The sequence below is a fragment of the Plectropomus leopardus genome, chromosome 7 (genome assembly GCF_008729295.1).
Source record: "Plectropomus leopardus isolate mb chromosome 7, YSFRI_Pleo_2.0, whole genome shotgun sequence".
In the NCBI taxonomy this organism is placed as follows: Eukaryota; Metazoa; Chordata; class Actinopteri; order Perciformes; family Serranidae; genus Plectropomus; species Plectropomus leopardus.
In genome coordinates this window covers 18,938,015-18,998,962 of record NC_056469.1, presented here as the reverse complement: position 1 = coordinate 18,998,962, position 60,948 = coordinate 18,938,015, and the positions used below count along the sequence as shown (strand labels likewise).

Genomic DNA, 60,948 nt, shown 5'->3' with positions numbered 1-60,948 from the left:
CTCGTGCAGTTTTAGAATAACGCTGTTGTAAATTGTTTTCAGCAGGTATGGTGTAATACAAACAGTAAATCCCAAATGGCATATACTGAGCAAAGCCTACAAGGCTAATTGAGGCAGACAATTCAAGGTGCACTGCCACATTCATGTGTGACACACTCTACTAGCTGCAATATCCAACAGAGCCTTTGTAATAAGTCGGTGTGTATTTAGGCTGTCAAAAGCCTTGCTTACACTTGTGGTCTGCTGGTGCTGCTACTTTATGGCTGTTTGCAACTGGTGCTGTCACAGTGAGTGCTGCTGCCGTCCTGCATTTCATCAACAAGTAGTGCCTGACCCACACGTAGCAGTTTTACAAGACAGATATTCCTCTCAGGGGCTATGAGATGTCTAGTGACGGCCATATGGTTTCTCATATGGGCACACAGGAAATCTCATATAATATACTGTTAGTGATGTTTGGCACTGTATCTAATGTGGCTTTTTAAACTGTACCTTGAAAACTTGATGTAAATCATAGTATTTCACCAGAGAATCCCACATACATGACTAAATATGCAAAAGCTAGGTAGAAAAAAAGTTGTTTGTTTTTTTTCAATTTGGTTATTGTGTGTGTGTGGTTTGATCAGCTTTGATTGACACTGACTTAAAACACCCAACAACTGCCACCAGGTTCTGCTGCTACTTGTTACTAAACCCTGATTGGTGCAAAGAAGTAATTCATATTGCCTCTTTCCCAGAGCCCCGCTTATGTCAGACCACTAGAAAAAACGCTTAACAGACATCTACCATTGGAAATAACTGGATCCCCTTGCTCATACTAAGAAGTTGATTGCAAAAAAAAGAAAAACATTTTTAAGGGCCTTTCAAATATTTGCAGAGTGATGCGGTCAGAGCCATGGCTTAAAAATATTAACTCTGCAGATGCTCTGTGCATGCAGTGCAATAAATTCATTTATGTGAGACAACTTAGGCTAGAATAGCCCCAAATCTTTCCCTTGGTTAAAATGTAATAATACATATATTTTGAATTTTGAGATAACATTATGGTAAGTGTAATAGGATTTTGTATTTCCAGTTTTACTTTAAAGGCTCTTGACTGGTGTTTTCAGTTATTCTGGCTGATAAGACTTCTAGCTTAAGTTGGGTGGTGATATAGAGTTGAAAAGTGTCAGGGCTGCTTGTGCAAGTGTGTTCCTGTTTCTTCAAATAATTTCTCCAGTCTTGCTTAAGAAACATGGGTGTTATAACCTGGGTGAAACATGGGTTTACATAATGTGTAATAATGAATTTTTTTATGTTATCACCATCAGTTTGAAGTATTTCATCTTCAGTTTCTGAAAAATGTCTTGTTCATATTTTTGACATACCTGATGGGGTCAAGGTATTCCCCTGGAGAGATTTTGGTCAATCCAAAAGTGCTCAAACAGCCAGGCACATAATATTTGTCTTTGGAAAAAATATGTGGGACTTTTAGTTGTGGGTGCCCAAAATAGCTTCTTCTACTTAGCAACTCCATGTGATGTAACCAACTATGCAATAAATATGACGATGGGTTATATTTTTCTACAGTAACAGTCGCAACAAGGCTGAGAGAGATATCAGTCAAGCTTAGTGTGCACGCACCCACTCAGTTCCGAGAAGAGGTCTAATCAAGCGACATATGTGACAACATCTGTGTGGGTGGACTATGGATTTTTAGGCACTTAAATGTTGTAGTTTTTTTAAACCTGCACATCATTTTAGTTTTACTGGAGCAGAGTGGACAGTGATAAATCTGTAAACTAGAGAGTGTAAAATAAATACTCACAATTTTCAGAATCTCAATTTCTCAGGGTTTCAGTAATATTAGTAGAGATGCTCCAATACCATGTTTTTACCTCCTTACCTCCTACTGATTCTGATACCTGAACTTGTGTAGCGGCTGATACCGAGTACCTATCCATAGAACTTTTCTTTAATCCAATGTAAAATATTGCCAGGGTGCTGACATTTTGCTAAAAGCTGACTAGGGTTTCCCAGACAGACAGGGCTGGCTCTACCCAATTGGTGCCCTAGGCGCCCTAACCCTAACCCGCACCTCCACACCCAATAACGACACATCTAGTGCTCACACATAATTTAGGAACATGTCACTGTTTATTTATTTGTAATGTTAATATATATTTTTTTTTCTAGACAGAAAACACTAAGTGAGGGCGCCAGTGGGCATAGAAAATTATTATTTTATTATTATTTTCCCTCAAGGCCAAGGGGGGCTGACGGCGTGGTGGTGTCCCTCCAGCAGATGGCGCCCTATGCGACCAGCTATATTGCCTATGCCAAGAGCAGGCCCTGCCTCCACAAAAGGTTGTTATGTTGGCAAGTATCTTTTGATAGGGTTGGTGGCATGGCGTTAGTTGGCAGACCAGTCCAGTTCCCCATCTTTTTTGACAGGGAACTGAATGCATCATTGGGAGAGATGTGATGGAAAAATCTCATTGCAACGGGATAACAAGGAGTAATGTTAAATAGTCTAATTAGTTAATGTTTATGACATGTTTTGTGGTGGAGTTTGACTCCTTGTAGTTGATGTAACTTTCAGGTATTAAATTACACTCAGTGTAGATGCTGAATTGCCTAACTTTGGCTAACTGGTGATGTTGACACTGACACTAGAAGCTTACCTCCCTGACTTGGGTTGAATGCCAGGTGGTGTGTGGAATGCCAATTTTCAAAGCAGCCAAACAGTGGAATTACATGTGATGCCCTGTGCCCTGAAAAGACTATTCCCATAGACTTGCGTAGCAAGAGACGCATCTGTAAATTACATTTTTTAAGCATCACAACCAACCCCCCTACTTGAATGACTTGTTTAACAATCTGGGTGTAATCCACTGCAGTAATGTTTGGAAAGTCTAGAAGAGTCAAACAATTCAATCATTTTATCCACATTCAAGTTACTGGAGCAACAAAGAAGTAGCTGGCTCGGCCAGCTGAAGTCTCTAGTGAGTATGCCTGGAAGTCAGGCCCTCAGGAAAGTTGCTCAGCCTTGCAGCAAATTTTTCCCCATGGCCACTTGCAGTATTGTAACAAAAAAATTACATGCAGCCCAAAAAGCATTTTGCTGATAGAAGGTAGAAGGAAGGTAGAAGGTAGAAGAACTACCACTGACACATCTGCAAAACTGTTGACAAGACACCTCAAACTACAAACAAGTCAATTATGACTCTTTCTGTTAGGATTTTTTTTCATGAAAGCGATTAGCAACATGTGATGTCATCCGATGTGAAGAATTCATGGGCAGGGCCAATTGGAGAATCACTACAGTGTGGACTTGAGTACCACGGAAGTAAACCAGGAAGCTAGAAAAAAAATGTGGGCATATGTGCCATGCGAGTTGCTCCATTGGAATGAATAGGCATCCAGTATAAATCCATGGTGAAGGCAGTGCTGATTATCTGCGTATTTTTGAACCACTTTGGTTCCATGCACCACAACTTGCTTTATCCAATACTTTGTCCAGTTCTCTTAATCCATCCATGGTAACACTGCATCTAGACCCTTCTTGGCTGCACAGTGCAACTTGCCGTTTTGGCCACTGTTTTATACCGGTGAAGAAGAATTGAAAACTTGGGGAAAGCTGGCATTTTATTCAGGTGTGAAACTACTTTAAAGTATATTTATAAATTAAGTGGCATCAGATCGGTGCATAGACTTTCAAACTCACCAATTCACATTCCAGCATTTTTGGCAGTATTGGATGCATTTCCAATAAGAGCATTAGTATCAGAACAACTAATATTGCATACATCAGTGTTACTAGTGAGCCCCTGCATGCTCATTCAGTCAGGTTTTATAGCCACTGTGATTAGAGCCCCCATAAAGCTGAGACCATGTCCTGATGCTGCTCTGAATTGTAAGAAACAGAAAGAGAGACAGGAAGATGTGTGTGTGCACCTGAGAAAGAAAGAAAGTGAGGTTATGTGCGTGTGTGTGTGTGTGTGTGTGTGTGTGTGTGTGTGTGTGTGTGTGTTTGTGTGCGTGGAGTGAAGTGTGTTACAAGGAAAGATTGGATCTGACCCATTAACTTTACAGGCCACTCATTGAGCACCAGTGCAGCAGGGGTCAGTAGGGAGATTTCACTGTAAATCTCTGCAACGATCACAATGATAGACCAGAGAGAGAGCGACAGAAAGAAAAAGAAAGAGAGAGGGAAAAGCACAGCTTGCAACACAGTTCCTGACTCTGTCCAAAGCCAAGATAAGTTTCACTAAGGATATCATCTGCTGCCAACCAGCCAGCTGGACTTTATTTTCTTCTGTTACTCATTTAAACGCCCGACAAAAAAAAGGGCTTTGACAGCTTAGCAATTTTCTGAGCAAATGATGAGTATATGTGGGTTGTTTTTCAGCCAGACCCTCTGATGTTTCTGCCTTAAGAAAAGCTGTTTTTAGGTGTGGCCTTTCTGGCTGTGTCAGGTCACGGCCTGCAAACCCAAAACATAACCTCAAAAGGATAGCTAAGGGGCCTCAAATGAGGACACTCTGTGCCTCAAGGTAGACACAAACAGCAGATGTGTCGTGTGGAGGAGGTGAAGTGAGAAGAGGGAAAAGTCAATGTACCAAACATCCTGCCTCAGACCAGGGTGTTATTCACTCTCCTCTTTTGCCCTGCGGCACAGCAGCTCCTTGGCTTGGTCACACCTCAGATCTAGCTACCTCTGCCCCCTCTACGCACCAAACCCCTTGACTACTGTGCAACCATTCTCTAGCAGGACTTCTCACACACGCACCCCCTCTCTATGCCATCCCCTCTTTCTTTTTGACATCAAATCACACTCTGCAACAAATCTTTCCACTGTAGATTATTAATAATTCATCCCCCCGACCATGCTCTCCACTGAATAATTGCTATAGTTATTCATGTATCTGATAATCCATTACCTGGAGAGCATCTGCTCTAGTAACCTCATCGCTGTAGAAAACCTACGTCACCTCTTCCTTCCTTCTCTGCAGCTCTCTGAGGTCTATATTCCACCATGGTCACAATTATACATTTGCTAGAGCTGCTTGAAAAACAGCACACACAACCCAACACTTTACCAAACAAAATGTGCTGCATTCAAAAATAAATCATTTTGATTATATAGCACACTGATCTAGAAAGCAGGATGTTACTGAGCCTCGTTCCATTCACCAAAATTCATTAGCATAGACTTGTGGCTTTAATGCACACTGTATTTTGCTTAGACAATCAGTGCACAGTGTAAAGCCAATCATGGTAATGGCTGTATAGCCTGGAAATACTGGACGGTTCAATCATCACCCTTGCCTGTGAGTGCCTTTTTCCAGACATGACATTTGATATGTGATTGCTGCTTCCGATCAGTTTTGTTTTGATCATCAGAGAACCACCCACACTGTTGGAGCCCAGATTGTTTGGTTTTGTTGCTCACTAGTACTTGACTCCAGCTCACTGAGGTCGAGCGTTGTTCTTTAGTGCCGGGGCTGATACTGGTTGATCTTTGAGCTAGGCTTCAGAGGGCAAGAAACTCTTGGTCAGTCATAACTGACCACTTAATGTGGGAAAAACATAAAATCCCACACCACAGCGTTTCAGCACTGACCTGCTGAATTCAATCTAAACTTTAACACTTTCTCTATACAATATTCGTTTGTTTGTGTTTCTTCTTACTGATGCAAAAACTAGTGATTTTTCTTTGTTTAACAAGCCTGTTCTCCCAAGCTCATGAGCAGCACTTTACTTAAAGCTTTACAATCTTGTAGGAGGAAGAGTCAGTAAGTAATTGTTTACCAAACAGCAGATTAATTGCTGTTAAGGTCTCAGGCTAATTACTGCCTGAGAAACCAGATCAGCGACAAATTTCATTACATTATCTTGTGTATGTGTTTGTGCGCGTGCTCGTAAAATACCATTATATTCGTATCACATGCAGACACCCCCCCACATACACACTCACACAAACACAAACACACACTGGCTACTTAGTGAAGCAGCAGCGCAGAGGGAGTAATTACAGTGTAGGACAGGTCACTAGGCCCGCGGTTCACCTCAACCCTGAACACTGGAGTTATTCTGGACCTCTGGGAAAATAAGGAGGGCTGCACTCAGAGGCCAGCTTAAGTCACCAGGCTAAGAACATTAATTACTCATAGGGCCAACACAAGATTAGACTGTAATTGGTGGGTTTACATGCTTGCATGAATCAGCGAGTGCCTCCACTGACCACCATATCAGTGGCTGATTATAAGGATTGGGTTCTTTCACTCTAAGTGCATGGCAAATAACCTCCTGCTAATAAAAGTGTGGGTTATTTGTTTTGCACACATGTCAAAGTAATTATGCACTTGGTGGGGCATGTGAAATTTCTCATATAATGGAGGTTATGCAGGGCAAGACAGGCGGGGGTTGGGAGCATTCCTCCACATTGTGTTTGCACACTGTGACCCAGAATCTGTCCAAATAGTTTGTTTTTAGAAAGTCCAGTGTACATGTTTCACAGTTGTGATATTAGCACTGTCAGTTGAACACATTTTTGAGCAGCACTTGGTTTTGTATGAAGTTGTTTTTTGTTTTTTTGGGGTTTTTTTGTAGTATTAATTTTTCTTTATTTCCAGTGGGTGAACAGGATGTTAGGTAACTTAAAAATTGAGACTTTTCCTGACTCTCTGCTTCTAGCAGAATCTGGACCAATGTCTGAATTGAGGACTCAGGACAAACTTTCCCAGAAAATTCAAAGTATGTGACATTGTGCCTGGAAAAATTATGATTCAGATTTTCCAGCCCTGACATGATGAAGGTCAATCACTGTCAGTCTCATGTTTGTTACTGTTTTGGTCAATGCTGGTGCTCGCTACAAAGTGCAATACCAGAGCGCAAGCAATCAGATCCTGACTTTTAACTGTTTTAAGAATTCATTTTGTTTTCATCTCTTTGGTTTCAGTCTGTGTAAATGCCTAAACCTCACATAATGGCCTTTAAATCACTGACATTAAATAAACTACAGTTTAAAATCTGTCTCACATTGTGCCAGTCAGAGAGAGCCTGTTATGTTTCTTCAGTATTTCCTTTATGTCCTCCAGTTGATTGGGACTTTCACTTATTGCCTTCCTCTGTATGTGTTTCTTAATGTGTGAAGCAATTTGGTAGAACCAGAAAAAACTCAGGATTTTGCTAAACTGTAAATTTTGTTCTCCGGTATTGCATAATCTGCCACAGATGATGTGCTGATTTCCCAGAAGAGGGCATATTTGAAACCATGCCACAATATTTCCTGGCATTACACAAACATACACAGACAAACACAGAGTTTGTGCAAAGAAACTCCCCAACACTCCTGCCAGCAGCAACACACCTCCCATCTTTTTCCATGGAGTTTCCCAGTTTAGACATCACCCAGAGTCATGGAAGGGATGGGCCAATACAAAATCTGACTCAAGCCTGAAAAACTTGTCAGTCTGAAGAGTAATGAGTTAGAAGAGCAGACACATGGGCTTGAGGGGCAGACAGCTGATTTGTCGACACTTTTTCCAGAAGCACCCAGCAGAGCTGTTACTTTGAAGACTATTATTTTGTTACATCTGCCTTGAATCTGGACACATTACACATTTTGACAGAGAAGCTGGTGGAGTGTTTTGTTCTGTCAGAACCACAGGAGATATCATCACTGTTTGTGTCAGGCTGTGGCCATGTCGGCTGACAGACTGAGCAGCGTGTCAAGGGAGGTGAAGCCAGAGAGCGTGTCGCTGTGTCCTCTGGGCACCGCAGCTGCCCCTGAACAGGAGCTGTTGTGTATCTTTGGGACGGGGGACTTAGGGCGCTCTCTGGGCCAGCGTCTGCTCCAGTGTGGCTACAGGGTGGTATACGGCAGCCGCAGACCTCACAGCTGTGGACCATTGCCTCAGGGAGCTCAGGTACAATGCGTCAGATGATGCCTTCTCACACTCTGGATTTCAACTTTCTTTTCCTGTTAATCTGAGGATTGTTGTTGTTGTAATTGTCAGCTGATACTTCAGAACGTGCGTTGCATGATGGTCCTGAGCCAACACAAATAACTATGTTGAAAGAGCAAAGATAGTGCTGGGAAGAAAGGAAAGTTGTTATCAGGCTTTGAAAGTTGACTAAGCTAAACAATGTCACTGATAATGTGTGTGTTTATGAGTGTCTGCATATGTTGCAGTTATCAACTTTTGTGCAATTTGTGTTTAGCAAGTCAGCCATTATTGAACAGGATAAGCCTGTTAAAATGGACATGTTGCCACGTGTAATGGCTATGCTTGACAATAGTATTTGTGTGTGTTGTGCAGGCATTAAACCACGAGGCAGCAGCCCAGTCAGCCAGTCTGGTCTTTATTTGTATTCACAGAGAACACTACGACTTCCTGGAGACACTTGCACCTCAACTCAGGGGGAAGGTACCTTGTTGTGCAGTGAGATGCCTTTGTGTAACATCACACTTGGTTCATTTCTAACTTTTCATCCACTCTGCTGATTTCATTGATCGGAAGGTGCTGGTGGACGTCAGCAACAACCTCAAGAAGAATCTATACCCAGAGGCCAATGCTGAGTATCTGCAGAGGTAAGAGGAAATGAGGCAATAATGTAATTAACAAAAATGTTAGGAGCTCTCATGGATCATGTGGTTCGAATCAACGACTGATGGAACATGAAGCAAAACAGAGTTTGTTGTTTGTTGTCCAGGCTGATCCCTGGAGCTCATGTGGTGAAGGCTTTTAACACCTTGTCTGCCTGGGCCCTGCAGAATGGACCATCAGATGCCAGTAGACAGGTACACTAAGTGTTTGTGACATTCTGTTTCCAATCGAATCACTATTTTTGGGTGGAAAAAGTGTATTTGACACTAAAACAAAAAAAAAAGTACTCCATTTATTTGTTTTTCTTCTGCTATTTAGGAATGCTTTTTTTCAAATTGTGAAATATCTCATTTTAGAATTAAACTATTCAGGAACTGCTTGTCAAATTCCTCTCCTCCTGCAGGACTACAAGCATTTTACTTTTCTCTGATGTGTTCACACAGTGGGGTGCTGACCAACAAGTTAAAAATAATAGTCTCTCTCAGAAAGGAAAGCATTTCAGTCCAAACTATATTATTAACTCATTTTGAAGTTTTGATCAAACCAAATCCAGTTAAAGAAGCCAAATCTGAGGAGTCAGCCTCGTGTCTTTGCTGTGAATGCCATCTCTGATGTATCCTTGAATCAATTAACTCCACAGTCTCTCTTAGATCTAAGCTCTCCATCACATGCTTTGCTCTCTTGCTCTGTACTGCAAAGCTGTAGCATATGTGGGTTTTTCTGTTTCATTTTGATCTGGTTGCACAATCCCAGAGGATGATAAAACCACACAGAGTGTGGTTGTGTGTGTGTGTGTGTGTGTGTGTATGTTGTGGGGGTTGTAGGTTTAAATATTGGGATGTGGTATATTTGGTGCACAATCAGCAACATCACAGGTGTTGACTGAGCACTGTTGTTAGTTTTCACCTGCTTTCTTCAGCTAAAATTAGCATTTCATAAAGGAATCCACAGCATCTCCAGGTGCTTATGCACAATCCTCTGAAGTAAAACTACCCTTTCATCATTGCCTGCACAAATGCATAAACATTAACGTATAAATATGAAATAATGAAGACATATACTCCTCACATGAGGCATTTCTTGTGCTTTAAAAACTATGGATCTTTTCATACTCCAGGTGTACCTGTGTGGAAACAGTGCTGAAGCAAAGCAGGCAGTGACAGAGGTGGCCACCAAACTGGGCTTCGCTGTCCTGGATAGAGGCTCTCTGTGTGCAGCCAAAGAGCTGGAGGACTTTCCCTTACAGCTTTTCCCAGAGTGGAGACTTCCACTACGTGTGGCCATTGGCCTCACCGCCGTCTTCTTCGTCTATGTGGTCCTTAGAGATGTTGTCTATGCATATGTTGACCAGGGGAAAGACATCTCCTTTAGAATCATGGTGTCCATGGCCAACAAGGTAAAGCCTGTGCAGCATAATTAAGCATTAATTCCTCTTTGAAAGTAACTTTTTTGACTTTGGAGCATCACAGTAACCACCTCTGTGTTTATCCCCCTTATCTCAGGTGTTTCCCATTGTGTCTCTCATCATGTTATCTCTGTGTTACGTGCCTGGTGTCATAGCTGCCTTCCTTCAGCTCTACAGAGGAACCAAATACAAGTCAGTAAACAAAATAGACTGACATGTAGTGTCCGCAGTATATCTTAAATATTGTAAACTATAAGTCAAAGTTTGTTTCAGGCGCTTCCCTGACTGGTTGGATCGCTGGATGCTGTGCAGGAAACAGCTGGGACTGGTAGCACTTGGCTTTGCTGTTCTACATGTGCTCTACACTCTCATCATTCCTATAAGGTATGTACCAGGTTTACACATCGTTTTACTCTTTCATTCTTCTTTCATCCATTTCAATCAAAACAAATAATGGCAGCTTTGACCGAAGTATGCAAAACTGTAATTTTGACTAAAATTTGTTGCCAGTTGATCAATAACACCCAACTAAAACTAATATAATGACAGCCTTGCATTTAACTCCTACTCTCACTAAATAATTAATTGTACTTTATGTTAATTTTGGATGCGGTAGTTTGTGCTGCTGCTGACGTTATGCCAGGAAGTATTTAATATTTAGTCTGTCCTCAGTGATATCAATGGGGATATAGGGCTGATGTATTTAACAGCAACACTTTTAGTCAGGCATACCTAATAACAGGGCAACTGAGTGTTGACTAATGCTAACAATACAAACATAGTAAGGTAATTGTATATCACAATAACTGCCACTTCTCTCAGAGATTAACAGCATATATATAACTAGAAAATCCAAAGAATGGCCTTTCAGTTTCTTAGAAGCACCTAAATATACCTAAAGGAACTTCTCTTGTAGAAAAGTACAGTATAAAAAGATAAGGCATGATTTCTAACAGCTAAAAATGTGTAACTTCATTTTAAGCTTTAGGATTATGAACAGTGGAGAGAAATTAAGTTTGACAAGAACTACTGAAAGAAAGAAAGAAAGAAAATTCATGTCACACAGGAAAGATGATCAATTTCTTGAAGTACGTAGCCAAGTTTTTTTTTGGGTGAAACAACAACAAACCTTGTTATGTTTTAATTCTTTTAAATGTATATGTCTTTTTGTATCATTCTGTGTTCCCTCTCTAAACAGGGAAGTTTTTGAGGGTCCGTGAATGCAGCACAGGGGGAACCCTCATGAGTTCTTTTTTTTCCTCAGCAGCAGTTTGTAACTCATGGGATGGGTAATTGATCTGTCGATTCATTCAGAGCTGATCTGATCAGATTAGATCGATGAATGAGAGAAGCAGTTGCTGCAAGTTAATGCGAACTTTTAGATGCAGAATGAATAGATACATTTAACTTTCAATGTGCCTGACGTTACACTGCTCCATCTGTGTTCAGAGTCTGCTCTGTGCTCCGAGACATGCAATGCATTTTAATAAAACCTTAAATGAAGGGTCCAGCTCCAAAAATAGAAAATGAATTTGTGTTGGCAGATGTTTTAATCATGGAATGTCACTACAAATAAATTAATGTGTTACTAAACCCTGAATTGTGTTATTATAATAACACTGACAGTCTTTTGAATATATTTTTTTAGTTCAGGTAACTGCCACCTTAGATAACGTATGTGACAATGATTAGACCTTAAGTTTTTTTCTCTAAATACTTCATTTTCTTCACCAGATATTATGTGAGGTTCAAGATTGCCGCTAGTACCGTCTTGCAGGTAAAAAAAAAACATCCAGAAATAAGTGTGTTTGATAAATGTAAAGCTTCCTGTTTGCATTTAAAGTACTTGTTCATTCACAAACAACTATAAATCAGACAAGTTTGCGTGATTATGAAACAGTTTATAAACAACTCTCCTTCTTGTTTACTGTCACTTTTAGGCCAAGGAAAACCAAACAGCAGTGATGGACAACACCATTGCCTGGCGTACAGACTCTTACTATTCAATGGGAATTCTGGGATTTGGCCTTTATCTCCTATTGGGAATAACCTCTCTCCCCTCCGTCAGTAATGCTCTCAGCTGGAGAGAGTTCAGCTTCATACAGGTACTGTAATGTTTGTCTGAGTCTTATGACATGTGGGCATCTGGATGTGTTAAAGTGTGTGAGCTTCAGTGTATGAGCACATTCACAGCGACACTCAATGGATATGGAAAACAGAACTCTTTTTGGGTTGGGCAGGCTGCTGTGCAGCCCATCAAAATGTGGCTGACTCCCTGCATCCTGTTTACACTGGCGGTCACAACTGGAGGAATGTGGAATTTTTTTAAATTTCAGTTTTTACTCGTGCTGGCTCTTTGGTCTCCCAAGCTCTATGTCCAACAGCTTTTCCCTAAAGGCCCAGCATGTAGGATTTAGGGGGATATTTTGGTAAAAATGGTATATAATGAGATTGTTTACTTCGTGTATAATCACCTGAAAATAAGAATTGTTGTGTTTTTGTCACCTTTAAATGATTTATTTATATCTGGACAGGGCGTGGGTCCTTGTTTATCAAGATCACCCAAGTGGCAACCTTTGAGGCTGAAAAATTAAACCAAATGACAAAGTTCAAAACACTGTAGTACAATGAACAGCTATTTGAAACTTGTGATTTTGTGTTTTTGTGTCTGTCACCATAGTTAGAAGCCTGTCTGCAATGAGCAATGTCAGCAAAACAGATTTTTTAATCTGAAATCCTCTAGTCTGTTGTTTTGAAGAAGAATAGACATATGCAAATAATTTGGCTCCCTGTAAAATCATCAAGAACATCTGAACCCTAAATTACCGTAGAAAAAAGGTGAACACGGATTTGCAGGTGCTAGGTTAGCAGCTGTGACCAACATGGCAAACAGCATTAGAGAAACCACTTTATTCAGTATTTTTACCAGTTCTTACCACCTGGTCTGTTTGTTTTGTAGAGGAAGAGACCCTTGCAGATAATTCGGCTCTTAATAAAAAACTCCTGGCAAACAAGCACTGAAGGAATTCTAACCAGGAGAAGTCTCAGCTGGATGCAATCTGCAATACTCACCACTAGACTCCAATAAATCCCCCTAAATCTTACACAGAGGTCCTGTAAGCACATGTTGGCAATTGTGCCCATGTGTGTTTAACAGATTGAATTCATTTCCTGGAAAACTAAAAATATAAAGGATTGTTTGTATTGTAATCCCATTTTTAGAAACTTGGTCAGCCCACAAATTAGGAAGGTACACGTGTATGCACTCTCCACTTAGATTTGCACTTAAATGTTACACTCTTTAACAAAATGAATGCCTTCGCACCTTTTGTCGCCAACAGATTTGGCACTCTTAGCCCACGAAAAATGAAATTGAATGGCAGACAAGCCCATTTTACAGCCATTGCGATAATATTTCATGAGCCAGCTTCTGATAAAATGAATACAAACAAGCTCATTGGGAAATATAATTTGGTACAACTGATTATCTCACCTCTACACAGTGGCCTTGAAAAGCTGCAAATGACAACCAGATTGATGATTCAGTTAACACAGGAATACATGCTCACAATATTAAATAGGCTCAGTTGGTATCCACTCACAATGTGCCCGCTGGAGGTATTTTAAAGTGCATTATGAAGTGTTCTGTGTAATGCCAATACAATATTGCACCTGTTTATGCTCCAGGCCGCTGAAGTTCAGTTAGTGTGGAAATTTACAGAGAAGCCACTGGACCTTTAAAGTATGTTAATAGTGGCAGAAAAACTATTTGCAATGATATTCACATCATTTCCATTAGCTAAGTTTCAAGTTATGACTAATGAGGACGATTCTGTGCTTCATCCCCAGATGGGAAACAGTGATGTGCGCCAGATAGCTGTTTCCAATTTCCTGTTGGAAATAATCTGTTGAAAGCATGTTGGTGATATTTCCACCCTTTCCTTGCTAAATCTTGCAATGATTGTTTTTACTCAGGAAGAGGAAACACAAATGCTTACCTTTTCTCCCACTTTGACCAATCGAAAATGAAATCGGCCTCACCACAGGGACCAAACTCATTTATAAATGTAACTGGGTCATGTCAAGCTCATTTTCTAATTCCACATCCCTCCCCTTTACTCCAGACCAAATTAGAGCAGTGCTTTAAATGTTAAGTTATTCATCAAATGTAGTTCGGGGGGCATATATTATTCTTTGCCACCATCTTTTGGTTTAGTTCATGTGTATGGCATGGATCTACATGCCAGGAAATGTGCAAGTGTGCGTGTGTATGCACTTTCCCTATCAACAGCAGTTGGTTTATATCTATGTACATTTGTAGCACACAAAGTAGATGAGTGTGTTGGATTGTGTGCACACATGTAGGTTAAAAGCTTGTCTCATAATTAGTTTTGTGTTTATTTGTCCAACTTTATGTGCAACCACAAGAATAATTGTTGGCATTGTTTATTTCTGTAAACCATGAATAAGCAAAAGCTGTATGTTATTATGTTGAAACTTTATATTTCCTTATGTTTTTACAATGTTGGTTATGTCAAAGCAAAGAAAGCACTGGTATAAAGTTAAGAAAAGATCATATTTTGGTTTAAATTACCCACTTTGGGTGCCACAACTGACAATCACTCACTCACACATTCACTCTGCAGTTAAAACTGGGTATCAAAAGGTCCCAAGAAAAACACTAACAAAAAACAAACCCTAACAAAAAAAGCAACAGCTTGACTAGAATCTATGATTTTCAGTGGGCAGCCCTGCAAACGTTGGATATGATACATATGAAATGTACTATTGCAACATATCCAGTATACAATGCCAATATTTTGTTGTGGCAACTGAGCTGCTGTGTGATTCTGTGAATGAAAGTTTTCTTTCTCTCTTCCAGTCCAAGCTGGGATACCTGACAGTGTTCTTCTGTACCTTTCACACCTACCTGTATGGTTGGGACAAGTTCCTTCGCCCCTCTTACTATAAATGGCACACACCTCCAGCCTACTTGCTCGGTCTGGTGGTGCCCTCTGTGTTGCTGGTGCTGAAGTTGGTGCTCCTTCTGCCCTGTGTCGACCGCATCCTCACCCGCATTCGACAGGGCTGGGAGAGGAATGATCTAGAGGACGGCAGTGAGAAAGCGTTGCTAACATAGACTCACAATTACAGACACAAAAACAATGGTGTGCGCACAGATGCAAAGACACCATAATGACTTGCTTTCCAAGAGCTCTATCATAACTCCGGCTCATTTTTTTAAATGGCATGGATCCAAGACTGACAATAGCACCTATTGTTCTGTCATTTACAAAGTCAAGAGACAAAAGATTATAACTTCCCTCAGTTTGTTTTTCTGTCATCATCTTGGAATTGTTCTCTTCATATATAATCATAATACAATGGCACTATGTAGACTTTCATCAGTTATACAAATACCTTAGAGACTCATAGACACGCAACTGTACAGCATTTAAACACCAGTGTTTCATAATTTCATCATGTACATCCCATATTGTTACAGACTCTGACTCTGAGGCGGGCAGCTTTGTTGTGCTTCACTTAACATCAGCAGCAACAGTTTGAATTTGATTGTTTTACCTCAGAGTTTTTCATCAGCCTTCATCTTCAGTATGTAATGGCTTATGTTTACTGGATTTTTTAATATCCTTTTCTGTAAATTTTCAGATGTTTTTGTTCCTTCTTATTCTTGTTAAATAAATGTAAGTGTGACTGAACAATATTATCTTGTTTCTTTTTCTCCCTCCCATATACATCTCATCCTGTCTGAAAGCTCAATCAGACTCTGAGAGTTTTTCCCTGCTGACTTGACTGTGCTCTGTCTAGTCGTCTCGGTCTGATCCCTCTCCAGGGTTCATCCCTCTGGCTGATCTGATGCCGTTCTCCAGGAAACATTTGCTCTGAGCTGCAGGCTTCTCCCCAGTCACTACTGGATCTCATCACATCAGTGGAGAGAGGAGTGTGCAGACTCCTACATCACTGAAGTCCTCTGCAGAGAGGAAATAATATTTGAATGTGACAGAAAAGATAGGCCCTTGATGTCGTGCTGCAGCAAGTCATTTTAGTTGATCGTGGAGGTAGTGAAGAAAGCACAGAACTGATAACTGCTAGTTGTTTGTGACACACGATCAAGCAACCATCTAACAGACAAGTGGGCATGCACATATTGTAGTGTGATGTCACATGATTGAATGCATTCAGAAAACAGGCCACACACACAAACACACACCTGCAAAAGGATAAAAGGATAGAAGGAGAGAAAACAACAAGTAAAACAAAGATATTCGTCACATGGTTAAAATCTGGGTATTTGTGTCTGTAGCTCTGATATTTAGCCCCTTTCTGGTAATGGGGCGGCTGTGGCTCAGAGTTAGAGTCGGTCATCCTCTAATCAGAAGGTCAGCGGTTCAGTCCCCAGCTCCGGGCAACATGTCGAAGTATCTTTGGGCAAGATACTGAATTGCTCCCGATGCTGCGTCATCGGAGTGTGACTGTGTGTAAATGATTACTGAGTGGTAGGTGGCACCAGTGTAGCCTCAGCCACCAGTGTGTGAATGTGTGTGTGAATGGGTGAATGTGACATGTAGTGTTAAAGAGCTTTGAGTGGTCAATAAGACTAGAAAAGTACTATACAAGTATAGTCAATTTACCATTTAGTAACAGAAAAGCACCACAAGTCAGTTGAAAAAATGCAGAAGTTTGTGTTTCAACATCAGCCCGAATTCTGTTTAACCAACAGAAATGATGGGATAATGAAACATTAGTCAGAAACAGCAATAGGATACAGAATGGCATTATAAACTGACTTCAATGAGGAAGTGGCAAGCATCTGAAACTCTTATTCCTTTTTGCACACAAAAGCCTGATAGACTTTAAGGTAAGATCATGGAATGATGTGCACAACAACAAAATTAACTTTTTTTGCCTGTTCTGTCTATATGGTGTATCACAGCAGGCCAAGGCAAGTAGCAGTGTATTCACTTGTTGTCCATGTTTTCATGCTGGCATTGAAAGTATTAGTGGCAACACCAAATGTTTTAGTTATTGAAGTTATTGAATAAATCTACACATTTTCCATTGTGGCATTTTGTCCTTGTATTAGATGAAGTTTTTGCTTCTAACGGTGATGCTGACGGTCTGTGCTGCAAGTCCTCAAGGTAAAAATCTTCTATATCATCTTTATTAATAACACACTAAATGACACCATCACTAATGTTGCCTACAGGCATTTACTGTCTATGTCATACCCTAAAAAATGTGAATTCTATTGTTTTAAGTTATAGTGTAACATTTTTACCAGTAGCATGCTTGTAATAGTAATACTAATATTTAATTCTGTTTTACATATCAATGCTAGATGTTGATTTTGTTGTACATTATATAATGACAATAAAGGCTTTTTATACGCTGTTCTACTGTGAACCTTGTGGCTTAAACAATAAGTACACTAGTAAAAGGGTTTTGTTATAAAAAAAATTGTCTCTTTGCATGGGACTTGTGATCTTCCTTAGAGCTTTTTTTTTTTCTTTTTTCATAAATCATGGATGGGTTGTCCACATTAGGAGTGTTAACCCTGTCTCCCAGAAATAACATTAGTATGTAAACTGCTTTTTTGAATTACATGTTGTGGCAATGTAATCGCTGCCAATTCTGAAGGATCTGCCTAGGATCACAGCAGGGAGGATAGGCAGGATCACAGGGTAGAGTCACAGACAAACTGACAAGGAACAAAAGGGAACACATGTATATAAACACAAAAGGCTAATCAGCAGAACAACACACAGCTGGCGTAGGTGGGAAAGGAGGGAAACAGGGATTGGCTGAAAATCGAACGAGAGGGAACATAAGGGTGGAGCAAACAAGACTAAAACAGAACAGGTAAAGCTCTAACAAGGAAGGACAAATGAGACTAATAACAGACAGGTGTGCTAAAAACCGGAGGTAAAAAAAAACAAAGGCAGGGAGAACTAAAGACAGGAAAATCATAAGGGAAAAAACAACAACAACAGGGAAAACACACACAGTACATAAAGTAAAACCAGACATGACACACAAGGAGTGATACTACAAAATAAAACAAGAAACAGAACATGATTAACAAAAAAAAAACATAACAGAAAACCCCATAACAAAGTCAATAATATAACAAAACCCAGGATCATGACAAATGCTGTAGTTACTACAACTGGATACTGTATTACAAGATTGTCTATTTTGGCAGACAACAAATAAAATTCCTTTTTAGTTAACATGTTGCTAATCAGTCTTTTGGGACTTTCTGGATATATTAACCAGCAATATGTTCTCATTATGTTAATAGAAAATGTAATTTGCGCTGTACTACATAAAGCCTATTTGCTGCTTAGTTCACATAATTACACATAATTATACATAATTTCTCATTTTGCTGCGTGAAATTCTATGGAGCACTTACAGTCCCCAAAAGTTATTATCATATGCACACAAGATCTTGTGGTAATAAGTTATTATCTTGTGAATATATATATAAACACCTTCCAGAAATGTGGGAGCTAAAATTTTGTTCAAGGACTTTCAATCATTATTTATCACAATTGTATCACAAACTGTTTTTGTATCACAAAAACAGTTTGTTTTTTTAAGGTGTAAAAATATTACACCCAAAATGTCTTTTTGTAATACATATATTTTTAATAGACTTACATCAATCATCAATTACAAGTCTCTCTCTTTTTTTTCTAGATCTGTCAGGTAAAATGTTCACCTTCCCACAACAAAGCAACACAGCACGTGTGCAACTAAATACTACAAGAGAGAAGTTCTATGCTGCAACTGTGTGTCTCAGGTAGAATTCATTGATTAAAATAAATTAAAACATCCACTGTATCTCTTTTTGTGAAAGGGCAGCATGAATGATCATTCATTTCCAATGTCAACAGGTTCATCACAGACCTCAGGAGAGACCACATTCTTTTCTCTCTTGCCACACCCTCTGCTGACAATAGCTTCATGATATTCAGGTATGCTGCAAGGGATGCGATCAATGTCTTTATCCTAGACATATCTGCAGCATTTACAGGGCAAGACTACATGTTGAACATGTGGCACTCCATGTGTTCCACATGGGACTCCAGATCTGGTCTGGCACAGCTGTGGTTTGATGGACAACCTTGGACGAGGAAATATGTTAGTCCTGGATCACACATCAGCGGCCATGCTATAATTTTCTTAGGACAGGTACAGATATGGCTAAACTCTATTTAATCAATAAAATCTTGAAATATTAGATATATATTGTGCAAAATGAATACTATTTATCCACAATCTCTACAGGAACAGAATTCCCACGGTGGTGGCTTTGAAATAAATAAGTCTTTCGTTGGCATGATATCTGACGTCCACATGTGGGACTACACCCTCTCCCCTTGTGAGATCCGGGAGTACATGGATGAACTCAACTTCACTCCAGGGAATATCCTCAACTGGAGTGCGCTGGAGTTTCAGATCACAGACAGAGTGCTGATAGAAGATAAACCCAAAGCAATGTACTGTTAACCATTAAAACAAAACTAGGAGAGAAACACAAGGAAAACCAGGAGTTACGGCCGGAGCTGTGACACAAAGACTAGATCTGCTTGTCAGTCCCTGTCAGAATTTGTTTTTAGTATAATGTGAAAAAGTATACACACTTTTAAACATGTAGGCTATGGAGAGGGAAACTTAATTCTTCTAACTAAAAAATGTTTCAATTTGACACTGAAACAAAATTTCTGAATAAACACAACCTCAGTCCAATCACCTTTGCACAATCAAACAAGACCCCAAACAAGTGAAATGCAAGTGTAGAAACATATCACCACCCAATGAAAAATGCATTGCTTTTAGGGTCTACATTGCACAAAAAAGACTCACAACATCTTAAGGGTAGAGAACAAATAGGCCCTTAATGTTTAGTGTCACGTTATTTAATCTGAAGTGAATGAAGAAATCATGGAACATCTCTGATGTTATTCACAACTCATCAACATTTAATATGTACTCAGATTAATTGATGTGCACAGATGAGCATGTCATGAATAACAAGGATAGATGTAAAACACAAAACATCACACAGATAGTAAAGGAACAATTTAAGAAAGTAGAAATTAATATATTCTCTGCAAGCTATACTAAAGGTTGGTGGGGTTGAGGTTTCTAACATTTTTTCCCCTGTTACAGGGTTTTTTGGGAGGAGTTTTTCCTTAGATGATGTGAGGATCTAAGGGCAGAGGGATGTCATAATGTAAAGCCCTCTGAGGCAAACTGTGTTTTGTGATAATGGGCTTTATAAATAAAATTGTCTTGACTTGGCCATTATTTCATTTAGATGTAGTAAAAACAAGACAGTGATTAAAATGTGGTCACATGTAGGCCTACTGTACTTGTAATGTACATTTGTAATACAGAACAATTAATGTTTCAACATGAGGAAAAGCTTTCATTGTAAATTTTGTTGATTCAGTGAAAAACACTTTGGGTATGATAACGCCTTTTTTTACGTAACAGGAATCTGAAGCCAAAAAAATATAGAAGTAGATAAAGGAAGCACAGAGATGCAGAGAGATATAAGGAAGCACTGAGTATACTCACAGTCCTACTGCTGATTACAACATCAACACACAGATTTTAAGGTAAGACATGCAAAACAGTTTTTTTTTTATTTTTTATTTTAAACTTTACCCACCTGTATTGTGTATTGTAGCAGTCCAAGGTAAAAACAGGCACACAAAGTGCGAGTAGCGTCTCAAAAGTGTTGGATTCATTGTATCAAAAAAATAGAGACCATTTTTCATGATGTCTTTTTCTATTTGTGTTAGATGAAGTTTTTGCTGCTGCTGTCGGTGCTGACAGCATGTGATGCAAGTCCACAAGGTAAATAAATAAATAAATTCTTCCTTCACTAAGGGGATCTGATGCAGTTTGGTGCAAGTTACCTTTAAGTGTACTTTTCCGCACATATCACACAATACTCTTCTAACAAATACGGCAGACTGAAAAGAACAAAAGATATAAATATCTTGTCCTATACCACCAATGTTGTCTACGCACACATATCTATTTTATCTGTTAATATAATTTATTATATTCCATTTTCACACACTTTTATAATTCTCAGCTTACTTGTTTTACAAAATTATCAAGATGATTTGTAATAAATCTAACATGCCAACAGAAAAATAAACAACAGCATTGTCTAAATGTCATTCTTGGTTGTCTTTATGGTTTCATAACTGACCGTGAAATTGTTTTTTTTCTCGACACCTTTGGTGGATCTATGTATAGGCAACATAGGCAGCGACCTATCAATTTTCCATTTTTCTTTTCTTTTTTTTTTTGGACATTAAAAATATCAAACATAACGTTAATAGTTGAGCGGTGTGTACGGGGGGTGCACTTGAATAAGAGAAAATGAAGAGGCGTACCGTAGTGCACATACCATTTTTTAAAATTATTATTATTTGGGAAGTTGTTTGTCTGTGTTAATGTCTCATTAGCTCTTCGTGTTAGTAATAAACACATACAATTTAAATGGTAATAACAATAATTTGAATAATATTTAAAATGATGCATTTTATTTTATGGTTGGCACCAGGGAAGCTTGCCTGGGTGTCCATGTGCCTGGAACTGCTCGATATAGCCAAAAATACTGGTGGATAAAAGAAAAGGCAAACCAAAAATAAATAAATAAATAAATAAAAAGATAAAAAAATAAAAAATAATATCAGTAATAATCATCACCAACTCAATCTTCTAAAAAAACATCATAAAAATACATTTAGTCAAGTTTTACCTTCACCTTATTGGTCAGATCTGTTAAGAGAGAAATGTATTATTATAAAATACTATACTCTCTTTTCAGATCTGTCAGGAAAAATGTTCACCTTCCCACTACAAAGCAACACAGCACGTGTGCAAATGACCACAACAAAACAGGAGTTCGATGCTGTAACCATCTGTCACAGGTAACTGAATTTGCAAAATGCATAAAACAACCTGAATCTCTTGACAGCGAGAAGTATGATAATGTCTTTGCCATATCTATAGATCCTTTACAGATCTCAAAAGAGACCACATCCTCTTCTCTTTGTCCACACCTTCCAATGCAAATGGCTTTCTGATTTTCTGGGATGAGGCAAACAAGGAGTTGGAGCCCCATATCAAGGATAAAAAGACGGAATTTGCAGGGCAGGACTACAAGCTGAACACGTGGCACTCCATCTGTACCACATGGGATTCTACGACTGGACTGGTGCAGCTGTGGTTTGATGGAAAACCTTCGATTAGGAAATATGTCAGCTCTGGAGCAGGCATCAGAGGATCCACTATAATTCTTATAGGACAGGTACAGTGGTCTTAAAACAAATGCTGTAAATGTCTCTCTAGTATACAGATTTCAATACAAACATTGCAAGTTATTTCTTATTTACTGTATCTTACACCTCTACAATCTACAGGAGCAGGATTCCCATGGTGGAGGCTTTGACTCGAAGCAGTCTTTCGTTGGCATGATGTCTGATATCCACATGTGGGACTATGTCCTCTCCCCTTGTGAGATCCAGAAGTATACGGATGAACTCAACTTTACTTCAGGAAACGTCCTCAACTGGAGTGCGCTGGAGTTCCAGATAATAGAGAGAGTGCGACTAGAAAATAAACAAATGACCTGTGTCTAAACAATAAAACAAAACCATCACAGTCTTATCACAGTCTTAAAGAGTCAAAATCTGGTTTTTGGTAATGTTAAGGGTTTAATTGAATCATGCCTACTTCTTGTCTAAAATGATTTCTCATAAATAAAAAAGTGCTATTTTCTAAATCCTTTTTTTTTCTGTTTTACATATGAGGGTCTTTTTAGCTCTGTTCAAGTAACAATTTTCGTCTGAAACATCAAAGACCTGAAAATCCACTGGTTCTTCATTATAGAGTGTGTCTTTCATGTATTGTTACATCATTGTCAGGTGCAATTACACATGCACATACAATTTCACATGGATACAAGAGTCTTAATAAGCAAAACCTCAGTCCACCCACCAGTGAAAACTGCATTGCTACATGCACATGTCCTTTACTGCATATGAAAAAAATAAAAAAGGTTATGCCCTCAACGTTGTTGTTATGTCAAGTTATTTAATCTGAAGTCAAGTTATTTAATCTGAAGTGAATGAAGAAAGCGTGCAAGATTTCTCAAGTAAGTCATAAGTGATCAACTTAATGTGCAGATGAAATGATGTGTGCAGATGATCTGCCTATGCATGTGTAACAAGGATGGATTTTTTCAAAACACAAAAACAACACAGATAATTGAGCAACTACTATGATCTATGAAAATATTGTACTCTGCAGTCTTTAAGAATTGACAGTTTTCAAGACAGTGAATTAAATTCTCTGAACAAAAGAGACAAAAAATGTCACATGTAGGCCAACATCACTTGAGCTTTGTTGAGGTCTTCACAATTATATGTGTATGTAACACAAAACAACGACTATTTCAACATGAGGAAGAGCTTTTGTTCCAAACTTTGCTGATTCAGAGAGAAACACTTTGTGTGGGGTAACGTTTTTTTCACACAATGGTATTCTGATGCCAAAAAATGCTGAAGTAGACTGACTAAAGGAAGGAAATGCAGAGACATGCATAGAAAAACAGGGAAACGGTGAGTGTTATAAACTCACGAACCCTTTGCCACCGATCACAACATCCAGACACAGACTTCTAGGACAGGCAAAACTGGAAATTAAAAGTGAGTCTAACTTTTTTTTTTTTTGTTGTGATTATTTTACATTTTCCACATGTATTATTTGTTGAAGTAGTTGAAGTTTAAGAGTAAATTAATTTCTAGTCTTTGACACAGAGATGTAGTTTAAAAGACACAAAGAGTGTTTTTCATGGTGTCTTTTTAACTTTGTGCTAGATGAAGTCTTTGCTGCTGGTGGTGATGCTGACAGCATGTGATGCAAGTCCAGAAGGTAATAATAAAATAATAACAAAATAAATAAAAATAAATAAATTAAAAGATTTAAATGTCAATGTTTGTAGCAATCTTTTGACATTTACCTTTAACTTTGCTTTTTCTGCACACACGTCATTCAGTGCTCTTGAGGCACAAAAAAAAAATTATATTTCTACCTTATTCCTTTAGATAAAACAGGACTCTTTAATTAGACAAAAATGTCAAATATTGTTATCCAAATTACCAATGTTGTCTCTTGGCATATACAATATCTATTTCATTTGTTGCAACAAATACTTTTTGTATTGTTGATAAATTTCTACAAAGTTAAAAGAAAAGCAAATTACAATATTATGTTTCAATATGAAACTTGGGTATTTTTATTTTTAACTAAGTGTGAATTTTCTTAATTGAAGACATTTTATTTACTCGTCACAATGAAAACAGTAGTGCTCAATCCGCTTTTAATCTGGAACTTTATACTTCATTTGTGAGGAAAATCCCCTATGTAAGAATGTGTGCAAAATTAATAGATATTGGACAAAACAATAAGCAAAAATGCTTAAATCAATTCAATTTTAAAGCCCATTATCACAAATCACAATCTGAACAACAGGTGGAAAAAAATGGTAGAAACCTCAGGAAGAGTGACTGAGGAGGGATCCCTCTTCCACTTCTCCTTCTAAATCTTAAAGGATGACATGCAGAGCAAAGTTTACATGCATGTTCACATGTATGACAATTAAGTTCAAGAGCCGCATTCTTCTAATTTCCTGCAGGAGGATTTTACATAAATTAAAATCATAATATGTTACGTGTTCCCACAATTTATGTATAATAATAATAATAACAATAATAATAAGAAGAATGATAACAGTAAGCTTTAAGCCTTACTTAATGGTTTTAAAAATTAGAGTCTATGCCAACAACAACAACAAAAATTCTCTCTCTCAATTTTCAGATCTGTCAGGTAAAATGTTCACCTTTCCACAATATTCAAACTCTGCTCATGTGAGACTGACAACATCAAGACAGGATCTCAGTGCTGTAACTGTGTGTCACAGGTAACAATGAATGTGCAAAATGCAAAAAACAACCCACTGCATCTCTGACTGTGAAATCTATAATGCATGATTATATTTTTGCAATGTCTACAGATCCTTTACAGAACTTACAAGAGACCATGCCTTTATCTCTGTGTCCACACCCTCTAACTCCAATGCCATTCTGATAATCTGGGACGCAGTAAACAAAGAGATGGAGCCCCATATTTGGGATAAAAATGTAAAATATGGAGGGCAGGACTACAAGCCAAACATGTGGCACTCCATTTGTACAACATGGGACCCTACGTCTGGACTGGTGCAGCTGTGGCTTGATGGAAAACCTTCAATTAAGAAATTTCTCGGCACTGGAATACAAATCAGAGGAGACACTATAATTATGTTAGGACAGGTACAGTTGTATGAATGCACACCATGGTCCTTAAACAAATGCTGTACATTGTTATATTGTTAACTGTTGACAGATGATTTGTTTGTCTCCAGTGTAAAGATTTCAATGCAAACATGGCACAATTTGGCTTTTATTTACTGTATCTTAAACCTCTGCAATCTACAGGAGCAAGATTCCCATGGTGGAGACTTTGACATGAATCAGTCTTTCGTCGGCATGATGTCCGATGTCCACATGTGGGACTACGTCCTATCCCCATGTCAGATCCAGAAGTACATGGATGAACTCAACTTCACTCCAGGGAACGTCCTCAACTGGGGTGCACTGGAGTTCCAGATCACAGACAGAGTGGTGATAGAAGATAAAATAAAGGTCTGTGTCTAAACATTAAACCATTGCCATCTATCACACATTTTGTGCTTCTATGCTCATCAACATATACACTAGAGTTTACAAGTAAAGTAGTTTTCTGGTTATCTTTGATAACTTATGTCTTTGGCAATAATGTAGCTTTAAAAGGGAACACCCTCTACATTAAGAATTCCGATGTTATTTCAGTGGCCTATGAGAGTAAAATAAATATTTGTGAACATGAGATATCTCTTTCAAAGAAACCTGAGAAGTAAGTCTAAAATTTGTCACAGATGTATACATAGTCTTGGCCTGCTAACTTATTTTGTGGACCCACGAAAAGTTTATTTTCTTTTATATACCCAAATGAACTTTTTTCTATTATGGTGTTCTCAGTTCTGAAACCTAAAATGTAGCTATATACTCAAAACATTCCCCTAGGTGCTCTCATCATCTATTATGTCTTTTCCAAGTTGTTGTCTATGGAGCAGGTCAAGACTTTTTACCCTATGCCAGCACAAGTTTGAGTTTTAGCTCTCTAGCTTTTAGATATGGGAGAAAGTTGTTCATGTTTGGTAATCCTTTTGACTTTCTTAGATCAGAAGGACGAATATGAATTAAATGTGGAAATGGGTGTGAGAACAGCAAAAGTCACAGGTACTTATTAGCCAAAATGTGACATTCAATAGTGTTTCTCGATTAAATGTCAGTCTTCAGTCTGCAAAACTGATTATGCTCACGAACAATATTTCCTGAACGGTTTTCATTTTCCTGTAGTTTTTCAAAACATAGAGATCTTGATCAGAATAGAAAAAAACAAAAAGTATATCAAATGACCACATCTTATGCTCATTGTGATTACCCAACAGAAAAGTATCACTCTGAAATGCTGTGGATCTATCAGCCTGTTTTTTTAAAGTTATGCCCCCTACTGGACAAAATTTGATAAATGCAGCTTTAACTGAGTTTCAATTGCACTGATCTTGGCACTTACCTATTTCAGACACCAAAATAAACAATGTTTTGATTCAATGGTACTTCAGCACTTTGTAATTACTCCCCTATATATGAACTGGGCTTATTTAGAGAATTGGCAGAAAACTAAAGTTTCTCCATGATTCAGTACCTCTCTCAAGTTCTTTGATAGTAAATCACACATATACTCCCACATGGAATTTTGATTGTACATGCACTTATTCTGTTTAGACAATTGCTGGCAGTCTCTCATTGTGTAAAACTACAAGTCTGTCCCATGGATCCACATTCATATTGAGAAGAAATACACAGGCTGGTAATTAACAGCAACAAGTTTCTATGCACATAGATGATCTTACGTATTGCATCCAACACTGCCACCTCATGCATCTCCAACAGTTCACACTTGTGGGAGACTGACGCTCTTGCGAAGAAATTGAACCACAGAGAATCTGGGCCCTTTTGTATATCTTCAAATCCTTAGCAAATCATGTAGAACCTTAAGCACTTCCTATTGTTCTAACACTTCTATTTTGATATTCACATTGATATAATTAAGCATTGTGAGTGAGAACTTAGAGGAGCCTCTTGCATTAAGCTAACAGGTTCCTGATGAAAAGTAGGGCAACATGAGTTTGCAATTAACTGTTGGTTTATTATTATTCAGGGTGACTGTTGTATGTCTACATGAATTGTCAGTGGCCATTAGCTATTAGCACAAAATCTGATTTCCTTTCAGAAGTCTGACGTGAACCGTGAAGCTTTAGTTAAGCCATCTAAATTGATGGCACACAGTATTTCTATTATTTTACAGAAGTCAGCTTTTGTAGTAGTTAATACTAAGGGTTAAATTAGGGTTAGGGAAAGGGGGTGGTACCCACAGTCTACCTGTTTATGTATGTTCTTGGCCATACTGTAGCTGGAACAATGAGAAAATAGGAGCTAGCCTTGCTCAAGTGTTGTACAAAGTGAAACAAGACAAAGGTCCATATCTAAACAATATAACCTAGAGTCCATTTTCCAAAGTGCATGGTGTATACGCATTTAAGAAGTGTCTAACATCTCTTTTGCTAGTTAAATGCTGCATACTCTGGGCACAAAGTAAGGCACATTGGGGCAAAGATGTTTTATTTGGTTCCCTGATTAATCATAGATTCAGCAATCAGATTGTCATCTCTCATTCCCTTTAAAAGCTAAGTGTGCCTGCATCTGATGCACTGCTATTCACACTGTTCTTTGTGGAGAGTAATGCAATAAGAGCAGTAATGGCACTGTAGCAAATATTTTGGGACATTTAAGCAGCATAACAAGAACTGTAGCTATAAAAGTGAAAGAGTAAACAGAACTTAACTTTTGGTTTCATTGACAGTTGAACTGTGCTATGCACCACTTTGCACAGGGTGTAGGGTGAGACCAAATAAGTCAACAGTTATTCTAGCTGCTCCGTGAGGCTGCTCCTTTGAGCTAAATGCCAATGTCTGTATGCTAACAAGCTCACAGTGAAAATGCAAACCTGCTGATGGCGCACAGGTTTAATGCATCCTCAAGTCGAAAGACTGCAAACGTTTTTGAACATGCGTTGCCAAATTGACCTCATAAATGCAGAAATTTGGCAGATGGAATGAAATGTTTGGTTTGGAAAGTAGATGTTCAGACATATCATACATTTTATTAATACACATAGGCTATTGCGTGTAACATATTACGTTACGTTGTAACCATGTAGAGTGACTGAGATAAGTTAGAAAAGTTTTTTATTTGCATTTGTTAAAGCAATTTGCAACAATTATTTCGGTAGTTTTAGGGGATGTACTGCTGTAGCAACAATTCTGGGACAAAATCCTTTTGAAATATAAAACTGCAAAATGTAATGTTGTTTTAACACTCTGGGCAATAAAACACAACACATGTTTTTGCAGCACCCATGATGTTTTCACATTACAACTTAAAGCTAATGAACATACTAAAGTTGGAGGAGTGACTTCTCAACTCAGAAACTGGGACTGTCCCAGAAGCATGCAAATGCAGCAATAATTTAGCATGTCAGCAAGCTGTACAAGAAGGTGCAGAACAGTCGTGGAGTATTAAAAAAATAGAATAAACTATAGAATTGGGTAATGCACAAAAACATGAATAAAATACGTTATGTAAATGGTTAGCTTGATGATGTGAAATGCAAAACACAAATATGATGAATGAATGTAATAAATGAATAAATGTAGAAGTCCACATGCAGTGTCTATCTTTGTTGTATGAGGAAGTGAGATAAGGCTTTACTGTCAGAGGACAGTACAGATTACAAGTCATATTGTTTGTACTGACTGCACCAAATTTTATGGCAATCTATAATTTTACACTGCTGGTGACAAACCGTGGGCAAAAATCCATTAAAGTTAAGGGATCTATCTATATGGAAGCGATTTATATGGACAGACCAACAGACTGACATTGGTATTCGCACAGATATGCCAATAAAATTGTTAAAAACATTTACTTCCATTATTTAATTTAACCATATTGTTAATGGTTTTGTATTTTTTCTCCTTTGTTTTCTTATATTGTATAGTGATTAAGCAGTGATAGTATTATCAGATATAGTGATAGTATTGTATAGTGATTAAGCAGTTCAAAGTCTAATTTGATAAGTTGAATATGCCTTATAAGACAGTTTTAACAGCCCTCAGTTAATAATCTACATTTCCAAATTACTGAATCTGAAGCCATAAATTGCATACACGGAAGGAGACAAGACAAAAACATCGCTAATAACTGCAATGAGGAAGCAGTGAAAGTATAAATGTCGCACAACGTGTTATCGAAGTCCCATACAATACAACATCACAACATCGTGACACAAGATTCAAGGTAAGATCAAGGCACGATATATATTGCAAAATAGAGGAATTTAACATGACTGCATTACAAACATTTTTACCCTTTTCTACCTTGATTGTATATTGTAGAAGGACAGTTTGAGAAAAGGCAAACTACTTTCAGTCTATTACAAACTGGTAGAGAAAAGTATTGTGATATCTGTCTTATTGTATTAACTTCTAGCATTTTGTATGGTTTACTCATCTATGTATCAGATGGCATTGCTGCTCCTACTGGTGATGCTGACAGCATGTGCTGCCATTCCTCAAGGTAAAAAAAAAATCTTCATTTAACAAAGGGAAAAGCAAAATGAAGACATTACAAGACAGAAACATGCAAGTGCATATGGCTTCCAGGAGTTTGAGATCTTTTGATTTTTGTTACCTTCATAAGCACTCTTATTGGTTGTTAAGTTATTTTTTTCCCCTAATTTACTGTAAAACAAATGCAAAAAAAACTAAAAAGAAATGATTAATTTTGTCCCTAGGGATAAGCCTACTATCTTTGACATTCATTTAAAGATTACTATACAGAAAAAATATATATAACTTTGTCATATAACTTTTTATAAAGGAAAATGACTTGATCAATTTGCAGCCTCACCTTCATAAACAAGTTAAAGGTTCCAACAGGTCAAAGGTAGGCAGCGAGCTGGCTGGGTCTCCAGCTCCAATGCCAGCACCGCTGATCTTGGAGAAAGTGTTGAAAAAAGAAGCATAGGAATTTCCAAGGTGCACGCTCTCGCATTTTTTTTAAAGCTGAGGATGCAAAGATGTCCTTCTCACATTACAAATAGTTACAGGTTTGACTGCAACAATCTATATTACGAATATTCTACTATAAAAAACCATGTTCAGCATGTGTCCACAAAGAAATTTTCTTTAGCAGATGGAAAATGTGTATGGTGATAAAAGCGCTAGTAACATTCAGTGCTCAGCCGATCTGCTCCTACAAATTGTCTTTTTCTCTTTGTTTTGATATTTTCTGACTGACATATCATACAGCTCAGCATAGATGGCAGTTAAATGCCAGTGCCTCTCTGAATGATGCAAAAAGATGCTGGGCGTGGCAATTTATCTCAAGGAAGCTGCATGTGGCCGCATAGGCTCTCTCCTAATTGGGAGCAACTGAAAAAAGTCAGTGATGCTAAGAAAAAAAACTACAATGTGGACACAGGACCCTGCCATGTGTGCCACAGGGACATTTAACCCAATCTGCCAACTTGCCAACTTCAAATACTGGTGAACAAGCCATCCAAAGTGAGAAGATGGTACAAAAAGGATCTAATCAAAGTCAGAGTGTTGCTACTGATTTGAAGATTGCAGATCCTGTCAACTGTCTCTTGAGATGACATTACACATTTGTCAATGATCTTTGCTTCCAAATGTTTTTTTAATAGGTGGGTGAAGGCAAAGGGAATAAGTCTGACACTGTTATTAGACAAACCCTTCTTCTTCTTTTACTTTTCTGCATACTCAAGGCTCGTTGGTGTGTTGCTGCTGTCTCTTAACAATTAATGTTAGTCTTCAGTGCTGTTGGTTAAACTCACAAAACATCTTTTTTCTTACTTTAGAGCAAAAAATCTTTTTGTCAACTTTTATGTTGAAATATGTACCTGCTACGCAAAATGTGTACAGGTTGGCAGGTCTGGAGTAAATTTTCCATAAAAAGTGGCAAATGTGTCATGAGGAACACCAAGAGGCAGACAATAGCTGTGGGCAGTAGGACAGAGCACAAAGTTCAGTTACGCTGCACTTTTGGTGTGGCTCTACAGATATAAAAGTATACTCAACAGGTTTTACACTTGTTACCACAATTAAGCAAGTAAACTGATTTTTAGCTTCAGCCTATGTCTTTACAAATCCTCTTTTCATAAAATATTCAGATTCCATATGTAGACTAAATATATCTTTACTGATTCATTGGTTTATTATCAGTATAAAATTTACTTTTCACAGTCCAATTTTGAATTTCTCTCCTTTTTATAGATCTTTCAGGTAAAATGTTCACATTCCCCCAATCAACCAACTCAGATCATGTGAGGCTGACAACACCAAGACAGGTTCTGGGGGCTGTAACTGTCTGTCTCAGGTAGTGTTGAATATGTAAGATAAATAACACAACACATCATACCTCTGGGAGTAAAATCAACATGTATGATAATGTCTTGCCTTCAGGTCCTTTTCAGACTTCCGTAGAGCTCTCAGCCTTTTCTCTTTGGCCACACCCTCCGTTTTCAATGAAATTCTAATAATCATGGATACTGCAAATGATGAGATTGATCTCTGGATCAGGAATAACCATGTAGACTTTAGAGGGCAGGACTACAGTCTGAACACATGGCACTCAGTTTGTTGCACATGGGACTCTGTGTCTGGACTGACGCAGCTGTGGTTGGATGGAAAGCCCTCAAGTAGGAGATTGATCAGCTCTGGTTCCAGCATCAACGGGCCGATTATAATTGTTTTAGGTCAGGTAAAGTTATTCCTTTACATATGCAAAGGAATTGTTTGACCTTATGGGAAATGAGATGATTATTTATTTATTTTTTTTTCACAAAGAGATTGGTAAGAAGATCAATACCAATCTCATATCAATAGATTGGTAGTCATCTTCTCATCTAACTTTCAGTGGGTCAGCAAAATAAATCTTCCCAAATGTCAAAATATTCCAGAGCTATTTTGTGATTTGGTTGTGTGTTCAAACAATGCTTTAGAAAAAAAAACTAGAATTACATGCAATATAGCTGTCATCTCATCTCAAATGTCTGCAAATTCACAGGACCAGGATTCCCATGGTGGAGGCTTTGACATTAATCAGTCTTTTGTTGGCATGATGTCTGATCTCCACATGTGGGATTACATCCTATCCCCCTGTGAGATGAGGAACTATACAGACCATCTGAACTTCCCCTCAGGGAATTTGCTCAACTGGAGTACACTCGAGTTCCAGACCATTGGAAGAGTGCTTGTAGAAGATAAGCAAAAGACCTATTGTTAAACTTTTTCAAAGTCAGAAATTATTATCTATTATAATATATTATAATCTTTTGCTTTGTTTTTTTGTAAGATTATTGCAAAACAGTGATTTTTTTAAAAAAAATTTAATTATTGTTATTGATATTATTTTACATTTCGGCCTTGTGTTGCCAGCATTTAATGTTTAATGACTCAATTTGTATTCAAAGTGTGAAACAATCTTTAATCCAGTCAAAGTTAACTTTGCTAAGTGAATTCATGATTTGCCACTGCACTAAAGGTTGTTGAAATTGAAACCTGTGGTAGATGAATGCAAAGTTCAGATTGTACTGCATCCATTTTGTATCTAATTTTTCCAAAGAATATTATTTTTATAGATATTACGCATTGTGTACGCTCTGCAGTAGCAGCTTGTGAGTATACTGTGTCTCCACTTTTGATGGCTTCAAATTCTTTTTTCCTCATTTCAGCTGTCTCCCAATGGCCTCATTTGTGAGTAGTTCTATTTAAAGCAAGGTCAAACAAGTTTTTAATGTAAAATTGCAATGTGTCTTATTACTTATATTGCTCAACATCTAGTTAAGCTCAACAATGAAATGTTGTAAGTAAAAAAATGTGAATAATAAATGGGATATAATGTAAACACTTTACTTTGTTTCTGAAATAACTGCATACATTTATTCACTATAGCAGATTAACCTATGGCTACAATAAGTCTCTAGAGCTCACTAATTAATACATTATAGCTTGTTTTGGTCTTTTGGTTTGGCTTTTTTTTTTTTCGGGCAGGATTATTTCTTGAGCAGGCACAGTCACTTCATTTAATTTTACTCTGTAACCAATCCTTTATAATGACAGAGAATTGCAGAACTGACATAAGTCTATTAGCTATAATCAGTTGATACACATACACACAGGCCCCTTTTTCCCATTTTATCTGGTAATGTAGCACTGATTTCAAATGTTTTTGCTTCTTTCTACTGCTTAGACAGCCTAGTTTTACGAAAAGACCATCTTTCCATCAGTGAAATACTTCCTTAAAGTCTTTATACCTTAATAACTTATTTTTATATGCTTGTTGAGATCTTATATACAACTTTTGATTTTCCTAAACTAACTTTAATTGCAAGAGGAAAAAATCAGGATGGATTTGGGATGGTTTTATTGTAAACATATATAAGTGACTGGTTTCAAAGGCCACCACAATCTATTCAACATGTAAGAGCACATTTTAGAAAAAAAAAAAGAATGCTACACGCAGTTTGGTCCATAATATGTGTCCTTACAATTTCAGTTGTTTATTCATACTCATATAGAAGTGAGACTTCATGGCTGGACTCACATAATCGTATTATGGTGTTCACGGTTGCCCAGTTGTGTGAAATTAAACATGAGTACAAATGATGAATGTAAACCAGCTTGTTTCACAGCTTTTCTGTACATTGCTACATCTTAATTCTGTCCTAGAGCAATATTGTAATACTTTATCTAATTTATACATCAGCGCACATACACACACGCATGTGCGCGCGCACACACACACACACACACACACACACAGCAGGAAATAGGCTAAAATAAACAGCAGTTCTTTGGTAATAAGAGAAAAATACAATGTGAGAGGGTGTGAGGGATTGCAGATTGTGTGTGCAGATAATGCTGTTAGATGCTAGATAACAGGATGACTCTGACTAAATGTTCTGCTTTGGGCAAAAAAGGCACTGCATAATTCTCTTGCAGCATCATGGCGACAGCTGCTCCATCCTCTCTTTCCTCTTCTGTATCTCAATCATCTGGTTAATCTCTGTGTTGCACATACTAGCTTCTCCTCCACACCTACCATGCTGCACCTGCCCACAAGTTGTCCCTATTGAGCCCAATGTGTACAGTTGCTTCTCAGGTGCTGCCTTGTGCACCATATGAATTTATTTACACCACAGTGTGAACAAAGTGTCTAAAATCTACATGAATAGTTTGTGTGCTGAATGTGGTTCCTTTAAAAAAAATTCAAAATCTTGATTGTCTCTTGAAAGTTCAGCCCATCAGTACATTATCATTAAGGTTTGTCATTACCATCGATGTTCCTTTTTCCTAAAACTAACCTTTGTAACTTTAAATAACTTAACTTAAAGTGAGGGATGTAACATCATTTGAAGAGAGCTTTACAAACCATTGCATAAGGATATGTTGATGCTGAACAGCAACCTGCATAAAGAACCTGAGGTAGCTGTTTGAGTGAGAGAATATTTATAGCAAATATAATATAAGCTGCTGTGCTTAAATATGCTGTGAAATCATAAAGTGAATACAAAATTTTGGCTAAACTGACAAGCCATGATTATGATGATGATGAAGATATGGTTGTGGTGTTTTTTTTTTTGTTTGTTTGTTTTTTTTTTTGTAGGACCCAAAAGCAGACTCGTACACAGATGAGTTATTAAGATAGGGGATTCTTTAGGGAAGAGTGCTGGGGAATGTGCCAGTTGAGAGGAGGCAGTGGCAGACAGGTCTGATCGGAGGACGAGGATTTGGGACTGGCTGGGGCAGTGAAAGCAGGGCGAGGAGGTCCAGATGGAGATGGCATTGAGGCAGAAGCTGGAGATCTGTGGCACAAGATTTGTCAAATATAGGCTCAAAGAAACAGAGAAAAAAATATTCTGGTAACAACCTGCAGAGTGGCCGAGACGTAACTACCACGGAGTCTGTTGAAACACTTTGGCGATGAGTGAGTGAAGTCCATGGGTTTTTGTACTGCTTGCTGATGAGATGATTGAGGACAGGAGTGTAAGTAGAATCAGGAGCCAGGTGAGGGAAAGCCATGGCCAAAGCACACAGACACACAGGGGAGGTGGAAACATGAGAGAGACAGGAAAAGGAACACAGGGAAAACCTATTTTAGTAATATTGATTTTTTTTTTTTTTTACACTCTAAATTCATCCAGATCAATGCATTAAAATTTCAGGTCAAGGAGTTTTTTCCCCTACGACAGATCTGGACCACTGGTAAATTGTAGTTGAATCGAAGAGAAAATTCTACATACAATACCATGAATTCATGTAAATAACTCATGCACGCCACCTAACAAATCTTTACCAAACTTTTAGGTTTTATAAAAACTCAAAGTTCACTTAGAATTCACATGTTCCAAACAACTAAAGAAAGTCCTGTGTGTTATGACCTTTCCACCACTCCAACCTTCCTCCTTACACGACCGCTCCCTTCTTTACTCTCGTAAACTCATTAGTTACATGATTGCAGCATTTCATACATGGATTACGCACAAATTACAGGCTCATTATTATGTGGGATATGTGCGAATTTTGATTATATTTACATTTTTTCATTGGAAAACATATAAACAGTATATTGGAACAGCCTGCCAACATCATCCTTTATGCCACTGTACACCTGTTTCATGCACGTTTTTTGCGTTTTACTTTAAGTCAGATTATCCTCTCTTTATGTCTGTGACTGTCACAGTGCAGCGCTTCTCTGATGTCTAACAGACGCACTATCAATATGATCTAACTGTTTATAAATGTTACTCTTTGGTAACATTTTGTAAATGAAGCTTGCCAACACCCTTAATTAAGCAAGGTGACATTCCTCTGGCTCAAACCACAAATCAACAACAACTTTGTCCGGTTCATAGAGTTTGGTAAATCTCAACCCTTCTGGGTTTCGTACCAGCTCTCCTGGTGCACTTTGCATACTATAAATACAATACGATAGCAGTTTTTCATCAGATAAAAAAAACCTTCTGAATCCTTGGAATGGAACAATGAGGAAATGATCTCCAAAATAAAATTTAGTTTCAATGAAGAGTGTCACTCCTGTCTCTTGTCCACCAATTACATCTTATTGTGTCTGAAAGCTCAGTAAAACTCTTAGAGTCTTTCCCCACTGACCTCACTGTGCTTTCTCTAGTCATCTTGGTCTGCTCCCTCTCCAGGGCTCATCCTTATGGCTGATCTGACGCAATTCTCCCGAAAACATTCGCTCTGAGCTGCAAGTTTCTCCCCAGTCACCACTGGATCTCACCATGTCGGTGGAGGCAGGAGCATACAGACTCCTCCATCTCTGAAGTCCTCTTCAGAGAGGATATAGTATTTGGATGTGAAAGTACAAATGGGATGTTGTGCTGTTAATGTTCTGCTGCAGCAAGTCATTTAAACTGATAAAGAGCATGGTACAAAAATGAACTGATAGCACAACCCTGTCTGTTTGTGTTACTAAATTGCTTTTTATGTTGTTGTAGCGTAAGTGTTATCAGGATAATTCTGCAGGACAAATAACATAACTCTACATTCATGTAGTAGGTAGGCCTTGTAAGGACGTGGCTGGGGAGGATGCAGGACTTTGACATCAGTTATTCAGATTCGCATGCAGACTTCTGTCTTAGGCTTAGACAATGAAAGCATTACGGCCATCGTCATCATTGCATTTTAATTGAAAGAAAAAGTAATAACAAAGACTCTTGTCTTGGGTTCAGGCTACAAATGCAATTTGGTTAAGGCAACAGACAGATGGCAATTTTGGTTAAATATTAATTGAAAGGATAATAAAAGGAAAAAAAGGTGTGTTGCAAGATTGCCTATTTTGGTGGAAAACAGCTGAAAAATGTTCTGAGTGAACTTTTTGCTGATAACTGAAATAAGCTTTTTTGTGAACCTTAGCTTATCCCTTCAGTAACCAGTATTTTTGTGACTTGCCAGATACATTAATTGGCAACATTTCCATTTTATATGAATAGAAAACTTAATACACTTTAGATTATGTTTCTCTGAAAACATATTTGTTGTTTCAAATTAGTTGTATAACATTTCTATGAGACAGGGCCAGATAGCGTGTTCCTTTAGCTTATTAACACAGTCTTGATTTCTCAGCATTTTGACTAAGTGTTGTTCAATACATAAAACTCAATTAAAATGTTTTTAATACAACAGTTTGAAAGTGTCTGGTGTCCTGTTCACTGATCCCCACACAGAAATATGTTTTAAAGCAGCATGTGTTTTCCATTTCAATGAGCCGCATGCAGCTGGTTCATCAGTACTAAATAAAATACTCTAAAATGAGTAAAACACGTTGTAAGATATAATGACCTATTTTCTTATTGATAGGTTTAATGTGTGACTTAGCCAGATACCCTTCTATGATTGGGTTTGGCAGAACAAGAGAACAAAAGGTGTCACGTAGGCCTACTTTAATCCTCGCCTTCATGACGCATGTGGCGTGAGTTTCCAACTGTTCTCATATGCACTGCTTTATTTTATTTCCTTATTTCCCTTTGTATCAGTTTTATTGCTTATATTAGTTACTTTGTTAAATGTCCCTTACCTTTACTTTTTTCACAGTTTGTAAAGAGCTCCAATTGGACATGTATGAAGGTGATATAGTTGATGACATAGCATTAAAAGCCTGTAATGTGTTTGTCCACTCTTTGAATCAGAATCAGAATCACTTTGTTATCCCATGAAGGGAAATAAGTGTCGCAGCAGAAATACTACACACACACAGTTACACAAAAATAAGATCCTAGAAGTCAGTAATAAAAGTCAGAAAAAAAAACCAACGCAATATAAAAGCACCATATACATATACAAAATCACTAGCAAATGTTCAGTCCAGAGCTTGTATCAAAAATGGGAGAATACTACCAAGAATTGCAAAAAGTGCAATGTGTAAATGTGCAAATAAGCAATAACAGTGCAGAAAGAACATGAGTAATCGAGGGGCTAATTGCTATTAAGTAAATAAACTGCAGTGGGGATGAATGAAACCTAAAGTCTTTTAGTCCTCCCCATAGGAGCCCTAAAATGACGGCCTGAGGGCAAAAGCGCAAACTCATAACAACATTGTAACAACACTGCTGCATAAAGAGATTTTTTCAAAACAAGAGACATGATTTCTTAATTTTGCGTACAAGGAAGGTGTTTACAAAGAAGTCATACAGGTCCAAGACTTACAGCACTGGCATGATGAAATGAAGAAGTGAAGGCATAAAACTCCCTCCTGTTGATTTACAAATCCATTCCTGTTGATTGTTGTGCACAGCATCCTGACACAGACCGAAAGGTAAGATCACAACATGATATCCAATGTTCTATCTGCTGTATATTGTATCAGATAGTAATCCAACTGAATCTGATTTACTGGATTTAAACTGAGCATTTCTTCTTTTTTTTTTACAATAACAAATGTACAGTACAAAAATATTTTGTACATTATGCAACCCATCAAGCACTTTTAAAAAGCCAGTAAGCAAACACCCAAGAAACATATTTTTGTGGAAAATCTATTGTACTAAGTAGAAAGATGTATGTGGGACTGCATAAAAAAATATTTTGGTGTCTCTTCATTTGTCTTTGTATCAGATGGCATTTTTGCTTCTCCTGGTGATGCTGACAGCATGTGCTGCTGATCAACAAGGTAAATATATATATATTCTTTATTAGACAGACAGAAATGTAAAAGGAATTTTGCCATAACCTTACACATGCACATGAATACAGTTTGTTGCAAAATAAATAAATAAATAGAATGAAACAATTACACATTGTGTGTGTGTGTGTGTGTGTGCGTGCGTGCGTGCGTGCATGTGGCCAAATGGTGAGTGGTGTTCAAATGTGATTACAAGTGTCATTGGTTCATTTGTTCCTAACATTTTGTAAAAAGACTCAGCAAAATATATAATAAATTCAGCAGGTTCAGGGTTTGCTTCCACATATTAAGCACATTTCTCAAACATCTTTATATATTTTAGGGAGTATATGTCTGCAAATACTGAGGCACTGTGTGCTTTATTTGATCATTGTACAACTTACATGAACATAAAGCATTTTTTCTTTTTTTTCTAACTGTAGATCTGTCTGGTGAAATGTTTACCTTCCTGGAGCGAACTAACACGGCTAATGTGAGACTGACAACATCGGCACAGAATATCAGTGCTGTAACTGTCTGTCTCAGGTCATTTACAGACCTCAAAAAAGCCCACGTGCTTTTCTCTCTGGCCACACCGTCTGCTCCCAATGGTTTCCTACTATTCAAAACCACTGATGGGATTGAACTCATTGTCAAGAATCGAAAGGTCGAATTTGCAGCAGAGGACTACAAGCTGAACATGTGGCTCTCAATTTGTTCTACATGGGACTCTGCATCTGGTGTGGTGCAGCTGTGGTTAGATGGAAAGCCCTCAGTAAGGAAATTCATTGGTGGATCAAACATCTTGAGCTCCATTATTATCCTCGGACAGGTAATTGATAAACATTAGAGTTGAAAGAATTCCAGAAATTTCTGTTGATTGGTGAATTTGAATTACTTACTAAAAAAAATATTGCCCTTGTTTGCACAGCACAGAAATGTTTTTATCACAACTCTATTCAATCACCACAGGAGCAGGATTCATATGGCGGGGGGTTTGCCATTGATCAGTCTTTTGTTGGCATGCTTTCTGATGTCCATATGTGGGACTACGTCCTTTCACCCTGTGAGATCAAGTACTACGTGAATGATCTGAACTTCACCCCAGGGAGTCTGCTCAACTGGAGGGCACTGCACTTCAATACCAACGGAAGAGTGGTGATAGAAAGGAAACAAAAGGCCTGTCTGTTGTAGTCACACTAAGACAAGATCTCAATTAAGTAATATTTTTTTAGTATGATACACTAACATGCTGTAGACTTAAATAGTGGCCTTAAAAAAGTTATGTGTCAGTCTTTGGGAAGTGCAGTGGCTTTATGAAGTTGATTTTTTTTTTAACTGCCATGTTACACAAAATACAATCCTTTTTTCTAATCACAATCTTCTGTTTAACTGTTCATTTGCTATTTGTAATAATGTAACATTTGTGTCACGTCCACCTCTTTTTCCCACCAAACTGACACGAGGACAACTCGATTCAAGGTTCCAACTCAAACTTTTATTTTATTTTTAGTTGGTTGGTCGTCTTGTTTCATAGGTTGTAAACCTTTAAAGACAGAAAACCAAAATTACCATCCAGCACAGAACCAAAAAGTTGACACATTACCCATTTTCAATTAATTAATCATTTAAGCCTTTTAAATTGAATAAAGAATAATCAAGAAAAAGAGTAGTGTTTTAACATTTAACAGAATATATATGCTATATTTTTACTCTATTTAAGCTCAAAATTAAATATCTTGATAGCTTATTGGACAGAAAATCAAATAAATGCTGCACATTTCAGACGACAAGAAGCAAATAAACATTCTACAGACCATTGGCGTCTTTGGCCTGAATCCAAAGGTGGACTTGGGTCTCCTCTCCTTTGTCTCCTCTTGCTCCTTTCTCCTCTGTGTGTGTGACTGTTAAGCTCCCCCAGTCCTTCCCAGGTGCTCTAAATCAGAGTGCAATCAAGCACCCTCTTGCCTCTCGCTGTTGCACTCTGGGAAGTGTAGTCCCATGTACTGAGACTCAACTCGACAATTTGTAATACATCTTGAGTCAGCTACGTCTGCTGCTTATTGTGTGATTCTCTATTTAGCTCATCAGTGAAAGGCAGAGGTGCCCACAACCTTATGGGTGGCCCCTTATGTTTATGAGGCCCTTTCCAGCTCTGGGTCCCAGAGGTGCTACAAGAGCTCTACTTTGTACATCACATCTGCCTATTTTAGCCTATATGCAATTACAATGTAAACCTTTGACAGCACTGTCACTGTCTTTGGTTGCTGCATCAGTGTCATCAAGGAAATAATTTCCACAGGGGATGGGGTGGAGGCATCGTCCTTAAATTACCATTTTTGTCTGCCTAACTTTTATAATTTCAGGTTGATTTTCATATATTTTGTTTTGAACCCTGAAAATAAATTATAATAATGTAACCAAATTATGAGTAAGGGTGTAGAAAGATTTTTCAATTCAAATGTACACTCAACAAAAAACAGAAACCCAGCACTTTTGTTTTTGCTCCACAAATGGTTTAAGGGACTGTGCCACTGGCATGTTGAGTGAAGGAATGTCACCAAAGCTTCCGAGAAAATTTCCGAGAATTTTTCGGAAACAACATAGGACACAGCTTATGGTAGTGTAAGGAACATTCTGCTAACAGGCAACAGCTCTGGTGAAATTCCTACAGTCAGCATGCCAACGACACACTCCCTCAAACCTGTTACATCTGTGGCATTGTGTTGTCTTATGAAACTGCAAATGCTCATTATTATTGTGCTTGAATAATTTCTGTTGCTGAATGACTGTTAAGCCTGATGTTAGTAAAACTGAATAACAAACAACAAAACAAAAACAGATAAAGCAAATATGATATCAGTAAGTGATCAAACATTGTAAATACAACAATTGTGACCTCTTTGAGAAACCCGTGTATTATGAAAAAATGTTCAAAATAATTAATTGTTGCTCTTAAGAATGCCGATTGAAGAAGCCCTCTCACTGGTAGGCATGACGTTGTGTTTTGCGCTGATCTTGTTACTGATGTGTTTACTCACCACATGCTGCTGTCAAGTTTAGAGCAAAGAGGAACTACATACCAAATCTGCAGATTAGGTTCCTTGTCAGCCATAAAGTGGAAGAAATGCATTATTCAGTTCATTGGCAGGATAACCTGCCTTTCCTCATCCCCCCCTTTGCTAGACTAAGTTTCCTGTTCTGAATGAATTGCAGTATTTGCTCAAACTATATGGCCCTAGTGATGCTGCAGGCTATTTGCAAACCTCCTGGGTTCTCCCACAATAAATTAGGCTGCACGATAGGAGCTATAGCAGTAATACTACTCACCTTAAATGCCTCTCTTTTGACATTCCTGCTGAATCAATTAAGCACTATGTGCTGCGTGAGAACTTGGAAAAAGCCCCTTGTGGTATGCTAGCTGCTTACTGATGTAATGGAGGGCAACTTTTACCTCAACAGACTGAGAGATTGAGAGTTTGGGCAAATTGTAAAAGTTCAATTTACAGGACAATGAGAAACACTGTCGCTTGGGATGTCATTTGCCTCCTTGATGTCCTGAGCCACAGAGCATGTGCCCCATGCTGTGCTGAGTTATACAGTCTTAAATGCAATCCTTAAGCATTACAGAGTTCTGATCGGTATGAGAAAGATTTAGTGTTTGGGTAAAGTATTTTATTTAATCTATTTCAGGTAACAATTTTTCTTTGAACCTAGAGAGCTCATAATTCAAGGTTTTCAGAAGTCAAAACAAGCTTAATTCAAAAATCCATCAAACAACGAAATAAACAGAGTTTGGGAAACAGCCTTTTTTGTGTAAAGACATATTCCTTTCAAAACACCGGATTTAAGTTTTAGAACTAAAAAATGTGGACGTTGAATGTCTGCACAACCTTGGATTTCTCTGAGCGAAAACACTATTGAGACAAGACAAAACATCAAGATGCTTGAAAGATAAAGCTGAAAACAATGTTGCTGAGTAATTAAAACTTATCTCTTCAACCTGCGTATGATATGAAATTCATACCATTAAGGAAAAGACATGGGCATTATTAATATTATTTCTTAGATTATTTTCAACTTCACAAAAATAATTTTACAGTACTTAGACAATGAATTTCAAGGGATTTCATGTCAAGGTCATTTTGTTAGAGAAAAGTTCAAGCAGCATGCACATTGAAATGTGATAAAAACTAGGTGCTGGACCAAGCAAAAATAGATATGAAAGAATAATTTAAGTCAGCACACTAGTGCATGATCCCATTAAAATGTAGTCAATTATCTCCACATGTGGGACATTTCGGGCATTAGAACTTCCTCAGACAAAAGATCATTTTGTTACAAAGCAAATGTGCAAAAGCTTAAGCTATATCTATAGTACCATGCAGTTTTTATTTAGGCTATTCTCATGCTCTGTTTGTATGTTTTCCTACAAAAAGCAAAGCACCAAAATTTATATATATCCTCCATAATCATGAGCCAGTAATTTGTTTATAACCCATGTATTTGGGAAGACTGCAATTATATCAGTAATGCACTGACAGGAATAGAAAAGGAAGAGTACCCATCACATTGGAGGTTGGGTTGGTGGATGGGTCACAAAATAACAGACTTTCCCCAAAACTTTTCCCAGGAGACGGGTGTTTGAGTCTTGTGAGTAATTTTAAGGTACATTTCCACCATGTCTATTTTCCTTGAAATTGCCACGGTACCTTTACTTGCCAAAACCTAGCTTCCGTAACTTTACATTGATTACGTTACTTTACGCTAAGCCTGTAATACCTCTCATGGGGAACTAATCCAAAGATCACACAAACCGTTGAATGGTGATACAATGTTTCATCATTTAACATCCGAGTGAATCCTGGGTGAACTTTTCATGCCATCCACACTATGTCTTTACCCACAATTTTTAGCTTTATATTTGTGTCCACACAAAAGTGAGCCTTCACAGCTGGACACACAGAATCTCATTGGGTTTCAGGGTTGCCTATAGGCATTTGAAATTAAACACAAAAGGAGAGCTAGCTTGTTTCACAGCTTTTTTTGTATGTCGCTACATCTTAATTCTTTCCCAGGGCGATCTTGGAATCTCATTTATAGATCAGCACAGGCACAGACACACACACACACACACACACACACACACACACACACACACACACACACACACACGGAGCGGGAAACAGGCTAAAATCAACAGCAGTTCTTTGGTAATAGGAGAACAACACAATGTGAGAGGGTGTAAGGGATTGCAGATTGTGTGTGCAGATAATGCTGTTAGATGCTAGATAACAGGATGCCTCTGACTAAATGTTCTGCTTTAGGCAAAAAAGGCACTGCATATTTCTCTTGTAGCACCAGACTCTGTCATGGTGACAGCTGCTCCATCCTACTCTCCTCCCTCCTCTGCATCTCGATCATCTGATTAGTGTTGTACATACTAAGGCATCTTGTTGTTCCACACCTGCCATTCTACACCACCAGCCATCACTACTGACTTCGCCACCTCTGCTTATCACCTGATCAAGTCACCTGCCTTCCCAGCTGCTTCTTATCTGCTATCAGTGTATATTGAGGGGACTGTCTATGTTAACTTTGTTATACAGCCTACATTCTGCTTTGCCTCCTTGTAAATGCTCTTATTATCTACCTGCGTTAGCCCTCTGTAACCCTGCTTTAGATGTATAAAAGACACCTGATCTTCCTCCTTAGCCCGCTTTTGGCTTCCAAATCTGTGATCATCTATGGTGTCAGCGCTATGTATACATGCATCTATGTGCATGCGTGTGTCGACTCTGCATGTGGTAATATAATTAGTTAACTTTGCTCCCTTTATACTGCGTATGTGCATCCGTAGTGTGTTAGAGTGCACGTTTGCATGCCCTTAAGAGGCAGGCAGGTTTGGGCAGCGAGGTATTTGTGTTAGAAAACAGGGAGATCAATAACATCCTGAAAAGAGAGCAACCTCAGGGATACAATCGCACAACTTGAAGGGAAAGGAGAGGGGGAAGCGGAAACTGTTGCCTATGTTTATCAAAACAATGGATGTCAGCGGGGGATATCAATCTATTTTTCACCACAGTCTGTGAAAACGATACGGCACAAACATGAATTCCCTTTTTTTCTTAGCTCAAAGGAAATAGACATTAAAAACATTTATATCCATGGAGACCTGTCCATTTGGCTGAAATAAACTATACTTTTTTGTTTTGTTTGGCTATTGCACAATTGAGAGTAGGCAGTGCAGACTGATCAAAGGACACAGTCACACACACCAACTGAGCATGGACAAAATTATGTTTGGATATGTCGTTTTTTTCCAAAGTATCACTCATTTGACATACCAACCTGAATTCCTAATTTTTGAAAAGTAATAGCTCCTATTTTGCAAAATCAAAACATGGGATACTGTAATTATGGCATAATTTATATAAATATTTTTCACTTCATATTCATCAGAAGGCCTGTTTTACATACTGTTTAAAATATATAGTTATGTACATGCTTTTTTGTCCACCTGAAAATAATGATTGAATGAAATGATGACAATGACAATGACTGAATTTCAGTAATCAGCAGACCTCAGAGGTCAGAGTTCACAAGTTGGTGGCCTTACCTACCTCCTCCTCTCTTGGCTGGGTCCTCTCCCAGCCTTGTCGAATGCGGGTTAGGCTTCGATCCACGCAGGGGAGGAGGATAAGTGCTTTAAGCACGAGCACCACAGAAGGCACAGTCAGACAGAGCATGTAGCCAGGTGGAGTGTACCATTTGTAGGTAGATGGACGGAGAAATTTGTTCCAGCCGTAGATGTAGCCATGTGTTGTGCATATGAGCAGGGTCAGGTGGCCCAGTTTTGACTAAGAAAAAACATAAAATCACAAAATGGTAATGTTAAAAGAATAGTATAATGTTTTGAGAAGAAATGCTTATTCACTTTCCTGTAAAGAGTTAGATGACAAGGTCGATACCACGCACAGGTCTATAGAGTAAATAAGGGCCAGCAGCCAGTTAGCTTAGGTAAGCACAAGGTAAACAGGTGGACACTGCTAACAAAATCCAACTCCCAGCAACTCCAAGGGCATTTTCATTATTTTTACTGTGCCTGAGTATGATTTCTTTGCTGCTGGCCAGTTTTTATTTTAGTAATGTTCATCCATACCTGAGAAGGCCTACACTTGTGTCATTATATACGTGACATTTTTGTGGAGCTACATGGTGCTGCAGATGGGCACTGCAGAGCTCTCCGCTCTTGCCTTCTGCCAGAACTCCGACCGATATCCGATATTAAATTGAGACTTTTTCATAACCAGTTAAAAATTCCTTGTAGTCGTGTTATATAGCATTCTACTTTCTTGTTTTGGCATAGCTGGTGTTCACAACTGATGCGTATCATCTCAAAGTATACACAAATCATACAACAGACCACCTTTTCAAGTGGATTCAGGCATGGATCAATGAACCAGGCCCGGGTACCGTGCATAGTGTTCAACTAAATAAACAAATTGGACATTGTGATCAAGTGTACTCTGATTTGACCCTGTGGCCCTAATGTGAAAGCCCCTTAAAGCTCTTTATTTAACAAGTTATATCCCAGGACGTTACCACACTCGGCACATAAACTCACCGAAAACCACAATTTATTGTTTTTACACCCTACTTTTTCTATACAGACAAGTGAGATACAACAAATTAATAAATGAGCTTTAGAGGAGTTGGGAGGCAGATTTTGTGACTTTTAGACAGTGCAAAGCAGGCTGTTTTTTTCTGGTTTTCAGTTTTCATGTTAAGCTAAGCTAACAGGCTGCAGGTGGGGTTGGTAGCTTCATGGATGTTAAGCTGCTCATCTAACTCCCTGCAGGGAAAGAAATAAGACATAACATTATTCCTTGTAGAGTTTTACTCCAGAATTAGAGATTCACTGATGCAAGCAAAAACCATATTTTGCATGATAAAAAAATCCAATAAAAAACTGTATTTTGGTTAAATGAAAACTTCCCAACTGAATGTATTTATAGAAACCTTTCACACACTGAACCTTTCAGTGGTGTTTTTCTGATAGATGAATGTCTGGATCTTTTCTGTGCTTGTGGAACCCACAAGTGTTACAATAAGCTAAAAATACAAATTGTTTCACAGCCGTTCCAGAGTAATTGGTTTTGTAGCACCAGTGGCCTTTGAGGCTCAGTTATTGTTAATTACTTGGATAATGTGCTTTCATTTACATTTTTAGCATTTGGCTGCTGATGTTCTCATCCACAGTGACTTAGAGTAAACAGCACAATGAGGAAACATTCATATTAATGTAGTGCAGTTATGAATGGTGCCCTTATAATGATAGTCAGGGATCTTATTTAACCCATTTAGAACAGCAAATCCTTCTGCTGTGAGCATTAACATTCAATAATTTACATTCCTCTGGTGACAACCTCTGGGAAAAAATAGTTTATGTAGATTGATACCTGTTAATATATATGCTTTTCATAACTCTTCTCACCAGATCATAAGGATTATTTTGACCTAGACCTGTATCTCTGAGTCTCAGTCCCTACCTGAGGTCTACCTAAGGACCTGACCTTTACACAAATGGACCTGTGACCTGTATTAACAATCTCCTCCCTGAGGATTATACCAGGTATCGTAATTCAATTTAATGAATAACTTAACATTTAAGATCCTGGGCTAAAGTCAGCCAGGCTTTCACTCTGTGCGCGTGTGTTAGGCAGTTAGCTAACTAGACTCCAGGGATATGACTGCCAGTGACATATTGCTTTTACAACACTTTAATAACTTGATGAAAACTTGGAAACTCCAAATATAGATTACAGCAGCCCTTAAAGACGTTTTTTTACTGATAGTGAGCACATGACTGATATTGTCTGTAGGCCTAAAGGTGAACTCAACACACACCCACACTCTAACTCTCTAACACATGCACATAAAGGACTGTACATTTCCAACTGCGCTCTGACCTGAATGAAGTTGAACTCTCTCCAGCTGAGAGAGCCTCCCACAGAGGGCAGTGATGTTAATCCTAGCAGGACATAAAGAAAGAAGCCAAGGATTCCCAGCACATAAAATGAGTCTTGTCCCCATGCCTCTGTGTTATCAAAGTAGAATGGGGTGGTCTTATTGTTCTTCATCTAAGAGAAACAAAGAAAGAGACAGTACTGTACGTATGGTTAGCTTTTTGTCATAATTTTCTACATGCATGACGTAAAAACACTGCAAGATTTAAACCAGTCTGCAATACCTCATCCACCACAGTCGAGATTAGTTTGTGTCTGACAGCATAGCGAGTAGGAGTGACAAATGTATAGATGGCATGGAGAAAAGCATAGCCCAGTGCAATCAAACCTATTTGCTTCCTGCACAGCATCCAGCGGTCCAGCCAATCAGGGAAGCGCCTGGAAAATGCAAACTTGAGCTTAAAAAATGATACACTTTTACAACAAATTGCACAAGTACAGGACGTTTTTTTAATGTCTGACCTGTACTTAGTTCCTCTGTAGAGCTGAGAGAAGGCAGCTATGACACCAGGTAGGTAACACAGAGACAACATGATGAGAGACACAATGGGAAACACCTAAAAAGCAGGGGATAAACACAGAATCCTTTAAAGGGAACACAAAAGACCATCTGGATACTAAACCGGAGGGGGACATATCTCTACCTTGTTTCCCAGGGTCAACGCGATTCTGTAGGAGATATCATTCCGCTGTTCAACGTATGCGTAGATGACATCTCTAATGAGGAGATAGAAGAAGAAGAAGGCAGTGAGGCCGGCAGCCACACACAGGGGCAGCCTCCACTCTGGAAACAGTCGCAGGGGGAAGTCCTCCAGCTCTCTGGCTGCAGACAGAGACCCTTTATCCAGAACAGTGAGGCCCAGCTTTGTGGCCATCTCTGCTACTGCCTGCTTTGCTTCTGCACTGCTCCCACACAGGTACACCTGAAGCATGGAAGAGTGGGTTATTTTTAAAAAGGGGCTGCAGTATAGCCATGGGTTGAGTCAATAATAAGGGTGGTGGTGTTCTATATTTCTGTTACCATCAAAAAATACCATGAATAGACCAAAAAGCAACAAGGTAGTCCGTTTCTCATCAGTCTCCAAATTTTTTACAGTGTCTGTGTCTCTGAGCCCAAAGCTGGTCACAATGTATATTTTTTAAAAGGCTACATCATTTCTTTGAAAGCAGGGCACTGTATTTTTTAGCAAACATTTCCAAACAAAACAAACAATCATGTGTTTCAAAACTATTTCCACTGATTTGGTGCAAAAGTGAGTATTTTATGACACTGACTTAAATAATACAGTGCCCATATTTATTGCAATGAAGGAACATGTCACCCAGTTAATAGTTTTTGGACAATAATGGAGAGCTATGGCACATAGGTATAAGCTATCTCAGGTTTTGGCTACACAAATTATGATTGCTACTAGGTTAAACTCATTGCAGTTTTTTCATGGCATTTGGGAAAAAAGCCAATATTGTCAGCCTTGTCTTTAATGTTAGTAGAATTTATGCAGAGTTTATAGGCAGTGGTACAGGGTTTTGATATTGGAAGCACTGCGGTTTCTGTTTTTAGTTACATAGAATTAGGCAATATTTGAGTGGGATTTGGTTGACTATGGATAAACTGTCCATGTGGAAAGCAAATGAGGCAAAATGCATTGGCCAAATTCTAAATTTTCGCTTGACATGACAGCTTCAAAAAGTGAAGACGAACATCTCGTGTATATCTCATATATTGTGTCCAGCTACTGAAATATTGGCCCTTGCCCTAAGAGGTTTTACTATCATGACACAATAGGCAATGGGTTCTATGATTACCAGTGTCATAATTTATCACTAGTGATAAAGTTGCTAATAACACAGTGTAGGTGAATACTTGTTCAGTTGTTGGGAAATAATGCTTTCAAAATCTCCAAATGGATGTTTTTCTTCAAAAATGCCTCAGAGTAAGAATAAAATTAGAAATATTTTCCTTTTGCTGCATTCTGCTCAGCTTTTGTTTTTCAGTTGCTAATAATTACTCTGTGATTATTGTTAGATGACTCACCAGGCCTGTTTGGAATATATAGCGCATGACTGCTCCAAGTACACCTTCAGTGTCTGTCTACAGAATAACGCTTGTTCTGTTGATCTCCACTCTGCTGTCTTAGTAATCTTGAGATGAAACCCCTGGAAGTGTGTGCCTATGTAAAGACACAGGCTAACTATATACTGTTCAGTATGTAATCCCATTTCTAGATCTTCTCTATGCTGAAGGTTATTACCACACTCACAGCTCTGTGATAAGACGATTAAGTTGTTTGTAAAAGGGGGTAAAAAATGAATCATACAAAGAGAGAGAGAAGCAAGTGAGCACTAGAGAGAGAGAGCGTGCATTTTGACAGGCATATAGTGGAGTCAGTGGGATTGAGCAGTTTTCCCCCAGGTGTGTGTATAAGTGGACTGGGCAGCCAGCCATGTCTCCCTACATTACTGCACCAGTAACAGCAGGGGACGGCCGACAGACTAAATCTCCATCTGAATGTAAATGTGACAGAGCCACAGCCCCGCTGTGGATCTAATCAAATTGCCAGCCGAGGAATAGCACACACTTACAAACATGTGCGTGTGGATATATACTGTACCTACACATGCACTGATAAAGACACACACATCCAAACACTCCTGCTCTCTCACAGCTACCTGTTTTCAAAGAAAATAGAGCAATGCAGTGGTATCTGTGTGTGTGTGTGTGTGTGTGTGTGTGTGTGTGTGTGTGTGTGTGTGTGTATGTGTGTGTGTGTATGGGAGGTGTTGTTTGTGTTGAAGAGGATTCGAGGCAGATTCAGGTTTGGTCTCCAGAGGTTCCACCATGTTTTTGTTTCTCTTTGTAGCTGTGAAACGAAAGCTGCAATAAACAGTGGTCTTTCAACTTTGTAACATCATTAAGCATCTTTGTTTGTTTGTGTGTTTATACAAGCACTGTCCTCGTTTTCTCGTGCATTGTTATGGAGAGACGGCAAAATCAATCATCTTGCAACAGCACAAATGAAATCAATTCCCTTCCTAGATTTTACGTGCTGTATGGCAAAGCATTCATATCCTATTATTAACAAGTCTGAGAGCCACTTATCCCATTGTACTCCAGAAAATGTTGAAGGCTGTTATTGTTGCATGGTTTGAAGTCAAATATGTCTCATCACGGAAAGCTCAAGTTGGTAATCTCCCCTCCTGTTTCTGCTCTGTCTTTGTATCTTTACTCCAGTCAACCAAAGCCCTCCTTAAGGCCCGGAAGCTTCCTGGCTCTGTTTCTTCTTGATCCCACTGACATCTTTTAACAGAATCCTTACTTCCACTACTCTCTCACCTGTTTTCCTGCCAGTAGTCCATTCTGCAGGGCCCAGGCAGACAGCGTGTTAAGGCCTTTCACCACAGCAGCTCCAGGGACCAGTCTGAGGAACACACAGAAAGGACTTAAGTTGCTATTGTTTCTTTCGACAAATACACAGACAGGGAAGGAAGGGCCTCAAAATGGGGAGAATCAATGTTTCCACTTCAACTGAATAGAAACACAGCAGGCTGTCCTGCCAAGGGAGCTACAACCCCGCAATTTTTTTTTTTCATTTCTTTTGGATTCAGTTGAGAGTTTTGATGTCTCATGCTCTAAGTGGTTTTTAGGAGCACTTTCCCAAAAAGACAGCCAGCATTGGAAAAAAAAAGTGGTACCTACTGTTTCAAAAATGATTGTTGACAATAAACCCAAATTTGAAAAGTTAGCTCAATTTTTTGAGATCATGACTGGAATAAAACATTACATTCACAAGGATGGAGGCATTTACATATACAGCGTATTTATGAATGAGGCATCTTGTGTTAGCAGGAGTCTGTTACCTCTGCAGGTAGGCGGCATTGGCCTCTGGGTACATGTCTTTTTTCAGGTTGTTACTGAGGTCCACCAGCACCTTGTAATCAACCCATCGAGTGGAGGAAACAAAAGAAAAAAGGTGTTCAATCAATTCAATTAAGTCGTATCTTGTCTCATATTCATTTACAATAAAAGGAGAGTGTTGAGTTTATCAGAAATCAGTAAAGTAAAAATTCTGATTATGCACACTGACCGGAGTAATGCTTTACAAACTAAGGTGTTACTGTAATCACATTACTTTTTGTAACACAGTAAATACTGTTTCAATGTCACAAATATAAATAATATTGAATATATATAATATAAATACAGTCATTTTTTTATGTTTGTTGCTGATTGGTTTTCATTTTCTAAAACTTTATTATTTTTTCTTTAATTGGCTTTTTTTTTTTTTTTGGTTGGCTGTGGCTCAGGAGGTAGAGCAGGTTATTTACTAACTGGCAGTTCGATCCTCGGCTCCTCCGGTCCACATGTTGTAGTATCCTTGAGAAAGGCATGGAATCATATTTTGCTCGCCGAAGGCTGTGAGGTCTGTGTATGAGTGCAGGTGAATGTTTTAAAATTGAGTGGCAGATGGCACCTTGAATGGTAGCCTTGGCCACAAGTGTATGAATCTGTGAACAGCTGAATGTGACATGTAGAGTGAAAGCTTTTTGAGTGGTCGAAAGACTGGAAAGGTGCTATATGACGCAAGTCCATTTACCATTGTTCTTGTCCAAAAGTCATTTGTGTATTTCACTAACAATATAGTATTCTAATATGTGTATTATACTACACTGGTGATGTATGTTTTGTGATGTTACATCAGGAAAGTAGCAAGCATACTTATTTTAAGCCAAGCTATCATGATTTATTATTATTATTATTTTTTTTTTTGTCGCCTCAACCTATGGAAGTGAATGTGATCACTGACGTACATATTAGTTACTATTTTTGTGCCCCCAGTTCATCACTGTAGTTGTTACAGAGAAAGCATTATTATTACTCCATGATAACCTTTCACTTACTTACATTCTGTAACTTCTTTCCACAAGCAGGCATTATAATAGTAAGTGATATGTACATAATAACGCAGTGCTGGTTAACAATTGATGCCAAGTTCACTGGGAGCAATATGGTGATCATCAATATGTAGATTCACAGATGTAGGGGAAGTATATTAAGTGAGCTAATTTATTTGGAAAAAACTTGCTATTTTGTCCCCTATGAATGCTAGGGATTTTTGTGCTAATTGTTACAGATTCTAACATCAAAACTTGACTCACCTTTCCTGCAAGATGAGGCGCCATTGTCTCTAGGAATTCATAGTGTTCTCTGTGAATACAAATAAAGATAAGACTGGCTGATTGGGCCGCCGCTGCATGGTCCATCACCTGTAAAGAAACACATCAAGTCAAGACATTACATGAACATGTTTGAGCTGCATACACACTCACCTTTTTGTATATTTTGACAGACTGACAGTGCTGTGTTGTGCCATGTGTCGTACCTGAGCTCCCTGAGGTAAGGGGCCACAGCTGTGAGGTCTGCGGCTGCCGTACACCACCCTGTAGCCAGACTGGAGCAGACGCTGGCCTAGAGAGCGCCCTAAGTCCCCGGTCCCGAAGATACACAGCATCTCAGGGACAGAGGCAGCTGTCGAGCCCAGAGGATACAACGACACACTCTCCAGCTTCATCATCTCTGGCATGCCGTTCGCCCCAGTCATGTTGACACTCTGAGTGTGTATGGTCAGTGTTATCTGCTGTGTAGTTATATTGCTGTGGAATCTGACTTGTACTTTGCCTCCACCTCTTTGAATGTGCGCTACAACATAAGATTCTGCCCCCCTGTAAGAGTAGGTGTCTGTTTTTTTGTGTAGGAGGTCAGGGTGTATTTATTTGTTTATTTGTTTACTAAGCTTGCTATCAGCATCTAAAATCACATGTACGGGAACGTGTGAGCGTGCATTAAGCCATATGATTCTGTATTTGTCACAGTGAGTCATCATCACTACACCACACATCTTTTTTATTACTGCTTGGGCATTCCAGAGATTGATTGATAAGGTAGGACTTTAAACTATAAATCACTTGTATGGGAGCCATCTGTGGTCTGTGGATGTTACTACAACCTCAGATTCACGTTTCAACATTTTATCACTTCTTAGAAACACAGGCTGCTTAAAAGCCATATCTAGTTCAGCCAGAATTTGACTTTCACATTTGACAGAAAAAAATCTTATTCTGCTGCTTTCCAGGGCTGCCTTATTCTATTTCTTCTGTTTCCACACCAGACATAGTGCCATGTGGGAGATCCTGGCCCACAGATTCATTATCATTTCAAAACCCACTGTTCCAACCAAACGACTGGGAAGAGAATTTGTGCAAATTTAGTGTTCATGTCCCCATGGCTAAAACATCTGCAAAGTTGTGACACGAACAGACTCAACCGAGCAGAAATGAAGCTTGGCACATATGTAAGTGTTTTGTGTGTAGATGCTTTACTTTGTATGACTGCACGGCTTTTGCTTGCAAGTGTTCATGCGTGTGTGTGTGCGTGTGTGTGTGTGTGTGTGTGTGTGTGTGTGTGCTGAAATGGGTCAGGATGATCAGAGCTGAATAGAGTCTCAGCTGTGATCTGCAGCACCTGGGGAGTTGGCTCTGCAGACGGGGTGACTACCTGGCTGTAGAGATGACACACAGCATCACATCAACTTTACTGACTATTTGCACAAAAATACGCTCCTCACCATAAAAGCAGCCTCATTGAAATCACAATGTGCATATAGATAGCCGGCGATATTTATGGCAGACAAGCGGCGCGTTACCCCAGGAGCTTTTACAGTCAAGTCCATAACTAAAGCATTAATGTCTACCTTGGGGGATATCGCAGCAAAATGAGAAATCATTTTATGCCTAACCTTTAAGGCATCCATTCACTTGTAGCGCTGTTAGAATAGACCTGATAGCAGATCCACTCCGATGACTCATTTACTCACTCTGCCTCCGGGACATCTCTCTTTTCTTCTCCTCTTTCTTCTCCCTCTCTGCCTAGAAGTCACACTCTCTCCTACAGTGCCTGCCTTTTATTTCTTTGTTTGCTCTCTACACTCTCACTCCATCCCTAGTGCTCCCTCACCTCTCTTTTCCAATCTGTCTCTAAATTAACAACTATTGAATTCATTGAGTCAATTCAAGTGAAGCTGGCTGTAATGATTTCCACCGTCTGCCTGTTGAACAGAACAGGGTAAACGAAAAGAATGCCTCTTCAGTTTAAAGGTTAGCAATTTTCCCTCTCCTTCACACACAGAAACACATGTGAAGACACAGGTTGAACACTTAATGACACTTTTCCTTCCCTAGAGGCTTTATTCCCTGAGAATTCAGTTGTGCTTGATGTGGCGATACCTGTGGTTATTGGTATTAACAAGGGAGTTTTCATAATACAGGTTCCACAGTGACATGAAATGACACACGTGTCAACCACTGGGGGCAGCGACACACCTTGAGAGGCTCATTTGTTAAAAGATGCACTTCAGTGCACCAAAACAAACTACTGGCTGGCAGGATTCATTCCTCACATCATTGAAACTGAAGAAGACAACAGAGGACAGTCAACAATGTCCTCTTACACCAGCTTTTGTTTTCTGCATTACATCCAGTAGGTGGATGTATCTCTTGCTGTAAATTTCCTCATAAGTCAGTATGCAGTTCAAATTCCATACTGACTTAGCCATTGTTGTGACATAAGTATGTGAAAAATGTGATGTACGTGACATAATGGATATTAGTTAAGTAGATACATACTTAAATAAGTCAGCATTGACTTTTGGTTTCACACTAGACAGAAATAGTGGTCTCCAATAGTGGTCACTGTCTAACAATAATTAAGTATGGGTCGTAATAAGCTGCTTTCACAGATGACCTCTTTGGTGAGGCTAGGTTAACTAGTACATATCAACCCTAAATGTGGTCATAATCTGAATTTAACAAACTTTGACTGGCGGAGCTTGTTGAGGGTGGTGCACTGCAAAACAGTATTGCTTGATTCAGAAGAAAACATTTACCAGTTTTCCCCTGTTTGACAAGTCCATTTGCTTAATCAGCTAGTATATAGCCCAAAATTAGTCCAAAAACATACTCATGCACACAAACACACACACACACACACACACACACACACACACATACACATACACACACACGCACACACACACACACACACTTAAGTCCTTGAAGGCTTTAAGTCCAGAGAGGATTTGAAAGCATGTCAGTGTTTTGTGCTAATCCAAAAACATCTTGCGACATTTAACAGCAATGCGCTCTGGGACATGTTTACATCAAATACATGCTGAACCGCCACTATATAAATGTCAGGATGGAGTTGCAGATTGCAGCACACGTGAAAAACTGAGCTCAATTTTTTGTCAGTGTTGTGTTGGAATAGCATGCAGTGCATTACTGAAAAGAACATGCTATGTTGCAATAGTGACCACTAAATATTTATTATGTAAGTTTAACAGACAAAAAAAAATCTAATTTGCAACTCTCACTGAGAAACAGCACTGCATGCACCGCAAACCAGAATGAACTGCTGCGGTGCTGAGGTTCAATTCCTAAGGGGGAATTATTTGGAAGTTTCCAGCTGTTTCCAGCTGTCAGAAGGCACACAGAATGATATGAGGCACAGTTACTAAAGACAGCTTAGAGGAACAGCAAGCTTATTGTATGGACTTCTATGCTGCTATACAATGGACAAGGAAAAGCCTGCTGGATAGATGAGTTCTGAGGGATTTCTGTTATATCATGGCTACTACTGTGATGCATTAGGTATGAGGTTCAGATTGAGGTTCTGACTGAGCTCAGGGTTTGAGGTTGTTGAAAAAGCAGACAGAGAGAAAGGTAGGAAGGCACAGAGAAAGATACTGTATATACAATAAGACATGAAGACAGAAACAGAGAGAATAGCAGAGAGAGTGGGACACAGAAAGAGACAAAGGGAGAGATGCAACTTAGGAAAGCTGAAATTGTGCCTCAGTAGAACAAAGAAGCTTGTTAGAACCAGAGTTTCCCACAAGTATTCCCAGAAATATTCTATAAATATTCCATTACCAGCTTTCCAGACAGACACGCCTGGGATGTTCATTATGAAACACTTAGAATAGGTTTAAGGAGAATCAGAAACAGTTTGGATGAAAGTGTAACCTATTTCTGCAGTTGTTTGTCTTTGATGAAATTGCTGCATTAGGGCTGATGAGAAACATTTACGGTCTCTGCACCTATGTGGTGCATCCTGTGTGTGCACATGCATTTCTCAATGTTTTGGGATTTGTTGCATTTTTTTGTGTTTTTGTCTGTTTCTGCTTGTCATTGTCTATGTTTTCTTGGTTTAAAGAAATTGCACGTGTGTGTGAGTTTATATGCAATGTTACATTATCACCATCTCCAGAGCAGGCCTACATACCACATAGAAACATCCCACAACTCAGAAAGCCTCATCCTCTATCTCTGCTTTAACAGGATGAGCATTGACTGCATATTTGAAGTTCAGAATCTTATCTGGCAAGCAAAGCGGCAGGAATCAGAGGCAGGGCGGAGCTGCATGAAACTGCAGATTTAGAGATTTTCCTCTTTCGTCCGACACACATCGCTGCCGAATTATATGGCCTTGCTCATTTCAGAATTCAGCCTTTTCGACAACACAGGGGTATGTGACGCTTTGAAAATATCCCCACAAAGACAAGGCTTGCATGGGATTGTCTTATCCCCTCCTTGGAAAGCAAGCTGTGTCAATCTTTTTGCCTTATCTAACATCTTCCTTTCTCCCCTTCCAATCCACGTCACTCTTTGTGTGATCTAAGATAGATGAAACTGAACAGAGCCATTTTGGTTGTCATGCTGTGAGAGTTGAGATGAAAATCTCTGATGTATCTGTGTCATTCCATATAATCATATCTTTGACGAACAGCTGTGGTCTGCAAATAGCATGCATCCACGCAGCTCCTCCCTTGTGGCTGCAGGGAAATCGGCAGCCCATTATAAGGCTGAAATAGGCCCAAAGAATTTTTCGCCTCATCTCCTCAGCCTTACCTCCAGTCGAGTGAAAGAGCTGACAAGGTAGGAAAAAGCTGACACAGAAGTCTAATTCTATAAGGATGAAAACCTCATACTCATCAGAGGTGCAATTTCCCTGCTCTGTATTTTTACAGCAGGAAGGGTGAGGGGAGAAGAGAGCGGCTAGGCAGAATGCGATATGCACAAATTTAATGAGCAGTATGGTAATTAATCGTGATGAGACAAATTATTGTTTCTATGTACATTTTCACACCAAATCTATATAGTTAACAAGGAGGGAAAATTCCTCTAACAAGAGAGGATGCCATTTGTTTCTCATTCCTCTTCAAACTGCCTTCTGGGATACAATGCCACAATGACTCAAATTGGTGAAAAATAATTATGAGCCTGCAGCAGGACTGTTAGATCAGTAGCATGGTTACAAAGTTTAATTGAGGCCTTGTCTGTCGTCCATCTGCCTGTCTCTCTGTCTTGCATGTGTTTCTGTTTACTGTTTAGTGGTGGGGTCTGCCATTCCCCCGCTGGATTTAAATTGACCTTACACACACATACACAGAAAATGATGCAGCATATAATCCCATAACAACAACCTCAATGTTTACTGTTCACTCTTTTTATACAGTATAGGAGCTGTATAGATATTAAGGGGTTTAAACCTAAATACTTTCTAATGACCAACTGGTGGTGACTCCATTGGTTGTAAAAAGAAGTCCAATAGTAAAGTAGTCCATGAGAAGACTGACCCTACTTCTTGACTTATTTGTTGCCTCAGTAAATGTTTTCCTATTTTGTCTAAGGCCTCAATCAATAGTTTTAAGTCTTCTTCAGTAAAGCACGATGTTCATTTTGTAGATCATAGTCCCATTTAAAGTAAAATAAAAGATAAAGAAGGGTATGTTTTAAGGCAGCCCCCCCTTGTGATTGACAAGTCTCTACCAGGCCAGTGTCCTCAAGCTCTCAGTCAGATCTATCCCTCACTCCTCAAAAGCTCCACACTCTCATCCTAACATGATCACGTCATGCTCAAAAAAACCCAAATTGACGGTGGCCAAAATGCCAAACTCAGGGCTTCAAAACAACCCATTCTCATTCCCAGGCAGTCAAATACCATCGCTTCAACACCACCCTCAGCATGTGATATCAACACCAAAGGCAACCCTTTAGCATCTTTATGAGACGCTAAAGAGACTTTACGAGACTGAGCTTTCAGTTCATTCCAATGTACAACCATTCACAGCAATACTTACAATACACTGAGAGCAACTAAGGTGGTATGAAGAGAGAGATTAAGTCCATGCAGGTTGGGCGTTGGCGTGGTGAAACAAAACTGGACTTTCATCCAAAAGACCACAATTTGTGTCTTCTGTAAAACCTTAAATCTATTTTGTTTTAGCATATTGCTCATAATTTAGGCAAAGTTGTCCCGTACTGACGTAACTCGTGCGATATGCTTACATCACGCTGAGTTACCGATTTTAACCCAGAACATGATTTTTTTTCTTCAAAATGTTCAAAATGTATATAACTCAAGATTAAAATACTGCTAATTTGAACTAGACATCACATTTTTTTGGTTCACATAAAAAGTGTTCAAACAGGGAAACATAGGGTGGCTTTTATTGTGAAGCAGCCACAGGACTTGAACTGCCATTTCTGCAATTTACCTTTGGTTTTAAGAATACATGAAGTAATATGAATAGATGAAATATGCATGTGAACATCAATTCAGAATGCTAGTTGTTTTATATGAGTAACTGTCAGTTTGGCGTTTATAATATCAGAGCAGACATCTTTCTCCTTACATCCTTAAAACTGTTTTGTGGTGATTTCCAACAGACCACAATGAAGTTAACTCAAAAGATGATGGCGGCCTGCTTTTTCTGCTTGTGGTGTGGTTATTTGGTGCCACACAGGTTTGAATACAAACCAAACTGAGAGAGTAAACCACACAGAATTCAAATATGCTTCTTGAGACATGTTCAATATAAAAATGTATTTGTTTAACAGTTTGTTGGTGTATCTTTCTATTCACTGACAGTGTGTGTCTCTGTGCCTGCCTGTTTATCTGTCTCTTAGTTTGTCTGTATGTCTGGCCACCCATCTATCTCTGTGTCGCCAATGTAGTAATTCAGGGAGAAACATGATTTCTAAGGATTTGCTTTGAATTGAGGTATATTGTGATGTTAATGTAAGAGCTTTGTTAAATTTCTACATAATTGCAAAAAAAAAAAAAACATTCTCAGTATTTCAGAACCAGCCTGTTTCTCAGTGTCTCGCACTCCCCTGTAGAAAATACAGCCATACATATTGTTAACACTGATAAGACACACCAGTTCCTTGTGCATTTTGCTGTCTCATGTGGGGTTTTTAATGGAGAAAGAGAATTATTAATTGTCTTTTGTTAGGCTTGTAAAACCGTACTTCTGTTTGCCATTCTATGTGATTCTATTATGTTCTATTGTGTGGAGCATTCCTGTGCTTTCATTCAACATTGTGTTTCCAAATAGCAGATGGTTTGCTAGCAGCGATAAGAAACAGACATTTAGCAGATAAATGAATAAATAAAAATGATGATTTGGTGTAATATCTAATATTCATACTGCCAAGCTGCCATAAAAGACACAACTGTGTCTTCACTCTTTCTTTTCCTTTCAGTGTGTGTGTTAGGTTTGTGGGATTCTTTCATTGTGAAGCATTTTACATGCTGTGCATTAATTTTTCATGGAAAGTCTTTAAATGATTAGTATTCAATGTGTGCATTAGTATATAATGCTAGAACTGAAAATCAGTACAAAAACAATGTCTTGTGGATGATTATGAATTAATCAAATTCTTTTTTGTAATTAGCAGAGCTGTACAAATGGTCAGTCTTACAATGGTTACTTGATGAACAGATGTTTGAAATAGAGCTGCTTTTCAGTGTTTTGTGTTCGTGCGTGTGTGTG

The 60,948-nt window shown here is 38.6% G+C and overlaps 6 protein-coding genes across 7 annotated transcripts; 5 read left to right on the top strand and 1 right to left on the bottom strand.

Annotated features, from left to right (window-relative positions):
- Positions 1-5,813: 5,813 nt before the first annotated feature.
- On the top strand, positions 5,814-20,245 carry LOC121945111 (C-reactive protein-like). Of its 2 annotated transcripts, none has more exons than XM_042489136.1 (5): positions 5,814-5,819; positions 17,105-17,159; positions 18,724-18,826; positions 18,921-19,218; positions 19,315-20,245. In XM_042489136.1, exons 2-5 carry the CDS (start codon positions 17,105-17,107, stop codon positions 19,534-19,536), a joined length of 678 nt encoding a protein of 225 aa, XP_042345070.1. In that variant the 5' UTR covers positions 5,814-5,819; the 3' UTR covers positions 19,537-20,245. The 2 variants fall into 2 exon arrangements, with proteins under 2 accessions (XP_042345070.1, XP_042345069.1); XM_042489135.1 differs by lacking the exon at positions 5,814-5,819 and adding an exon at positions 16,766-16,879.
- Positions 7,370-15,712, top strand: LOC121945110 (metalloreductase STEAP4-like). Its single transcript, XM_042489134.1, has 10 exons — positions 7,370-7,913; positions 8,307-8,414; positions 8,508-8,578; positions 8,701-8,788; positions 9,712-9,990; positions 10,097-10,191; positions 10,273-10,383; positions 11,734-11,776; positions 11,940-12,104; positions 14,882-15,712. The coding sequence occupies exons 1-10, from the start codon at positions 7,689-7,691 to the stop codon at positions 15,137-15,139; spliced, it is 1,443 nt and encodes a 480-aa protein (XP_042345068.1). The 5' UTR covers positions 7,370-7,688; the 3' UTR covers positions 15,140-15,712.
- Positions 20,246-20,547: 302 nt separating the features above from the next.
- Positions 20,548-23,126, top strand: LOC121945112 (serum amyloid P-component-like). The gene is made up of 5 exons (XM_042489137.1): positions 20,548-20,651; positions 20,838-20,892; positions 21,881-21,983; positions 22,066-22,363; positions 22,476-23,126. The coding sequence occupies exons 2-5, from the start codon at positions 20,838-20,840 to the stop codon at positions 22,692-22,694; spliced, it is 675 nt and encodes a 224-aa protein (XP_042345071.1). The 5' UTR covers positions 20,548-20,651; the 3' UTR covers positions 22,695-23,126.
- A 567-nt stretch (positions 23,127-23,693) lies between these two features.
- On the top strand, positions 23,694-32,646 carry LOC121945660. Its single transcript, XM_042489957.1, has 9 exons — positions 23,694-23,762; positions 23,934-23,988; positions 24,934-25,036; positions 25,130-25,427; positions 25,593-25,799; positions 29,843-29,897; positions 31,616-31,718; positions 31,805-32,102; positions 32,409-32,646. The coding sequence occupies exons 2-9, from the start codon at positions 23,934-23,936 to the stop codon at positions 32,625-32,627; spliced, it is 1,338 nt and encodes a 445-aa protein (XP_042345891.1). The 5' UTR covers positions 23,694-23,762; the 3' UTR covers positions 32,628-32,646.
- Positions 32,647-38,980: 6,334 nt separating this feature from the next.
- Positions 38,981-40,220, top strand: LOC121946281 (C-reactive protein-like). The gene is made up of 3 exons (XM_042490784.1): positions 38,981-39,035; positions 39,470-39,858; positions 39,999-40,220. The coding sequence occupies exons 1-3, from the start codon at positions 38,981-38,983 to the stop codon at positions 40,218-40,220; spliced, it is 666 nt and encodes a 221-aa protein (XP_042346718.1).
- Positions 40,221-45,625: 5,405 nt separating this feature from the next.
- On the bottom strand, positions 45,626-53,655 carry LOC121946273 (metalloreductase STEAP4-like). Its single transcript, XM_042490775.1, has 9 exons — positions 53,437-53,655; positions 53,213-53,320; positions 51,914-51,984; positions 51,390-51,474; positions 48,700-48,978; positions 48,518-48,612; positions 48,280-48,433; positions 47,999-48,169; positions 45,626-45,886 (listed from the first exon to the last, which is right to left on the bottom strand). Exons 1-9 carry the CDS (start codon positions 53,653-53,655, stop codon positions 45,626-45,628), a joined length of 1,443 nt encoding a protein of 480 aa, XP_042346709.1.
- Positions 53,656-60,948: the final 7,293 nt, after the last annotated feature.

What these genes read in the sequence shown, in the direction of transcription:
- LOC121945110 (XM_042489134.1), top strand. Translation starts at nt 7,689, where the DNA reads ATGTCGGCTGACAGACTGAGCAGCGTGTCAAGGGAGGTGAAGCCAGAG. An exon ending in CATTGCCTCAGGGAGCTCAG is followed by an intron (nt 7,914 to 8,306) that starts GTACAATGCGTC and finishes TGTGTTGTGCAG; the next exon opens with GCATTAAACCACGAGGCAGC. An exon ending in CATCAGATGCCAGTAGACAG is followed by an intron (nt 8,789 to 9,711) that starts GTACACTAAGTG and finishes TTCATACTCCAG; the next exon opens with GTGTACCTGTGTGGAAACAG.
- LOC121946273 (XM_042490775.1), bottom strand. Translation starts at nt 53,655, where the DNA reads ATGACTGGGGCGAACGGCATGCCAGAGATGATGAAGCTGGAGAGTGTG. An exon ending in CGCCTCATCTTGCAGGAAAG is followed by an intron (nt 51,985 to 53,212) that starts GTGAGTCAAGTT and finishes GTTGATTACAAG; the next exon opens with GTGCTGGTGGACCTCAGTAA. An exon ending in GAGAGTTCAACTTCATTCAG is followed by an intron (nt 45,887 to 47,998) that starts GTCAGAGCGCAG and finishes GTTTTTTCTTAG; the next exon opens with TCAAAACTGGGCCACCTGAC.
- LOC121946281 (XM_042490784.1), top strand. Translation starts at nt 38,981, where the DNA reads ATGGCATTTTTGCTTCTCCTGGTGATGCTGACAGCATGTGCTGCTGAT. An exon ending in ATGTGCTGCTGATCAACAAG is followed by an intron (nt 39,036 to 39,469) that starts GTAAATATATAT and finishes TTCTAACTGTAG; the next exon opens with ATCTGTCTGGTGAAATGTTT. An exon ending in CCATTATTATCCTCGGACAG is followed by an intron (nt 39,859 to 39,998) that starts GTAATTGATAAA and finishes CAATCACCACAG; the next exon opens with GAGCAGGATTCATATGGCGG.
- LOC121945112 (XM_042489137.1), top strand. Translation starts at nt 20,838, where the DNA reads ATGAAGTTTTTGCTGCTGCTGTCGGTGCTGACAGCATGTGATGCAAGT. An exon ending in ATGTGATGCAAGTCCACAAG is followed by an intron (nt 20,893 to 21,880) that starts GTAAATAAATAA and finishes CTCTCTTTTCAG; the next exon opens with ATCTGTCAGGAAAAATGTTC. An exon ending in GCTGTAACCATCTGTCACAG is followed by an intron (nt 21,984 to 22,065) that starts GTAACTGAATTT and finishes CCATATCTATAG; the next exon opens with ATCCTTTACAGATCTCAAAA.
- LOC121945111 (XM_042489136.1), top strand. Translation starts at nt 17,105, where the DNA reads ATGAAGTTTTTGCTTCTAACGGTGATGCTGACGGTCTGTGCTGCAAGT. An exon ending in GCTGCAACTGTGTGTCTCAG is followed by an intron (nt 18,827 to 18,920) that starts GTAGAATTCATT and finishes CAATGTCAACAG; the next exon opens with GTTCATCACAGACCTCAGGA. An exon ending in CTATAATTTTCTTAGGACAG is followed by an intron (nt 19,219 to 19,314) that starts GTACAGATATGG and finishes CAATCTCTACAG; the next exon opens with GAACAGAATTCCCACGGTGG.
- LOC121945660 (XM_042489957.1), top strand. Translation starts at nt 23,934, where the DNA reads ATGAAGTCTTTGCTGCTGGTGGTGATGCTGACAGCATGTGATGCAAGT. An exon ending in ATGTGCTGCCATTCCTCAAG is followed by an intron (nt 29,898 to 31,615) that starts GTAAAAAAAAAA and finishes TCCTTTTTATAG; the next exon opens with ATCTTTCAGGTAAAATGTTC. An exon ending in GCTGTAACTGTCTGTCTCAG is followed by an intron (nt 31,719 to 31,804) that starts GTAGTGTTGAAT and finishes TCTTGCCTTCAG; the next exon opens with GTCCTTTTCAGACTTCCGTA.